Source organism: Poecilia mexicana, unplaced genomic scaffold (assembly GCF_051168715.1).
Source record: "Poecilia mexicana isolate PSO_F unplaced genomic scaffold, ASM5116871v1 scaffold_7, whole genome shotgun sequence".
NCBI lineage: Eukaryota > Metazoa > Chordata > Actinopteri > Cyprinodontiformes > Poeciliidae > Poecilia > Poecilia mexicana.
This window is the reverse complement of record NW_028263376.1, coordinates 17,396,629-17,458,728: the sequence shown is the minus strand read 5'-3', so window position 1 is coordinate 17,458,728 and position 62,100 is coordinate 17,396,629. Positions and strand designations below refer to the sequence as shown.

General features: G+C 37.7%; 4 protein-coding genes and 1 long non-coding RNA gene across 6 annotated transcripts; 3 read left to right on the top strand and 2 right to left on the bottom strand.

Annotated features, from left to right (window-relative positions):
* Nucleotides 1–17,916: 17,916 nt before the first annotated feature.
* Nucleotides 17,917–19,365, bottom strand: cebpb (CCAAT enhancer binding protein beta). Its single transcript, XM_014985310.2, has one exon. The coding sequence runs from the start codon at nucleotides 19,311–19,313 to the stop codon at nucleotides 18,324–18,326; it is 990 nt and encodes a 329-aa protein (XP_014840796.2). The 5' UTR covers nucleotides 19,314–19,365; the 3' UTR covers nucleotides 17,917–18,323.
* A 3,462-nt stretch (nucleotides 19,366–22,827) lies between these two features.
* On the bottom strand, nucleotides 22,828–28,372 carry LOC148158409 (uncharacterized). Of its 2 annotated transcripts, XR_015763794.1 has the most exons (3): nucleotides 28,180–28,372; nucleotides 26,659–26,734; nucleotides 22,828–24,783 (listed from the first exon to the last, which is right to left on the bottom strand). It is a non-coding gene; the product is annotated as an uncharacterized LOC148158409 (long non-coding RNA). The 2 variants fall into 2 exon arrangements; XR_015763793.1 differs by lacking the exons at nucleotides 26,659–26,734; nucleotides 28,180–28,372 and adding an exon at nucleotides 25,641–26,524.
* Nucleotides 28,373–28,641: 269 nt separating this feature from the next.
* On the top strand, nucleotides 28,642–37,042 carry peds1b (plasmanylethanolamine desaturase 1b). The gene is made up of 6 exons (XM_014985324.2): nucleotides 28,642–28,845; nucleotides 31,105–31,224; nucleotides 31,296–31,387; nucleotides 32,147–32,291; nucleotides 32,382–32,594; nucleotides 33,336–37,042. Exons 1-6 carry the CDS (start codon nucleotides 28,710–28,712, stop codon nucleotides 33,455–33,457), a joined length of 828 nt encoding a protein of 275 aa, XP_014840810.1. The 5' UTR covers nucleotides 28,642–28,709; the 3' UTR covers nucleotides 33,458–37,042.
* Nucleotides 37,043–38,302: 1,260 nt separating this feature from the next.
* Nucleotides 38,303–44,160, top strand: LOC106916803 (ubiquitin-conjugating enzyme E2 variant 1). The gene is made up of 4 exons (XM_014985344.2): nucleotides 38,303–38,406; nucleotides 39,721–39,869; nucleotides 41,921–42,046; nucleotides 43,231–44,160. The coding sequence occupies exons 1-4, from the start codon at nucleotides 38,385–38,387 to the stop codon at nucleotides 43,375–43,377; spliced, it is 444 nt and encodes a 147-aa protein (XP_014840830.1). The 5' UTR covers nucleotides 38,303–38,384; the 3' UTR covers nucleotides 43,378–44,160.
* A 7,016-nt stretch (nucleotides 44,161–51,176) lies between these two features.
* On the top strand, nucleotides 51,177–60,054 carry slc52a3-1 (solute carrier family 52 member 3-1). Its single transcript, XM_014985359.2, has 4 exons — nucleotides 51,177–51,379; nucleotides 52,019–53,050; nucleotides 56,875–56,998; nucleotides 57,155–60,054. The coding sequence occupies exons 2-4, from the start codon at nucleotides 52,053–52,055 to the stop codon at nucleotides 57,365–57,367; spliced, it is 1,335 nt and encodes a 444-aa protein (XP_014840845.2). The 5' UTR covers nucleotides 51,177–51,379; nucleotides 52,019–52,052; the 3' UTR covers nucleotides 57,368–60,054.
* Nucleotides 60,055–62,100: the final 2,046 nt, after the last annotated feature.

The following is a 62,100-nucleotide window of genomic DNA, read 5'->3' as shown; positions in this document are numbered from 1 at the left end:
CGGACAATGCTGAGTCTACAATCTGAAGCAGTCCAAAAAGTACATCTGCCCTGCCCTGCTGACTCTTCCAGCATGCGTCCTCAGTTTAGTTATTAACCTGGAACTTCCCAGGCCAGCTGAGGGTGGGAGTGGAGGGAGGGCCCATGGCTCGTAGCCTGCAGATGATTTTCTGCTAGGGCCCTGCGGGGATCAGGAAATTCCTGAAATTGAGGAGAGTCAGGTCTTTCCAAGTGACTGTGCAAAGTCTGAGTCAACACGCGTTGCCTTACAGCGGAGCGCTTACTGAAACAGCGGTTCAGGAATACCGTGTCTCTTCATGCCTTTTCCCCCTTTCCATACGTCATGTGTAAAACAGTGATTGTTTTCAGTTATTGACACAGGATGACAAATGCTGACTGGGCTTTCTCAGGTAAAATGCAAATGATTGTTTTAGCTTTGATCCAATCTACTTCCTTGAACAAGTTTGGATAGATCTACGGGCCTTATCGTTCTTAGATAGTAAAATTTTAGTCTGCTCGGTTCTGCCTATTTTGAGCTGTTTTAGGGCCTCTGTCACTTTAGATCCAAATAAGATACTGCAGGTCAAGCCCCTCAACTCAACGTTTACACTCGCATGTGAAAATATCTGCAAACTGATGTGCAATTCTACAACTGTACATCCTTGAAAAGCATTAATAAAGCCTCCTGCACAAAGAACTAGAATGCAGCAACTGGTTTCTGGATGGTAAGTCAACAACAAAACTCTTTTCCAGCAGCCATTGTACAGCACACAAAGTGGTAAAATCACTAAATGGGCTGGAGTTCTGGTTACCGAAGATATTTAAGATATTTGAATTAAACATGTCTTAGGAAGACTTGGATGTAAGGAGGGCAGCTATAGGAGGAAGCTGTAGTTAATAACACATCTCTGTACACCTTAAGATCACTGATTGAAATTCCCTGTTATGCTGGAAGACAACTAACCCATGTCTGATCATTTCCATTCCAAAATCCTTTTTGGCCTCCAATTACAAACTCCTTAAAAGTTTGTTATATTCGGTCTAACTTATAAGGAAAACAAAGTATCTGAAAAGTGTGGCATGCATTTGAGTCAATAACTTTTATAATGAATGATAGTTTAAGTCTTTTGTGTCTCTACCACCTTTGCACAACCAATAATCTATTATTTGTTACATTGCTTACGTTACATCCGATTGGACAGAGAACATCTGACATGCGTTTTTAATTCTTGTCACAAATTCTCAACTGGATTTATATCTGGACTTTGATTAGGCCATTCTGTCATTAATATGCTTGGAGCCACACCAGGTAGCTCTGGCTAAATGTTTAGAGTTGTTGTCTGGTTTTCCTTCAGGGTTCCTGTGTTTCGTTCCATCAACTCTGAGCAGCTTCTGCCACCACGTTTCACCCTGGGGTCTGTGTGTTTTTAATGGAGGTCAAAATGATTTTAGGGTTTAAATAAACTAAATTTAAGGGTTTAATTGTTAAAAGAACAAACTTTGGTCTAAAAATTTTGGTTTCAGTTTCATTGAAAATCACTCTGGTGCAGTTTGAATGCAGAAGTGAACGGCAAACAAACCCAAGACCGCTCCAAAAGCAGGAAGTGCACTACAGAGCAGGGCCTTCTGGGTAAAAACAACCAAAATAAACGCATAAGAAATGGCTAGTGGTCTTTTGTAAAGACAAAAGAGAAATCCTACAAGCGCTAAAATCTGACGCCACTCCATTTTTGTTTACATTTTATGAAGAAGAAAGTTGCACTCTGTATCTTCTTCAGAGGTTTTTGTGTCATTTTCTTCAGTGGTTCTTAGTGCAGCGCCTTCACAGGCTAGGAGGGGAACAGATGTTTTTTTGAAGGGTTTAGTTTGACAGTGCAGTGTGAAAGCAAAGCAGCTGAAAATGTAACAATGTTGCAGTTTTGATCTCCAGCTGAACAAAGTCTGGGAAAATATCCAGGTCATATGATGAGGGCAACGTCTCCACGTGTTTGTGGAAAACTGCAACCATGATCTTTTACGTCTTTCTTTCATTAAAAACTTTCTTTCAGCCACTTCTTTAGCAGGGTTGTGGAGTACAAAACTAATAATTTCCCTGTCGGCACATTCTCCTCCTGGCTTCTTCAGAGCTACCATTACTGCTCTTCTGATTTATACTCTATTTGTCTTAATTTAGCTTAATGACTATGTTTTGATAGACATTCAGTTGAGCCATACTGTTTCCATTCTCAGACGAGTTACCACAATTACCAAGGGCTTCTTGGCTGATTCTCTGATTAATGCCCTCCTTATTCAGCCTGTCAGCTTAAGTAGGAAGTCATGTCTTGGCAGGTTTGCTATTGTGCCATTGTTTTCTAACCTAACCCTTTTAAAACTCTTCCACACCTGTATTCCCGACCTGTCTGCCGTGTTTCTTGGTCTTTATCATGCTGTTTGCTTACTAATAAACTTCGTAGTCCTTCACAATACGACTGGATTTATACTTAAGGTGTTTTCACACCTGATAGTCCAGCAGACTCGGTTTGACTGGGGACAAGAGTTGCAACATTTGTTACATTTTCAGCTGCTGTGGTTTGCTTTCACGCTGCACTGTGTCAAACAAACCAAACTAATCAAAAAACCTGTTCACTCCTTCACCTGTGGAGGCTCTGCACCAAGAACTACCAAAGGAAATGACAAAAAAACTTCTGAAGAAGACATGAATCGAGCTTCCTTCTTCACAAAATGTAAACAAAAATGGAGTAGCCTCACATTTTCGAGGTTGTAGGATCTCTCTTTTGTTTTTGGCAAAAGACCACAAGCCAATTCTCAACCGTACGCTAGATTTGCAAGTTTGTCTTGGTTGTATTTACCCAGAATGCTTGCTGCTTCAGTCCACTTCCTGTTTTTGGAGCGGCCTCTGGTCCACTTTGTGTTGATATGGATTCAGACTGCACTAGAGTTCACTTCAGCCAAAGACCAAACTTTTTAGTCCACTGGCAAAACACAAAATCTTACAAAATACTTTTGGTTTAGTTTCTAAAGCAAATATCTTAGTAGATTTGAAATGGGACAAAACTAACATACAAGTAACTTCTCAGCAGGAAATTGCTTTAAGTCAATAATTCAATATTCACTTATAACATGAGAAAAATGTCAGGTTTTAAGTTAAATAATCAGCCAGTGGAACTAGTACTTTTACATCAATAATAAGGAATTATTGACTTAAAACAATTTCCTGCTGAGAAGTTACTTGAAATAGGATGAAACTAAGATATTTTTGGTCTAAAACTAGACCAAAAATACTTGGTAAGACTTTATGTTTTTTCAGTGTTGGTCCACATCAGAGTTTGGTTGCACATTCACACCTCCACAAACAAACTAGACTTTGATTAAAGCAGACTAAACAGGACTGCTGCAAAATAAAATGTGCCTTACTTTGAAGTACAAATCTGTAAATCTCTTATCTACATCCAATTGACTTCATATTGATTTTTGCTGATTTTTCCCTCCAGCTCTGGCAGGAAGTTTGGTGAATTATCCCAACTACACACCAGTCCGATGACGGTTTATGCTAGCTCAGCATAAGTGCATCATGATTAACGCTACAACATGATGAGCTCGTAGTCACGGGAAACATTTTTCTGCCAAACAAGCAAGCCGGGCCGTTTCTGAGCTGCGATGGAAAAGCACTGAGCTGTTCTCATTGGGCTGCAGTTTCAGATACCGATGTCTTTGGTTTACGTCTGTTGAGACATTCACTCGTGAGCAGTTCCTGTTCCTGTTCCTGCCCCCCTCTGGTTGCTGCTTTGAGGACCAACCGTCACACACGCACACACGCATACACGCAGACTGCCATAGCATATGCTATTGCCTGTGACAAACTAAGTTCATGCATGTAGGTCAAAGCATAAATACTGACAGACTTGAGCTGGTGGTTCCCCGTTTCGAGCGCACGGCACACCGATGACGTTTGTCGACATGCATGTAAACAAAGTTTGGTTGACCTCCCTGGCTAACCGCAGATGTCATCACTGTGTTCTTTTGGTTTGGTGTTGATGTTTTTGACTCCAAACAGCGGTAGAAAGTAAGGCAGGTAATAGATGCGTTTCTAGTGACGACTTTAGAGTTTGATTTCCTGACGCACTACACGCATGCCAGCTCCGAGTCTGAACCAGCTCACACCTTGGATGACAAGATATAGCGAACGTGAGGATGGCCACATAGTTTAAAGAGTGTGGGTGGTGACTTTTTTCATTGTTGCCACCCGCATCAACACACCCTGCTTCCTGTTGAGTAATCTGTACATGTCCAATTCTGAACATCTCTTATGAGTATTTGATCTTTTTGTTCTGTGATTTCATAAGTAAATAACTAAAATACAGCTTCCTACCGCAGAAGATCAGCTGCAAATGTTTGACGTTTTGGTAAATATTTTCCCTCAGGCTACAATCATGTAATCACAAGATCAAATCTGTCAGCAGTTCTTCCTAGAGAAGGTATTGCATTACAAAATCCATCTTTAATCTGCATGTTTATCAACACCTTCCTTTGGCTTTAAGAAGAAAAGCTATAATTTATTATAAAAATATCCAGGTATTATCCATTTTCCTCTCCAGGTTTTACAATTGGAGGAAGTGTTTCTTGAAATTAATTAGAATAGCAGAGGACAAAACTCTCACTTCCATAATATTCAGATATTGAGGACCTGGTTGTCAAAATAAAACGGGATGTTGGCCTGATCAGCGCAGCGAGTCAGATGTCTGGTAATCTAGGAAAGTTCTGTAGGCAGCGCTTTGAGGAACAGAGCAGTGGGTTGAACTTTCAGTATTGATGGCCAAGCGGCACCTTGAAGACGTTCCATTTCTCATGAAGAAAATGATGAAATTAAAGGAAAAATATTACCACTTTGATGTATGAGCATTTAAAAGAGTAATATTACCATTTATTTCAATGGAATTTTCCCATAATGGGACAATAACGGAATTACCATTTTATTTTATGTTGTACGAACGAACAACTCAGATCATCTGACCGTTTCACATTTAATGTTCCTGAGATTTTTAACAGCTAGAAATAGATATTTACATACACCGAATAAAAAGACATTTTAAAAATTTTCCCTCTTTCTAAAATGTTTTCACGTGACGTCACGCTCTCCAGAACTCCGCCATGACGGACGTCAAAACAACCAATGCTAAAGTTAGCCTAAAAACAGACATCTGTAACCTAGTATGGCTTCTGTTTAGCTGATTTCACTGTAAAAATGGTCACAGGGTGCTAAGCGGTCGACGGCACGAACGGACAAGGATACAAACCAAACTAGTCGTTTTATTTTATGACTTTTAATGAGAAAAGATAGGGCAGCGATGGATAGCTGTGAATCATAATGACTGTCAGCCCTCGGCGTAACCGCGGATTTGCAGGGAACACTTTTTACAAGGTAAGAAGAATAACGTTCATGTAATTTATAAGTAAGTATTATGATTAGAAAAATATCAAATATCGCATTATGGATAACTAGCCTTAGTAAACATGGAGACGATGCCACACCGTCATGTAGCCTAGCATATACGGAAACAACTGGTTAGCATCTCGTCTTTCGTGTGTTACGTTCACAGACGAATTAGCTGGACAAAAAACAAGTAAAATCCATAAGCGTCATTTCATGTGTGGGGACTTAAAGGATTTATCTGGTGTGGGGACTTCAATGTATATGTTCATATGTATCAGAGCGGCAGGAAATTATAAGATCTTTTATTTTCTACCTGCTTCTTTTAAAACTAATTGTATAAACTTGCATGTCAACTGCCATGACTATTTCTCTTTTTCTCCTGTTTTTTATTCTTATTGTCTGTTCTAAATAAATTTCAATAAAAATAAATTGGATCAAACTTTTCTTGTTTTAGGTTAGTTAGAATTACCGAAATTATTATAAACGTTCTTAGAATTCAGAAGTTTACATACATACATATTAGCCTGGTCGTTTCCATCATATGAGATTCTCATCTCCCTTTGCTGCTCCGTCTGGGATTTCTCCCAGTCACTTGGATTCCTGTGGTATAATTTCAGCCAGGCCAATCAGCGAACAGAAGGAAAAGTTGTGAGTGATGACGTTGATTTTCTGTAATTTTTATAATTGTAGTTTGCCTGTAGTTTTAGCAACGACAGCTGAGGTAAGTAAAAAAAGCCGTTCAATCCATGTCAGCAATGCTTCCAAATGTTGTATTAACATCAACAGTTGTTAGCAGCTAACATTTATTTTTAGTAAGTGAGCATTCAATCTGACAACTAATTGAGTAATTGGACAAAAAATATGTCAGGTTCTGCAGAAACTGCTTAAGCTTATTCTAAGAGTAATACAAATACATAAAGAGCACATTTAACTAAAACCATTAATTCCTTTTTAAATGGACATTTTATTTTATGCAACAGCAGCATTTCAAACTGGGTTACAAGTTCCACTGGCAGATTTTTTCACTTAAAACATGGGAGAAAAAAAGTAAAAAAATCCAGTTAAACTTGTATTTTTTTGTCAATACTCAAGAATTGTTGACTTAAAACAAATTATTGTCTTGCTAAAATATTACTTGTACATTAGTTTTGTCTTATTTCAAGTATTCTAAGATATTTGCACAAGAAATGATATAAAAAATGAGATATGAGTAAGATTTTGTGAATTTTCAGTGTAGTCCTGTCAGTGTGCAAAATGTTTCTTTAACACTGTTTTGAATTAAGCAAACAGATATAATCTTTAGGTCAGTGAGAAAAAACCACCAGTCATGTTTTTCTTTCTGCAGTGCGTGTAAATATCAAATTTCTTCTGTTTCTGCTTTTTTTGTCGCAGCTAAATGTTTCAGATCACTAAACCAGCTTAAAGTCAGACAAAAACACAACAAGCAGTTTTCAAAAGCCGATTCTAGTTATGAAGGGTTTCAAACAAAGAGCGGCACGTTTAAGGTCACATGATTGGGTCGGTGTGTGTTGAAGAGCAGAATATTGTGTTTTAATGCTTTTTAGGCTGCAGCCTGGTGTCAGCAGGTCAAACAGTTGAAAGTTTTTCTCCTCTGCAGAGCATTTCCTAAACTGTGAAAACATTCTCCACTGCATCGAGCATTTTCTGTCCCCCAAAGAGGTGAAGACATTCCTGCATCGTTTTGACAACTGAGCTGTTTTTGGTGCTCCAGGTTCGGCTGATGGGGAATAGTTAAAGGGTTTCAACCTCATCATTATCATTAATCACTAAGATGATTAATGATGGAGGTAAAAAAATAAAAAATTGTGTTGCGGTGGCCAAATTACAATGGAAGATTAGAGCCAAGCTAAGAAAAAAAGTTAATATTACAAGAATAAAGTCATAAAATTTTGCCTTGACGCTTGTATTATTTTCACTTTATTCTCTAAATATCATGACTTTATTCTCCAATGACTTTATTCTTTTATTACAACTTTATTCTTGTAATCCTATTACTTTATTCTCAAAATATTGTCATTATTTTGACTTTATTCTCTAAATATCATGACTTTATCCTCGTAATATGTGTTTCAGCATTTCTGCAGTTTTCTGGACGTTTGCTCCAGATTAGCGGAGAATAAAAACCGAATGCCGTTTCTCCATTTTGTCTTATTTTGTCTCTTTCCTCCACTGGTCGACAGACTCTCTGTTAACTTTGTTCTCACCTGCACTCAGCATGATTGCACATGATTTTAATCATGCTTCCTTTAATCAGCAGGTGAATTTGTTAAAAGTCACTCCATACATTTTTCAGACTGATTTTATACTTGATGGATGGATGATTGTGAAATTGTCTTCTTGAATTGTTAATGGTTTCCTCAAAAGAAAAGACGTGCAGCTGCCAGTATCAATGCCTTACATATTTGAAAACAAAACCGAATGGAGAAGCAGCATTCAGCTTCTATGCACCATAAATCTGAAACAAACTCCTAGAAAACTGCAAAACAGCTGAAACACTGACTTCCTTTAAAACTAGACCTAAAACCCACCGGTTTAGATAACTAATGAAACACTGATCAAGATTTTGATTAGAACAATAACGGCTCCTGACAATTATTCCAATGTTCTGCAACCTTATTTCTTTTTTTATGACGTAAAGCACTTTGAACAGCCTTGTTGCTGAAATGCGCTATACAAATACACTTGATTGATCCCAGATCTTTAAAATACCAGAGTAAGAAGTGACCAATGGCGTCCAACGACGGCCATCAACTCCTGAACACACTTCAGTACGAAAAGTGTCTTCAGGAAAAGCATCAAAGCAACAGGAATTCAGCAGGAAGTACAAGGATGAGCAGCAAAGGATTTCCTCTGATTAATGTATATATTTTTAAATTATTTAGGGCATAAGCAGTGAGAGCCACCATGAATCAGGCGTTGCACAAACAGTTCAAATGTGGGGCGGCTTCTTTCTCACAGCTCTACCACTGCTGCAAAAACCCCCTCCAATAACAGCACAATTTGGTGACTAACGTTTGATTTTCCATCATGATTTTCTGAGCCCAGAAGGAAGAAGGGATAACAAGGTGCCTCAAAGACCAGAACACTGAACATTTTAACCCATCAAAGAAACGTCCCAGGTTTTACCCACATCAAGAGGTGAGGACTCAAAAAGCAAGAAGAGAATAAAAGACAGAACATTGCGATCAGCTGTAAGGACTAAAGATGAGAAATGAGTCACCATCAGGCAGAATTTACCTAGAAGTCAACACCCAGACTGACGTTACACACTGTAAACATCGACTCGACCCAAATTTAATGTATTTGGCAACTAAAGAACCTTAAAGCTCATTAAATATTTAGATTATTTTTCGGTTTACAAGATAAACCTGCAAAGAAATTAGAAAACAAGAAAAGACCTAAAGTAATGCTCTTATATTGGGTTCAACAAATACTCAGTACATCCTCGGCCTCTCTTGCTTTTATTTGCATCATTTCTGGTCTTGTTTCTAGTGCAAATATCTTAACACGCTTGAAATAAGATGAAACTAACAAACAAGTAACCTTTTGGCAACATGTAGCATCTGTTTAAAAGTAAATTATTCCTTAATATTGATGAAAAAGTACCAGTTCCACTGCGAGATAATTTCACTTAAAACAAAATAGTTTTGTGTTGTTATAAATGAAATAATCTGCCGATGGAACTGGTACTTTCTCTTCGATATTGAGGATCTACTCATTTAAAACAAGCCGTTACATCTTGCTGAAAGGTTATTTGTAAGTTAGTTTTGTGTACTAAGAGATTTGCACTAGAAATAAAACCAAAAATACTTGGTTGGATTTTGTGTTTTTGCATCGTAAACAAGACGTGTTTGATCAGAAAAACATGAAAAAAACCTTTCTGCTGATCATGAAGTTGACCTTTTCTAAGCTACATAAAACTTTTTATTGTTTTGGCTCAAAATGGAGCTAAGAAACACCACCGCACTGACTCAAACTGAGATTAATAGGAACATTTTGTGAAGTTTTATCAGGTGTAAGCCACATATTCATTTGAAAGTTTTACTGCTCTGCATCAGCCTTTCGCTCGGGGACAAATATTCCTCCCATAATTAAGGCAGCGCTCGTTGTGCAAAGAGATGGCGTGGCGTTTCACAACATCTGGCCAGTGATACTTGCTGTGTAGTGACCACAAGTCGCTTCCGCACGTCAGCGTTGTTTTTTCACAGTCATCTACGGCGAAATAGCAGAAGTGAACCAAGATGTTGAAATTCTGGTTCACTTTAAGGCAGATCATGTTCTGGTCGTCTTACGGTATCTCAGCCGCCCGGCTTCCCGTCAGAGCCAATGGTCCGGATGTCCGGCGGGCTTTTCCTTTAATGGAGGAGCTGGGCGGAAATCTGGGGCAAAGTGGCACAAAATGGCCTCTGGATTTAGGGTCGAGTTTGGCAACTTTCAGTCACTGCAATGCAAAAAGCACAAAATCTCACCAAGTATTTCTGGTCTGGTTTCCACTGAAAATTATTTAGTAAATTAGAAATAAAATAAAACCAACTTGAAAGTGACTTTCAGCAACATATCAGTTGCTTGTTTTAAGTCAATAATTCCTTAATATTGATTTAAAAAAACATTCAAAAATGTGTATTTTTCCCATTGTTTTAAGTAAAAGTAGTATTTTTTTCCTGTCAATAATAAGCAGTTATTGACTTAAAACAAGCTTATATATGTTGCTGAAAAGTTAATTTTAAATCAGTTTTATTCTGTTATTTGCACTCGAAACTGGAGCAAAAAGATATTTTGTGTTTTTTCAGTGTTTCTGGAGCAGCTTTAAAAAAACCTGTTTATCTTTCTAATTATTTCCTAAATTTACATCGATCTGTACGGTTTTTGTTGTCTGTAAGTGTAGATAGTCTGTATATTAGAGCTCAATTCACATTTTGTCTATTTCTTATTTAACCAACTCAGCTGCACATTTATTTGGACCGGAGTGATTTTTTTTAAACTAAATGGTATTTATGATTCATTTTTGCAGGTATAGTACAATATTTTTATTCTGTATTCTGTCTTTTTTACATATATTTTGTATTTTACCTCTGTGTGAGTCTATTTTCTGTGATTCTCTGTCACTTTGCTGCTGCTGCACTGAAATGTCCAAATTCAGAGGCAAAAATTCAATTCAGTTTATTTATAAAGAGCCAGTTTACGACACGTCGTCAGTAAAGGATATTCCTAATTTATTCTAAATAATAATTAAAAACATGCATGACAACATATGTGAAATTTGAAAAAAAAAATATGAGTGTATTCTGTAAAATACACGGAGATCAGAAAAAAAATATCTTATTGTCCAACATTATGGCGTATGGAAGCTTGTAGGATTAAAAAAGAATTTAAAAAATATATAAAAACAAGACAAAAAATTAGAATATTGTATTGTACATTAAGGACATAAAAATATATAAAGAGATGACATAAAAATAGTGTAGTCTGAGTGGAGGAAATGTCCAACTGAGTAGGAATACATAAAAAATGTGCTTTTGTTTTTCTGCATTTTCTATTTCATCCATTTGTTCCAAATAAAAAAGCATAACAGTATTCTGCTCTTTGTCCTTTCATTTTTAAGATGCATGCATATGCAACCATCAGACATGAAAACATTATTTAAAAGAGAGAGAGAACGCGGAGTCACCAGTATTATAGGATCTCTGTTTTAATCTTGAATATTGAGGAACTACCTGAAAGTTACTTATGTTGAGATGAAAAACAGCAGAAAAAGGATTTTTATTATGATCAGGCTCTAAGTTTGTAATGATTTTCCCTCTTTTTGTCAGACGGGTTTCCAACAGGCAGAAGGAGTCAGACGTTCGGATGCTGTTTTGGTTAAATTCGAGGCTGAGCCTGTGGAAAACCTCCAGCCTCTGCAGGGAAGTGAGCTGGAAGCCGGGGTTAGCGTCCAGACGGTTTCAACACCGCCTAAATGGCGAAGATCATCCCCTGGATAACAGGACGGATTATTTGCAGCGCCGAGTGCGCACGTCGCATTTACACCCACGGGCACCAGGCTGCCTTGTTTTTTTATTTTGGGCCGTTGCCGTAGAAACAGCTGGTGGCTGACATCTCTCCATGTCAGCAACAAAAACACCGGGGTCCGCTGCGTGACATCCTGGGTGCTGTGGCTCCAATTTGGGTCACAAGCCCAAAGAACCGGTAGAGAAAGCAGAGACTTGTGCCGCTGGTTACCATGGATACGGAAAGCAGGCCGGCATAGAGACGTTACACTGACTTGTCATCCTGCTGGCATCGATACAAATACAATGAAACTTATAGTTTCTGGAAGGGCTGCAGGTAAATTGATTTGATTGATTTATCAAAGTTTTGGTTTTTGAAGATTAAATTTTTGGAAAATCAGGATTTTTTCCCAACTTCTTCGGAGTCAGTAAGTCCAGGGTGGCCATCTTGTTTGACAAGCGTTTTTTACATCTATTTATTTACACTTTGAATTCAAGTCAACTATGATTAAATATCATAATCATAGTTGTCAGACTAAGTATTTTTGTTTGTAATTATGTTACAGGAATATAGTCACTGGGTTTTGACCCAGCATGAGAAACTTTTTTTTTGTCAAGGTGTGTATTACGTCTGTTATGTGATTCTTTTATTTTGATGTCTGCTCAGCACTTTGGTCAGTTTTGGTATTTTGTAAGTAATTTGGTAAGTAATTATGAATAAAGTTGGTTTTGGTCAAAGTAACATGAGAATAAAGTCGTAATTTCAGGAGAAAAGCAGTAATTTTATGAAAACTCAGAAAAATAAACATCATCCAAGATCTTTTCCTGTAAGATTTAAGTCTTTGTTCTGCTAAAGTCATGCCTATATCCTTGTAACTAAACAATAATTCTTGTAGCCTGGCCCGAATACTCACAGATTGAAATAAAGGCAAATTTTTAAAAATACTTTGTCATTTCTAATTTCTTTATTAGTAAATAAAAAAATATTAATTGCAATTGAAAATGTTGTAATTTCATATTTTTATCTTTCCTATTGGCATAACCAGGGACAGAAGGCCTACAGGACAACCGTTACTTTATTCAGTTTTTATGTTCAGTTCCTGTAAGTGAAATAATCTGCCAGTGGAACCAGAACTTTTTCATCAAAATTAAGGGATTATTGACTTAAAATAACCTCCTTTGTTGTGCTGAAACATTAAGACAGTTTTGTCTTATTTCAAATGTTCTAAGATATTTGCACTAGAAGTTAGACCAACTATACCTGGTGAGGTTTTGTTTTTTTGCAGAGTAAAGACAAAAGTGTCTGTTTAGCTGGAGATAAGGAGGCATCTCAGCAGTAATCTTCTTCCAACTGATGCTCACAGGTTTTGAAACAACCGAGCGAAAAATAAATTTACATCCAAAAAAATCCTTCTAAGATGTTAGATGTGCTTAAACCGACTGACTGCCACCCAGCAAATCAAATCTGAAACCGACTCAAAATATGTGGAGTTTTATAATTATAATAATGCTGAATTACAATAAATAATAATAATAAATTTATTTAAAAGGGGCAATTTAGAGCGCAAACATAAATGTCACCATCTGATGTGCAGTACCAGATTATATCATAAGCTAATTCATATCTGCAGGGGCTATAAAAATAGATATGAATCGAAAATATGGCACTACAGGTTACTTTCTAATCAGGCTACACACACACACACACACACACACACACACACACACACACACACACACACGTTTGTTTTGCTATCTTTGCTTTCCATTGACTTCCATTCATTTCTACTCATTTCTACAGCCTAAACCTTACCTTTACCCTTTTCCTAACCCTAACCATCACATACCTAACCCCATCCCTAACCAAAACTCAATTCATACCTTAGCCCTAACTCTGACCCCTGACCCAAAAACAGGGTTTCCCCTCGTGGGGACCTGAGCCTGGTCCCCACGAGGAGCGATTGGTCCCCACAACGTAGCATATGTCAGGAAAATCGTCCCCACAAGGTATTACAAACAAACACACACACACACACACACACAGAGTTAATGATTGCATATCCGAGTCGATTTTAACTGATTTTTCAAGTTAGATTTTCAAAAAGGTAGGAATTCAGAAACAGACTGACTTCAGAAAAGAGAAATATTTGGCTTTTGTGACGCACCAGATCTCAAATATAATTATAAAGATTTGTTTTTAAGGCCACACAAGACAGTAAGAAAGATTTAAACTTTTTCCTGGCATTAAGCGTTAAAATTTGCCCGTTTCTAAGAAGTTGCATGCGTCAGTATCAACAATGCTAACTTTTTAAAGTATGCAAAATATATATTAGTTTTAACATCTGCAGACATTTACCAATATATTAACAAATATGCGTTGGTCCAGTAAGTACAATTGGGTTGATATTAGTTTCTAATATGTAATGTGGTATTTGTTGTTATATATATTATGCATACAATACAATAAGTTGCTAATGTATTGATGGTTTTGACAACGGCACTCATCCACATGATGTTTCTTATTAGGTTTTTTCAATTGATGACTGTATGGCGTCTTTTATGACTTTATGTTTTTGTGATGTAAAACACTTTGAACTGCCTTGTTGATTAAAAGTGCTACACAAATAAACTTGATTGATTGATTGAAATGTCTAAAACTCAATATTTGAGACTGAAAACAGGAATCTAAGACGATGAAGTCAGCAAAGCAGGCGCTATGATGCTGCACTTTTTGGTGATTTTATTTGAAGAGTTTTGAAGGAGACATCTGGCTCTAGACTAATAATTACAAGATTATGAAACAGTTCAGAAAGAGGAGTTTGGCTTAAACGTTTTCCTTCGACATGAGGCAATAAATCACGAAATGCAGAAACACTGCAGGCATCTCAATTGGAGGCCCGTATTACTACACAGAGCAGGGTGTTATTCTATTTCTCCGTATGTCAACAAATCCAATGTGGCAACCGACCAGTTGGTGTAACAAGTTATATCTGTGCAGCAACGCTCCAAACAGTCGTGTGTGCAACGCTTCCTAAAAAATAGAACATGGGTTACTTCATAAAAGTTTTTAACACTTCAGACCCAGATATTTTAATTTCTCTGTGATTTTATGATGTCAATTTTTATGCCCAAGTTAAAACACTTAGTATACAGGTTTAGACAATGATTCATCATTGTTTGTATGCTACAGAGAAAGAGAAAACTATTTCTAAAAAGAATTTGGACTCAAAAATACCAAATGGAAATGAGAGGTGAGCAAAAACCAAAACAAAACGGGAATTCAGGATCCAACTAGCAACTTAGATTAGCTTCTGTTTTACATGCACAAGTGTGGTTAAAAGTAAGACATTTTAATTTAGCCTACAATTACCTTCAATAAATTCAGCATTCAATTTGCATATTTTTTGTTTTACTTCATCTGAAACAAATTTGTAAAAATAAAGTAAAAAAAGTAAAAGTGCATGAAAGTCCATTGTTAAAAACCACAAAATCTATGACTAAAATGACAAACTTGGTTCTCAAAGGACAGAAACGTAACTTATCTAAAATTTTCTTTTCAGATAAAAATCTCTTTGGCAGGAGAAAAGTGGGTCTCTTTCTTTTTGTCTTCATACGTATGCAGATTTTGATGTTATGAAATGCATATGTTAGGAGTGATGTAGTTAGATAGTGAAGGATAAGTAGGTGTTGATGATTTGCCAAAACAAGATCCTGACATCATCTGCAAGACTAATTCTGTGCAGAAGCGTTGGTGCTCATGAATCTGTTTGATTTTGCTGCATTTCCTTCAGCTTCACATTTTAAATTAAAATAAATACAGCTGATGAGGACAAACAGATGATATGTCATTTGTACAATATGGATAAAATGATCTCTTCATCGTAGAAGCACTTGTGTAGTTTCTTTTAAGGGTTTTTATATATTTATAATCTTGGAGCTAATCTTGTTAAACCAAAGCATGAGTCATTTGTTTCTTGTCTTATTTTTACTTGATTTTTTTGAATCTGTTTTAAAACAGTCAAAGGATGTTTTCGCACCTGATAGTCTGGAAGGAAGACTCGGTTCGATCAGGAACCAAAATTTAATTTGTTATACTTTTGCAATTCACTTTCACTGCGTTGTGTCAAACGATCCAAACCTTCCGAAAAACCTGTTCCCCTCCTCGCCTGTGGTGGCGCTGCACCACAAAAACGACACAAAAACCTCAGAAGAAAACATGAGCGCAACTTCCTTCTTCACAAAATGTAAACAGAAATGAAGCAAATGTCTTTGGTGAAAAACAACAAGCCGTTTCTCCCACTAGCGTTAAACTAGCGTGTTTGTTTTGGTTGTATTTACCCAGAATGCCGTGCACCACAGTCCACTTTCTGCTTTTGGAGGGATCTCAGGTCGGCTTGGTGTTCACATGAGCATTCGATCCACACCAGAGTTGAATGAAACCAAGCTGAGGGCTAGGCTTGTAAGTGGTGGGCCAGAATTCGCAATTTTGGTTTGTATGCGGGCCAGAGTTTGTATTTTTGGTTTGTATGCGGGCCAGAGTTTGTATTTTGCAGTTTGCGCTTTTGTCTTGCAGAGCTTGATTACTCTAGGAAAACAACCAGTTTGATTAAAGCGGACCAGTCAGTGTGAATTATCTCGTTTGATCAGCTATCTAAAGCCATCCGAGTGTTCATCTTTGTGTAGATGGAAGGCGTTAATAGTGGATGTTTTCTTGCTTAATGATAACAATAAATCTAGTTGGGGTTTTATATCTGCTTGAACAATGTGTTCCTAAATCAACACAGCAATGAACGCCAAGGGATTTTGAGGAACAACTTATTACATGATGCTGTGACTCATAGGAGGAAAAAATCTCCTCCATTTCACAACTGGCACAGAGACGACTAGACAATTGGATGACAGGTGTGTGTTTGTGTGTTTTTGTACTGGTTTAACAGAGGCGCTTTTAGCAGCAGACCAGTTTGGAGGGGATGTGATGCAACAAGGAGTTTTTTTTTTTCTTTTCTTTTTTTACGGACAGGCACTGCCCATTGACGGTAAAACGAGGAAAGAGGGACGGACTGAACTGTGAAGAAGAGAGGTCATCCTGTGTGGGAATTTCCCCCTTCGGCTTGTGAGCCTGGAGAGGTTTGGGGGGGAAATGGGATGGCTTGTGGTTGCGTTGGGGGGGGTCATCGAAGAAAGAATGTGCAGAATGTTTCCAAGAACCTCCAGACTGTGTTGAGGAGAACTTGGAGAGGCAGAAATCTGACTCTAAAGAGGGGTTTTAATGCTACATGTCATTCGTCTTGTTTCGTTTCATGGCGGGCCTGGAGCCAAACCACAGCTTCTTGCAGCTATTGTTGAGCAGGATAACAATGTGTTTTTTAAATGTGGGTGTAGCATTCTTCTAGTGGTGATGTGTTGGAAAAGGGAGGACGTTGCACAACTCATAAAAGCTAACCAGATCATCATTGACTGTGTTGAAACATCCAAAGTGTAATCTCCCACTGCACAAACAGCAGAACGCTGCTTTTCTGACACGACTTTTCACTGCAACTGTAGTAAATTTTCACTCCCCACAGTGGCTTGTTCAAATCACGTCACACTCCTCGCCTTTATCTGGAGTTTTGCTTGCTTTTAGATACGATTCAGAGTAAAACTCAGGCTGAGGAGCTTGGTAAATTCCACCATGAAGCTACTTTGTCAGCTTATCTGCTGCCTCCTCTCCTGCTTTAAAACTCTCAGCGTCTCGCCTGTCGGCTGTTCAGGTGTGACCTCAGCAGGTAGTGCGATCGGGTTAGTTGCTGATTAATTTCCATGCGACCTTGAACCCCTCTCTAGGCCAGTGGACCCAGCAGACTATTGACAGAGCCGTGTGCTAAAGATAAAACGACCATTTCTGTGCTGCGTGCAGTGACCGAGTCTTTTTTTTGTTTGCTTTTTGCTGCTCTCAGCAGTATCATTTCAGTATAAATTGGCTGAATTTATTTTGGGATCAGTGCACTTTATGTCAAATCATTAAGTCAAACAGAAACTTGGCAGTTAAGGAGTCTTTTTTTTCTCTTACTCTACTATGCACTGTATTATGCACATAAAACACATGTTAATAATGCAGAATGAAGCGTATTTATTTATTATTAATGTGTGAATTTTTTGTTTTTATGTTGCACACTTTCTCGATGTGAGAGATTGCTGCAAAAACGGTTCCCTACGTTGCAACCTGAATTAAACTCTCTTATTCTGTGAAATGTGCCGCTAAATCTACATTTATTATCCCTTTATATCCAGCTGGAAATTTAATTTCTTTTGTGAATCGTCTCTATGTAAATAAACTGAATTTTAAAACTGCACATTTTTCTTGCGGTTGAGCTGCTTGTGTCACTGCAATATGTTGTAACCTGGAACGTGCTATTACACAGCCCATGATGAAAATTAGGCAAGCATATAAAGCGTTGTGCAAAGAAAAAATGATAATAAAGAAAAATGAGTGAAAATCTTTAAACAAAGTATAAATCTGTTTAATTCAATAAAATATCAAGTACAATTAAAGCATTTCACCTTTTAATATTAAATAATTATACTTATTTCATTCATTGCCAATACTATTACAAAGAGTTGCATCATTTCACTGCAGCACAACTCTTCCCCTGACAGCCATTGCTGCAGACAGTGTACACAAAATGTAGAAATTCACCAGGAATGGATGTAAAACCTGCACAGAAATACTGCATACACCAAAAAAAAAAAATTACATCTGAGAATAAAGCTAAGGTGACATGTTTAGGAAGAGTCGTGGATGGCCACCCCATGCGCCCACTCTGTTCAGTCTCATTCAAAGCGTCCTTGTAAACCAGTGGGTGTAGTAGTACCCTGTATTTCTGTAAAGTCCACCAGGTGAGCGGCTCAGCACTGTCCGGTGGCGGACAGCAGGTTGCGCAGGGTGGCCAGCTCTCTGGACAGCTGCTCCACTCGCTTCTGTAGACGGTCGTTCTCCACCGCCAGCTCCAGCACTTTCTGCTGCGTCTCCAAGTTGCGCATCTTGGCTTTGTCCCTGCTCTTCCTCACAGCGAGGTTGTTCCTCTCCCGCCTCTGCCGGTACTCCTCGCTGTCCTTGTCCAGGCGCTTCTTCGACTTCCCGCTGGACGACTTGCCGCCGTGCGACGGCGACCTGCCGTTACCTGACGGCGCAGGTGTGCCGGGCGGGCTGGAGCAGTTCGACGACGCGGTGGAAATGTTCCCCAGACTCCCACTCGTGGACTGGTAGTGCAGGTAGGACCTCATGTCGAAGCCAGACGAGCCGTTTTCCATTTTCGCGTCTTCCTGGCTGTCTTCTCGGTCCGCGGGAGCAGCGGCGGCGGCTCGGTAGCGGCTCAACTCCGGGCTCAACACGCTGTCCACCCGGGTCTCCTGCAGCTCCGCGTAGCTCAGTCCGTACGACTCCCGCAGGTTCTCGCACTGACTCGCCTCCAGCTCGTTCAGCAGAGAGTAGTTCTTGTAGTTTTGCAGAGCCGTGACTCTTTTGATCTTGCTCTCCCCGAGGAAGTCTGAGAAAGCGTCGCCCGGCTGCGGCTGCTGCGGCTGCGGCGGGCAGTGCAGGGCTGAGTCCAGGTACGCGCTGAAGTCGATAGCTCTCTCCCGCTCCTCCACGCCCAGCTCCGTCATCGAGTCGCCGAGCCTCCAGTACGCGCCGCCGCCGATGGGAGCGATGATGCCGTCTCTGCCGTGGATCGCGAAGCCGCCCTCCTCGTACAAGCCGGCCACTTCCATGGATGTCAACACCCGCCGGACTGCAGGAGCGCGCAGGGCTGAGGTGAGGCGCCCTGACCAGAGTTGGGAAATGTGTCGGGAATGCGCCGCGTTTAAATCCCACTCTGCCCCTGCCAGTGGTAACATGCGAGTAGTAAGTTTTTTGCGGAGCCTCTCACATTGACAGGTCTTCCTGTCTCAGGGGTTTTTTGTATTTAGAGCAACCGGGGTGGGCGTGGCCTCGGGCAGGTGACGCAAAGCCCCGAACCAACCGAACAACCTGTACCACTTCTTCAGGTTATTTCCCGTACATAATAAATTAGCCTGACTTGCACCGGAACACAGTAAAAACACACGTTTTGTGCATCGAAATGATTTAGAATATGACCACAGTGGTAATTCAGAAAGTGAAACTCCCATTTTACACACATTGTGGTATATTTCTGTTAATTCTTAAGTTTATCAGAAAAAAATTTATATTATATGACGTCAGCCCTAAATGCCTTGTTATCAGAGGCTGGTAGATTATCCACAAATTGTACTCAAGTAAGAGCAGCACTACTTTAACATATTTTTACTCAAGTAAAACTAAAAAGCAGCCAGAAAAAACTCAAAAGTAAAAAAGTATTGGGTGAAAAGGCAGCTAGAGTAACTGTTCAAAACAAGCATGTAATATTTGAAAAAAGAATAAGCAGACGGACCAAAATATAAAGTAATGTGTAAATTTGGGTATATTAAACGACCAAAATTAAAATAATTCACATAAATAACAAAACCAGACACAACTAAAGTTTTTTTTGAGTCAATTTCTTTCAATATAATGAAGCTTTAACAGAAAGTACTGCTGGTGAACAAACTTGTTATTCATTCACTGAAGTTAATCACGAGAGGAAGAGTATCCAGAAATCTAACTCAACTGTAACGATACTTCATAAGTTACTCAAATACAAAGTACATTGTAGTAAAAATACTCTTAAAAATGAATGTTTTCACAAAAGTTACTTGAGTAAATGTCACTATTAAATACCAAACTGTTGCTTGTTGTTCTCAAAGTACAAGCAATGGCCTATCTGCGCTTATACGTGCGCAGGTATATGTGTTATATGCTGTACACGGTTTTAACATACTAAAAAATAACATTCAGGAGATGTGGTGGTTTTTATTTTGCGGTGTAGGAAACCCTGTGCTGCTATTGATCCACTGTGTTTCCTCAAAGTCATTTAATACAGAAATGTAAGACGACTGAAACATACTGTATGTCCATGCACTGCAAAAGTATGTGCATAATACTGGGTTAAGGCTAATTTGATATGAATTAATGCGATAACAATAAAGCAGGCAGCTGCCTTCTCTGCTTCAGCAGACGCCTCCAACTCGTCTGTGTTTTTGGATCTGGTGTTTAGAGTTTCTTCACAGCTACCGCTGTTGCATGCAGTTTTTTCTTCCACTAAACCTTTTGTTTCAGATGCAGCACTCTGAACAGTCAGTTTCTGGTTTACGCTGCAAAAACACAAAATCTTACCAAGTATTTTTGTTCTTGTTTATAGTGAAAATATCGTAGCACACTTGAAATAAAACAAAACTGACTTACAGGTAACTTTTCAACGTCTTTTAAGTAGACAACTCCTTATTGATAAAAAGTATTAGTTCCACTAGCCCAGGGGTGGGTAACTCCAGGCCTCGAGGGCCGGTCTCCTGCAACAACACACCTGAATCAAATAATGAAGTCGTTAGCAGGACTCTGGAGAACCTGACTGCAGTTAGGAGGTGATTCAGCTGTTGGATTCAAGTGTGTTGGATCAGGGAGACGTCTAAGAGTTGCAGGACACCGGCCCTCCAGGACCAGGATTGCCCACCCCTGGACTGGCTTATTATTCCACTTGTAACAAGGGAAAAATGTCTTGTTGTAAGTCAAATAATCTGCCAGTGCAACTAGAACTTTTTCATCAAAATTAAGGAATTATTGACTTAAAATAAGCTCCTATATTGTGTTGAAAAGTTATCTCTAAGTCAGTTTTAACTTATTTCCAGAGTGCTGAGATATTTACACTAGAAACTGGACCAGAAATACTTTGCATGACTTTGTTTTTTGCAGTGTAAGGCGCCTCGCAGATTATGTAAATAGCTGCTAAACTGTTAATTCATCGGTCTTCCCCATGATGGTGCAGGTTCTATACAATTTTACACCAAAAACAAGTTTATTGGTTGTTTGTAACATTTAGGTAATTTTTTTGAGAACGTCATTGTTTAACCCCTAAAAAAAATAAGTGAATCCATGATTTTAAGCATAAATATGTGAAAAAAGGGGATAAAAAAAAAGCATGAACTGTACTTTTCTCTATTGATGCATGCATGCAGTGACAGAACAATGCATCGGTGTGAATATTGCCATACTTTCTTAGACTTTTTAATTTGCTCATTTAGTATTAAAATTGAATTGCGGAGGTAAAAATGTGAGTTCTGAGTCCAAAACCACAGCTGGGTTTCCTGCATGCTCTGTGGTTTCCAGCCTCATTTGGGTCAAGCGGCAAAGTCACAGCACAATAAAAATAAAAACAAGAAATGGGAGGAAGATGTTAAAATATTTAACTGATTTATTCTAAAATGAAACTGAAATGCATAACTGAAGTCATAAGAGCAACACCAACTACCTCATTTTGTCTGGCAATGAGCGTCTGATTCGTCAACAAGGCGTCCACTCACGCCCCCTGCAGGCCAATCAAGACCCAAACAAAACAAAACGTCGACAGTGATGGAAAAAAAAATCCCTTTCTAGTGACAAGGTGTTTACCATTTCTGTTCAGACGTAATGAGGTCGGGACTGTGACACCATCTACACACGGCTCGCTCCCCACAACTTCCACTCGCTGTTTTTGATCTGCAGCGAGTGGAAGAATTTGATCTTGGTTGGGGGTTAGAGGTCATGCACAACATGATAAATCTCTAAATCTGTATAAAGGTCAGAGTGGGTGTGATGGGAGATTCAGATTCAGACAGTCTGGTTTAGGTCTAACACAACTGAGAGCGCACCCAAAGGTCTCTGTGGCTGTGAATTTGTGGTGTGTATTTATATTCAGCTTCCTTAAATCAATACGTTGTTGAGCTTCGTTTTTACTCCAGTTTCAGATGCCAGTCGGTTACAGAACGTCTCAGACAGACAGATGTTTTCATTTTAAGAGAAGTTCTGCTCCCATTTTAAGTGTTTTTTCAACCTCAAATTAATTATAACTGTTTCCACCGACACCATAATAGAATTACGACATATAATTTTACTCATTGAAATGCATGCACATATATCATCAATAAATTATGTATAGTATGTAATTGAAATATTGATTGTTAGTGATGCTATGAGTGATGTCAGTGGTGTTAACAAGAACATGCATCATGAAAAACACATATGTGCACATATATCACAATATAAATCAATTAATCACATGATAAATTAAAATCAGCTCAATATTTTACATTTGAATGATTTGTTGTTTTTCTGTTTCTACCAAAAACTGGATGAATAAAATCTTCAGTCTGGTGATTTAGTCTCAACTCGCTGTTTTTCTGAAGGACAATTTTGTTTCCAGAAACTTCATAATTCATTTTATTTGTTCCTTTTGCTTTGTTTGTTTCTTCTGGATAATTAAAATGTCTGTCAATTCCAGTGTTAAGTGATCATTAGAGTTTAAAATTTATTGATCTTTGATTATGTGTTCTTTCCATTACCATTAGATTAGTCAAAAATGGCCTCAAAACAACAATATTATAGTTTATCGCAATAACTTCTGGGACAATTTATCGTCCAATAACATCGTTACAGGCCTAAATATGTAACAAAAATTAATAAATATTAAATTACAGTGGCAATCATATAAAGTATAACATAAATATGTACAATAAAAGATTAAATGCATTCTTGTTTACATAATTATATAAAACATGACCTGGATGACTGAAACAATGTCTTGTCCTGACTCCATGTTACTGTATATATTGATATATAAATGAATATTGTCTGTTTGTTTCTTTTTTTACTTATTACAGTGGTATAATATGCATTTTTTCTTTTACATAGCTCTAAATAAAGCAATAAGTACTAATCACTACTCTTCTGTAGTCCTGTAGTCCCAGTAGGGATGTTTGTAGGGCCGTAACTTACAATTATTTTAGTAATCGGTTTTACTATTGCCTATTGTGATTATTATGATGAAAAAAATGCCACACTCTGAGGATTTTTTTATTTAACCACTTAAAATTTTTTCTTGCACAATATTAAAAACGCATTAAACGCAAAGAAACAAATTCCTTTTATTTGAGCTAAATAGAGACATGCTGCCCCCTTGTGGTCTGATGTAAAACTGTCTTTTCCTAAACTACAGGATATGTTTTTGTAGAAATCCGTTTTTATGAACAAAAACGGACTTTAATTTACACAAACCAGTGTTACTTTCCCTTGATGTCTTTAATGAGAAAATGAATATGTGTTTATCTTGTTTACTTCTGAATCTGTTGTCATAACAGTCATGTCAACTCCCCGTTTATGAAACCCAACCTGGTTTTACAAAGAATTATTCTGCTTAGTTTTTTTCTGTAATCAGGTCCAAACATGATAATAAAAAACAAACAAACAAATTCATCAGTTTTTCCAATATCAAGAAAAAGAATCAAGAGTCACTGATCTTGTCTGTTTTAAAGGTTTCTACTTCTATAATTCTCATTAAATTGAGAATCTGATAAACTACCTCAGAAATGCGTAATTAATCCCGTTATCTCATCTGGTGAAGGTGCAGAACTGCAGCTCCACCCTAATCTGTCACTATAAACCTGTTGTTGATGCCTAAAGATGTAATTAAACACTTTCTAAATTGTTTGGTTTAATCTAATGTCAGGGATAATTACACATTTAATGACATTTAATGATGGTACATTTAGATGTTTGCTGGATCTGCATGCGTGAACAGATCCAGGCAAGGTGCAACAGAGCTTTACATGCATGCAACCTTTAAGAACATTTTACAGAATAATGCTATTTAACAAAAATAATAAGTTTGTTTTTTTTCTGTCCATTTCTCCATTCACAAGTCAAAAGAAGACAATAAATACAGAATATTGGGGAAAAAAACAAGATGAAAGTAGTACAGGAATAGATAAACAATATTGAAATTCCTATCACAGGTTAAATATTCACTCAACTTGCAATTTTTCCACATTTATTGAGTTAGAAGCACAAACTTTAGTGTATTTTATTGAGATTTTACGTGATAGACAAAGTGAAATATAACTGTGAAATTAAATTTAAAAAGTTTTCATAGCTCATACAAATTGAAAAATGCACTGAGCATTTTGTATTTGTCCTCTATAATCTGATGCCCCTAAATAAAATGATAAAGAAGCCACCTAATTAGTTAAACTTTACAATTATGCATGCCTTTGTGTTGGTCTAGTCTATGACTCCCAAGAAAAAACACGGACATTTGTGACTGAAATGTGGAAAAGATTCAAATGTGTGAATTAGGGATGCTCTGATCAGGTTTTTTGCTGCCGATTCCGATACCGATCACCCATGAGGCCGATCTCTGCCGATCACCGATCTTTGCCAATCGTCTGAATACTGTTATGTGATCTGGAAAAATTAAAAAAATTATCTGGTAATAAATCCACCTAATTAACATAAACATGCATCATACTTGCAGGCACAATAGATCAGCTTCTCAGTCAAAAGTACAACTGAAAAACCTGCAACCAGTTAAACAATATTTAACAGAAAGCCTCTCAGTACCCTAAATTATACATGAGTCAAATAAATCTCATAACACTTATTATACCAAATAATGTCTAGTAAAAGAGGGAAACATTCATTCAAAGTCAAATACAGGGTGCATCAAAATAAACAATCCCGAGTTACTAAATCCAAACTTCCTGCTAGCATGGCTAGCTGATTAATGCTGGTTCTGATTGGCTGGTTCTGACAAAGCTGAGTAACTGTGCAGGAAACAGGAGGCGGGAGAGGAGTTCGATTATTTTTTATTTTCATAAATTATGTATCATGTTTGGCCCCGCCTCTCGCCCGGAACGTGAGCTGGAGATAGGCACCAGCACCCCTCCCGACCCCACTGAGGGACAAGGGTGAAGGAAAATGGATGGATGGATGGATGTATCATGTTTGGACATAGCGAAAGTTTTAATATGTGAATGTTTTTGTTGTTATTGTTTACGTTACGTGCTGCAGCTTTAAGAAGAGGCTCGGTGTGAGAGTTCACTGCTGGGTGGAGGTTGAGCGCCGCTCCGCCTGTGAAATAAATACTACTTGTATTTATTAAATACTACTTGTATTTATTTCACAGGCGGTCCAAGAGCGAGAGCAGAACCAGCGTCTTACACCGCCAGCTCGAAGACCTAAATTATTTTCCGGTTTATTTGTTTAGCTTTCTGACCGTGATGCTAGTCCGGGTGAGTGTTGGTAGCTGTGCGCTGCTGTACCTGCTAGCTGCCGCTTCGGATGTCCTTTTTTTCTGCGTTGAGCCTCGATGTAGCCGAACTCCGTCAAGTGCTGTTTTTTAAATGCCATATTAGATATTAGATTGTGTGGATGCATTTTGAAGTGCTTCACTCCCGAGGTAATTTCCCCGTCCCCGTTCACTCAGAGCGTTCAAGTTCCACAGGACAGGATTTACTGCTGCGCGCCTGCGCAGTGTGAAGGAAAGCTGCGCACGCAGGCTGCGAAGTGAGATAAACGAGATCGGCAACAAGAGACCGTGATCGGCGATTACCGATCATACACTTTTTCACGGAAATCGGCCGATTATGATCGGTGGCCGATCGATCGGCACACCTCTAGTGTGAATACTTCTGTACTCCACTGTGTCAAAACCATAGCATCTGTGTGCTGCCCTTTTTTCTTATTCCAAGCTTTATCAAAAAATTAAAATTTATGTTTGTTACTAAACATTCAGTCATCATTTCAGATAACAAAAGTTTCCGTCAATAGAATCTAATTGCTGAAAAGGTAAACTCTATATTTTAACTAATGTTTCTGCCTAACAGATGGACATTTTAACCACTACCGTCCTCATGATAGATCAGTTTCATTTTTAGGTTTTTCTGTTTCTAATTAAACCCATCTAGAGCTGCAGGAAGTATTGCAGCATTTACAGTAAACTGGTAAAAAGAGAAGAACAGAAATAGCATCTCAGTGACTCAGTCGCGTCCTCAGAAACGTTTATGTAAACATTGTTATTTATTAGTCATGACCCACAAACATGGCTGCAACAGGAAAAAGAAGAGTTTACTAAACAGACAGTTTGTTTTGGCTCTTGAAGAAGTTAACTTTTTCTTTTTAAAAGCTTAAAAACCTTTGGGTTCTCATTAAACAGTTGCATCATTTTAAAGTTATTCTAACGTGTGATTACATTTTACTGCATTAAACCTTTTGTAAAATCAGACTTCTCAGTCTGCAGATGTGGTTTCTGTGCGTATTTAATTTGTGGAAATTACTCACCATTTGTGACGTCATTATGGGCATCTGATATTCTCTTCATCCTTCTTTCTGAACCTCTTCTCTTTTTTCTCCAGTTCTACTTAGAAAAAACAACCACAGAAAGATAATTACTGTAATTTGAAAAAAGATACTCAAATTAAATGAAAAGTAGGGCTGAATAATATTAGTAGAACATGTAGCTGAAATAATATTGCACCACATTAAGATGCAGATAGATTTTGATTTTCTCTTCAGCTTTTTTCTATTTACTCACTAGTCTTAGTGAACTTTAGTAACTTGGCGGCTTAAAATACACATAAAGGACGGCAGTGAAAGTCTGACAAACAAAACAAATGTATTATTGACATGCAGAAGTTGCAGTTATAGCGCCGAAAACACAACAGACGACCAAATATTGAGATATGACCCTTCTTCCCACTGTGTATTACGGGACAATGATGTGATCTGATATTTTGCACAGCTCTATTATTGCAGTGCTGTTTTGGTGGCGTAATAAAAATATAAATAAAAATAAAAATCACTGGGGCAGCTGCAGAGTTCTGACCAAAAAGAGAAAAATGTGTCATATCCCAGAGGTCCTTAAATCACTCCTGCTTGTAAAAGGATAGGTTTCAAACTCTTTTTTGTCTATAAAGCAATAAATGGCCTTGGGCATGAATGCTTCTCAGAGTATTCAGATCCTTCAGGTCATCAGAAATCTGGTCATTAAATATTTCCAAATTCAGGCCTCAAGGTCCGATGTTCTGCAACTTTTAGATATGTTTCTGCTTCAAGACACCTGAGTCAAATAATCAGATCATTAGCAGGAGTCTGGAGAACTTTACTGCATACCGAGAGCGAGGGCAATTTAGCCATTTGATTCATGTTGAACTAGGGACACATCTAAAAGTTGCAGAACATCGGCCGTCGAGGCCTAGAGTTGAAGAAACCCGGTTTAAATGCACCTCAGCAAGAGCCACTTCCTGAAAACCTGCCATATGTTTAAAAATCAGAACTGGAAACATAATGTTTTACTACACCTCCACTCTAAAAGCAAATGTTTATTTTAGTAAATCAATAGTTTTAATTTATAATTTATTTTATTTTTTCCAATTTGTTTGTGTAAATTGTGCTTTTCAAACAATAAATTCTACAACAGCATTTATACACTGCAAAAAACTAAATCTTAAGCATATTTGTATATTTTCAAATGCAAATATCTTAATACACTTAAATTAAGACAAAACTAACTTTTAACTTCAGCAAGATATAGGAGCTCGTTTTAAGTAACTAATTTCTGAATATTGTTAAAAGTACTACTTAAACTGGCATGTTATTTCACTTATAACAAGACATTTCCCCATATTATAAGTGGAATAATCTGCCAGTGGAGCTAGTACTTTTTAAAATCAATATTAAGGAATTATTGACTTGTAAAACCCTTCAATATGTTGCTGAAAAGTTACCTGTAAGTTAGTTTTGTCTTATTTGCAGAGACAATATATAAATGACGCATAATTACTGCATTTTTTTCTCACCAACCTGAGCTGTAAAGATGGAAAAATTGTGACTGCTGCTTCTTTGAGAAAATAAAACTTAACTTCTTCTTCTTCTTAAATTTTAAACGGCGGCTTGCATCCAACAATATACTTTACTCCACCTAATTTTGTGTTATTTTGCTTTTACAACTCCAACACAGCTGGCATTTTTTTAAAAAACGCTCATGGACCGACAAATACGAGGGGTAACGAATGTCGCTACAACACCAGTTCCGCCCGTTTGAAACGTGGCATACGCTCACAGCGCCATCTTCTGGTGAGTTTCACATCTACAGCTGAGGAAACAGCACGGGTGGGGCCAGGAAATGAAATACTCGCAATCTGTCTCTCTATTGGTTGCTCTCCAATTATGGAAACATTTTCTCGCGCTGCCATTGGCTCTTGCGCTCATCGATTAATGTCTGATTGGTTGAAAACATTGCTATATCCGTCGGATGAGACATTCACGATTCCGTTGGTTCCCGGTGCTGTGAGTGGAAGGACCGAAAGGGACCGGGCCCACAGAGGAAAGAAATGGCGAGTATGGTCACCGAGAACGGGTGTGGAGTAGCAGCGGAGACCGCACAGCCGCAGGGTCCGGGTCGGGGCGCGGTCAGATGGGGCTCACAGCACGCCGGTGCCCGTGAACTGGCTAGCCTGTACTCGCCAGGTGAGTGGATCCTCTATACAGCGGCGTCGCTTGTGGGTTTGGTCCTGCCAGCTTGAGTGTTGAAGAAGAAGAGGGTGTGATATATAACGACTGGTTACCTAGTTAGTCACCAACCAACAAACAAACTCCGATGAAAATCTAACCAATTACTGTGCGAGCGACAACAGAAATGCCTTTGATGACCGGAACCAGTCGGCGGCTGCTCTGCCTCTGTTTTGTCCAAGCCACAATGCTTTTGTTACACAATAGGAATCATGTGAGACTGGTTAAATTTGTGTGGAGTTTGTGTGCAGCGTTGACATTTCCAGCACTGAGCAGAGGTTATGGGAATTCCTTCTCCAACAGGGTTGACGTGTACACCGTGACCTAAAAACATCAAGCTCTTAAACTATGTCAGGATTCCTCTTATTACAGTACAGGTTGGACTTGATTAACAAAGTAAATCCTCCACACCCTTTATACAAATGTAATGTGGTTCGTGCTCTGCTCGGAGCCAGCATATGACTAATTTGGTTGTGTGCGGTTACAGACCTTTTCCTTCCTGTGTCCTTTTTAAGATAATTTTATTTATATTGTAAACAGGTGAGGGTTTTCTCATCCCTTGATCTTCTTGATTTGTCTTGTCATGAACAGAAACTCGTATTTTATCTAGTTATAATACCATAGAACTACAAAATCATTTGTATTCAGCCTTCAGGCTGAAATGAAATCAATGACAGCCAGTTACCTTCAAAAGCAAAGCTTAAAGCAGAGGTAGGTTAGGAAACAGTTTGTTGACAGAGCATATATTAGCTGTACACTATATAAATGTTGATTTTTACGGGAGAGTGGCAAGAGAAAAAAGACCATAGTGGGAACTTTAGAGAGGGGAGGGAGAAAGTGGTTCTGTCTTGATCCTTGTAGAAACTCTTGCGAAAGGGGCAGCATTATGTATTTTCCAGGTAACTATGTTGCCTTCATTTATAAATATCCTGTATATCAAACATAACTTAAAAGAAATAGCAATTTAATGCCTTGAAATTGGGCCTCTGTCTCTTTAAAAAGCTCCTGCTCTTTCTGACACAACCTTTAGTTACTCCATTGAGCCGTTTACAAACTTTCTTAGGAGCGTTGGGTTGAGAAATAGTTTGAGCTCAGCAGACTCTCAGCTCCCCCAGATGTTTGCTAAGTGCTGCTGCTAGTCTGGAGGAGCTGAGTGGGGAAGGGCTGCTCTGTGAGGCAATAGCTCAGCTTGGAAACTCCAGCTTTGTGTAAAATGGCGGCGCTTGGTGAAAGCAAACGTTTTGCACAGTTCAATGGTTGCCACGGGTGATTAAAAAGATTTCTCAAACATGCATGAAAAATCAAAGCAAAACTCCAAGTATGTTTTTGATAAAGATTAAACATTATAAAATGAGGAAAAGCTAAAAATTAATAAATTTTTTTGCATATCTATGTTTAGTCTCTAGTCCCGAGACTAAACATACAACCGGATCCGCAGTGGACTGGTTTAGATCAGTGTTGCCGTCCTTCATGGTTTCGATGCGTTTCGTCTCCAGAACACCAAATGATTGGATTTCTGTTCATCAGCCTTTCATTTCAGGTGTGCAGTAAGACGGTAGACACATACAGGACAAGGGTGGAGAAACCTTTAAGCATATTCAATTTAAATCAAATTACGTTTTTTTAAGTGAATGCAGACATGTCTCAATAAATCACATGATAAATTAAATCAAGCTCAATAATTTCCATTTGCATGATTTATTGTTTTTCTCTTTCCAGGAAAAACAGTTTTATTTACTTTGGATATTTAAAACACTCTCAAAACAACAAAATTATTATTTATCACAATAACTTCTGGGACAATTTATTGTCCAACAAAATGTGTGGCAGGTCTAAGTGCAAAACAGAAAGATCTGAAGTATGTTGAAACGGCCTAGTTGAAGTCCAGACCTAATTCTGATTGAGAATTTGTGGCAGGTCTTGAAAACTGCTCAATATTCAATCCAGATGGTCTTAAGTTGCTTTGCAAATGTGAATAGTTTAAAAAAGAAACCAGTTCTTATCACATAAATTCCAGTGAAATGAAGTTTGTTGTTGCCACTTTAAGCAGGAATCTGATAAGTTTAACCTTTGAAAGTTTTATTTTTGGAGGACACGTTATCACAAGTAGGTCAGTGGATCAGAGATGAACTGGAAACTCGCTTGGACTGTTCATGTAATCAGGAACATTTTGCTCTTTCTTCATTTTATCCGTTTTGTTTCTGTATTTTCTGGCAGGCAAACGATGTCAAGAATGGATCAGCGTCATCCTCTGCTTCTCTCTCATGGCCTTCAACTTAATTCACCTTCTTGCCAATTTCCATCTGGGACATGTGTGGTACATACAGCTGGGCATCGGTAAGCTCTGAGCCCAGAATTGCACACGGTGTGGATGTTTAGTTTTTTTCTGATCATAACTTCTTCCTCAGTGGCAGGAATACTCACCGCTGACTTCGCGTCGGGACTCGTACACTGGGGGGCCGACACATGGGGATCAGTGGATCTACCCATCTTTGGAAAGGTAAGATCTCAGGGTTTCCACCAGAGCTAAAACAATCGATTATTGAAATAATTGTCAACTAATTTAATAATGGATTAATCGTTAACTGGTGTATATAGACCCAAAAAAGGACAATTTTCTTTAAAGAACAGCATTCTTAGATGAGTAAATGAGCCAAAAATATGCAAAAATGTTTGGATATAATATAAAAATAAGAAACGAAATGCTTTTATCTGTATGTATGTATGTAGCTTCACCCTGTGATAAAACTAACTTTTAATTAACTTTTCAGCAAGATATAGGAGCTTTTCAATAATTCCTTAATATCTATTATAAATAGTTCTAGTTCCATTGTCAGATTATTTCACTTATAACATGGGAAATGTTTTTGTAGGACAATTCAAAAACACAAAATCTTTTCAAGTATTTTTGGTGTAAGTTCTGGTGCAAATGTCTTGCACCAAAACGTACAAGTAACTCTTCAGCAAGACATTATATTTTTTATGTCAATAAATCCATAATATTGGTTTTTAAACTGTACTAGTTATAACAAGATGTTTTTCCCATGTTATAAGTGAAATAATATGCCAGAGGAACTAGTACTTAAAAAACAAAAAACAATATTAAGGAATTATTGACTTAAACAAGCTTTGGAAAGTTACCTGTAAGTTAGTTTTCTTATTTCAAGTGTACTAAGATTTTTGCACTAGAAACACCTTGGAAAGATTTTGTTTCCTGTTGAGGTTTTGACTAACGACCCGGGTATTTTCCCTCCTGAAGGCGTTTATTCGGCCGTTCAGAGAGCACCACATCGACCCCACAGCCATCACCCGTCACGACTTCATCGAGACAAACGGTGACAACTGCATGCTGACCATTGTCCCTCTCGCAAACATGGCCTTCAACTTTCTCACGCTGTCCCCTGGTGAGCGTTTCTACCAACAAAAATGACATTTTGTCTGGAAACATTAGTGTGGACGGTAAACACGAATCGTCTCGGTTTTTCTGACTGCAGCGGAGATTTACCACATCTACCCGTGGTACTGCTACTTGTACGCGCTGTCCATCTTTGTGACGCTCACCAACCAGATCCACAAGTGGTCGCACACGTACTTCGGCCTTCCTCGCTGGGTGGTGCTCCTGCAGGACTGCCACATCATCCTTCCTCGCAAGCACCACCGCATCCACCACGTCTCCCCTCATGAGACGTATTTCTGCATCACCACAGGTTCGTCTCTGCCGCCCGAGTCCCAGAGCCCGTAGGGAACAAATCAGTTACTCGCATAATAAATTAAAATGGAGCGGATCAATTCAATTCTGACTTAATATTTCTTAAAGGGGAGAAGACTTCATGATTCATTTCATTTATGTTTTTAGCCATGTGTGTGGTTTTTATTTACATTTTATTTATTGTTTTTGGTTGTTTTATTTTGGTTATTTAAAATACCTTCCGGTTTCAGTGTTTAGTGTTCTTTACAAACCTAAAGCAAATTTAATCTTGCATAATTATGCCATTTATAATTATTAATTGAAAATACTGTCAAAAACGCATCATTTGTAGCAAACATTTCTGGGACAACTTATCATCCCAGAAACTTATCATGACAGGCCTATTTAAAACATTTTTATTACTATAATTGTGACTGTTTTGATGGGGGGGGGGAGAAATACACAATTTAGGATTAATTTCTCCCTTTATTTCTTTAAGTTTTCCATGTATTCTTTTTAAACTTAATGCCTGATTCTGTGCCACTGGCCTCCATTCAGAATGTTTTTATGAATTCACCTTTGAAATCGTATTTCCTTTTTTCATTCCCTGGTTTTCAAGACCCTATGAAGAATTCATGGATGTAGTGAAAATAATATTTGCATGATAATCATTAGGTTTTATTCTGAGGCAGTCTGGTGGAGCATTAAGGTCTTTTTTTTAGGGTGAAGTTGATTTTCTCTCCGTCTCTCCTCTGTCCAGGGTGGTTAAACTATCCTCTGGAGTGGCTCGGTTTCTGGAGAACCTTGGAGGATCTCATCCAGGGCGTGACGGGAGAGAAACCCAGAGCGGACGACTTAAAATGGGCTAAGAAAGTGAAATAACTCTGAAGGCTAACTGCATCCTACCTCAGCAACCTCTGGCTCTGCCCAGGCTTCTCGTCGTGTTTTCTCGCCTCACTGAAAAACTGCAGCTCACAGGATGAACGGCTAACCGTTTCTGATGCCATAGCTTTAAGTCTTGCACATTTTTTTTTTCTTTTTCCTCTTTCACCAAGCGAGGGCTGTTTCTGGGATTTTATTTCATAGCTTTTCTACACGGATACATTATCTAAACTGCAATATGCTATAAGCTTTTTATTCACAGGTCATCATTTTTTTTTTTTTTTTTTTTTTTTAAGTTTTTGCAAATAATGTGTCACTTTCCAAAGGAGGTGAGACTATTACTCTGATCTGAACCAGCGCTGTGGAGGATGATCACACGCCGATCAGGAGAGCCTGTATCCACATTTTTACTCGTCACCGCTTTATTTTCTGTTGAACGAAGAAGCTCTAAAGAATCGAATTTGATCTGAACGTTCTAGAATCAGTCAGTTATGTAGGATCTCTCTGGAGGCGTTACCATTGTTGATAGCTTGTGATCAAATTTCAAGTAACTGTTACATTTGCTCTCTACTTGCACATTTGGGTTTGGCTCTGCACACTTTTTGATAGTTTTATAGGATAAGTGGAAACAGTGAGGCAGAAATGTGTTTTTTGTTTTTTTATTTTTATGTCAATTATGAAATTTCTTTCTTTCTAAAGCACAGCGATATTTATTAGTAGTTTAATAAATGGATGAATCTGTTATAGCAGGAGAACCAGCGAGCTACTAAGTAATCTAAATGAGTCTGAAACTGACAGCTGCTCTCTCACTTCCTTATTGGTAGCTTTGCCTGTTAAAGTTACTTTATACACGCAGCTTTAATAGTTGCACTTACATTATCGACGTCTTTACTGATCTAAGGACTGTGGGATTTTTTTTTTTTTTGCTTCATTTTTTCCACTTTCAAAGTGAACCAGAGCAAAATGCCTCTGGCTGTTGAAGGGGACATCAGAAATATTACACACAGACTTCAATCTGTAGAATAAAGATTCATGCTCTGGAGAGGAATACCAAGAACGACCCTGGTTCAGCTCAATGAATAACTCAAAACAATGACCAGCTCAGTGTTGCACAAAGACTCCAGTCAGTAGAAATGAAGATTCAGCAGCTGGAATGGAAATGAAGCAACTCTTCCTCAAAACAAACGGAGAGTTCGCATAAACCTCACCCAGGAACTGGGAAAATAAATTCTCACACTTCGAATCCGAGAAGACTAATAATCAGCGTGATCAGCTTTGAGCTGAAATATTCCCCATCATCGACACTTTAACACCGACTGCACCAAAGAAAACTAAACCTCACCTTCAAACGCCAACAAGAGGCAAGACAAACACATCCAGCCCCCAAAGTGAACACCAAGAAAACTAAATGAATGACAAAACTGCTTATTGTCGGAGATGATCAATAAATGGATTTGGTCATTTTTCCAATAATTGGAGAACAAAAATACTCTCGTTCCTCAAAGATATTGTCTGATATAACGTAGAAAAAACTCTAACCACTAATGATCTGGACAAACAAAAGTCTTTACCGTTCTTCTGAACGCTATTGGGAAACTAAAACTGAAGTCGTTTCTCATTGGTCCTGTCCCATCAGCTCCAGATTGCTCCTGATAAACAAATGGCTGCTGAAACCACGCCCTGCCGGCTCGGCGACCTTCATTCACAACCTCAGGATATTGAGACCGTTGTCATCTCTTCGGATGAGGCGGACGATGTCTTAATAACTATGGGACAGAGCTACTCACTGCAACAACGTGATCACCGCTTCAGAAGAACCGACTCAAGGACGTTTGATTAGGATCCAACTGGAGACGGAACGACGCCTCCATTAACGTCCCAACACACCTGTGAAGAAATGTCTTCTCCTGGACCTGAGATTATTAAATTCACGGATAAATGAACGACCAAGTTCTCAAAAATAAGACTTTTCTTAGGTCTGACAAAGCAAACTTCACTTCATCAAAAGTAAACCTCTGATTCTCCAGAGACAGGCCTGTTACAATAACAACTTTTACTGGACGATAAATTGTCCCAGAAGTTATTGCGATAAACGATAATATTGTTGTTTTGAGACCATTTTGAAGTAATATAATGGTAATGCAAGAATACAACCTCAAAGATCAATACACTTTAAATTCTATTGAACATTTAACACTGGAGCTGGAGGACATTTTGAATATCCAAAATAAGAAACGTCAAATAAAATAAATCACAAAGTCTCCGTAAACAAAACTGTCCTTCAAAAATGAGGCTAGTTGAGACAAAAACACCAGACTGGAGTCTTTCATCATCCAGTTTTCAGTACAGAGAAAAGAGAAATTAGCTTGTTTTAATTTATCATTAATTGATTTACTGCTTTCTGTGACAGGCCTACCCAGAGCAGCTGTCATCATTTTGTGAGATCGGCTTCCAGACGGTCGCTTTACACCCGTCCTCCTTCAGAACCGGCAGTACGAAACAGGACAGTACTGTCCGGATCACCAGAAGAAAACTAAAAAAAAAAAACTGAAATACTAACATCAAACCTCATGAGCTTTCTGCCACCAAGTCACTTAAACAGGCTCTGCTAAATATAAGATAATTAAAATAACTATTAGTTACTTACTTCATCACTGAGCATAATGTTGATTTCTACTAAGATAGTTGCAGCAGAAACTAGACCAAAAATACTTGGTAAGATTTTGTCTTTTTGCAGTGAAGTTTTAAGGATGTTTTGTGCTTCTTGTAAATCCGTAAAATGTAGGTTAACGACTATTGGTTATTGATAGAAAAGGCTTAAAGAGACTCATTCATTGGTAATAAAGACTCGGATGACGGAGAACTTTGAACTGAGGATTTGTGGTGAGCTGAACGGGAACCCAAACCACTTTCTCTCTTGGCTTTAGGTGCTTTTGTTATCAATTTATTGCGCATAAATGTTCTCTTCAAGTGCTCTCAGGATTGTAGTTGGAGCCATTTAAATACTTTAGTGGGATTTTCTTGTGTGGGGAGAAATAACCACTCAATTAGAAGAGTTAAGGATATAATTTGAAATATTAAAACTAATTGATCTTTGAGTTGAGAAGGATTTTGTTGAGTAAAGCAGGCAGTTGACTGACGCATTCCTGGTTGTTTTGTGGCTGTGAATCAATACAAATATCTTCTGTTTGTTTTTGTTTTGCTTTCCGTTTTGTAAAACTGAATGATCAGAAATGTATTTACACACCATATAAAGATGATAAAATCTTGATTTCTGGAAGTTAATGAGCTTCTCATAATGACTCCCAGGTTTTTAAAATTAGTTGCCTTATGCTTCCCTTAAGGATTTACAGTAAATGTTGCCGCCATTGTTGGAGAAAACGATCTGAGTGACTTTATTTTGCCTGTCATGACTCACTTCCTCTCTGAGTTGGGACCCACATGGATGTCGGTGTTGGTCGGATGCCCTTGGAGATGAAGCCTAGATATCAGAATAATGCCTTGATGCCTTTTTGTTGTCTTCCTTATGGGAGGCTTATGATGTACATATTAACCTGTATTTATAAATAAACTAACAAACACCAACTTTTTGTGTCTGTTCTTTGCCCTGAAGTTGTTGGATTCTTTAACCATACATCTAAAAGTATTAGAATATCAATAAAAGTTTAATTCACCGTCTAATTCAGTGGCACAAATGTCACAAAGTTGAAAAGCCATCCTGTTTTTCCAAATTAAAATGCAAATTATTGTAATTATTTTTTCTCTATTCAGCAATAAAATAAACATGCAACATTTTTTTTAATGAAGCAAAGTGGCAATTTTTTTTGTCAGTGGAGAGTTTTCTAACTTCTTACCAATTTTCTTCAGGTTTTTTTCTAGGCTTTTAAGCTACTCAGCAATAAAAACAAGAACTTTCTTTAAAGAAACCATTTGATAAGTCCAGTTTAATAAATGCACAAGCTCTAGTTTTTATTTTTTTAAAGTCTACTTACTATGAAATGAACCTGCTCCAATTTTCTGAGAAACTGAAATTTTAGACTTCATTTGGCGCTACACAGTGTAAATCAGGGGTGTGAAACTCAATTAAATTTTAGGTCACATCATGAAGCATGAATCTCCTCAAAGGGCTGATTGTAGCAGAAATTATTAGCTAAAACTACTGTTAGAATATTGTAGCTTTCTCTGCTTTCATTGAGAATCTCTAGAAATTTAATATTTAGCATCTGAGTAATTTATACAAACAAAAACTAATTTAATTTGATTAAAATTACACAACTATTATTTTGAAGTTCTATTTCTGTGGCTCTGCAGTTTGGAGGGCCACAGAAACAGGTACTGTGGGCCTTAATTTTGATGCATTTGATCTAAATTAACTGAAAATGGCTTAAAATATATAACTGTGTAGTGAATGTATGAGTCTTACTTTTTAAATTAAAGTCAAAAATCAACCATGAAGAGGTGGAAACTATATTTAAGAGTATGTTGAATTTTTAAAACGGGGACTTGTAAACAACATTAGTTGTAACACCGTCTCTGCACATCCTAGAAGTCGAATAATAGACCTATTAATAATTAAAAAGCAGCTGGTGCAACACTGGAGAGCAGCAGCTGTTCCTTTCTCTTATTTTTTAAGTTTACCATTAACTAATCTGTCACAGCTCTTATTCACCTCATATTGATTAAATTATATAATCAATTAACTTGATGCATTTCAAAATAAAGCATGGACTTTATCTCCATAATATTATTTCCTTGAAAAGATCAAGAGTAATAAATATTATTATTATGGCCTCTGGGCTTTTATTTAATTTCCTCCAACGCAGCAAACAGCGGTATCTGTTTCTAAGAGGAAGCAAAGAAAAAGCAATAACTGCAACGTGCGCGCGCACCACTGGGCACGTGCGCGCTCCCGCTGCGTAGCGACAAGATGGCGGTCGCCACCGGATCAGGTAAATGATGAAAAAACATCTTTAATCACCCAAAAATTGCCTTTTCCAATTCGCTGATCTATACATCTTCAAAGCCAATGATTTCTGAATCGATACTAGCTATGTAGCATAAGGTGGAGATGTGTTTTACAAAAGATAGACGCGAAATAAAAGCTCCAAAGAATGAATAGGAAGCGATGGCAGCAGCTAAGCTAACCTAAATGTAAAGTTTAAATAACCGATGTTGCAGGATTGGCGAAAGAATTTCTGTACCGTCAATTAGTGACTTCATTTTTCATATAATTTAGCTTAACAATGTGAGCCTCTAAAACCAAATGTCGCCTACTGTGACCGCGTCCCCTCCGCGTACTTATTTGCAACATTGAAAAATTAACCGACGCTGAAAACGGATGTCACCGACCGGGGTTTGTCCCCTAGCTGATTGTTGGTGCATCCGCATTCAGGCGTGTTTACGGTCAACAGCGACGGGACCTGCTGCGGCGGTCCGGGCTGTGCAGATGCCGGTGGGCTGCAGCAGCTGGAAGCGTGGCTGTTTGTTTGGAGGGCGCAGCTCTGCCTCCGTCTCACTGCAGAGGCCAAGTGATGCAGCAGCAGCAGCACGGCGGCGGGACCACAGTAAATCAAAACAACAGCGGTGGTTGTAGGCCAAATTCACCAGGAAGCCACGGAACAAAGGAATGGAGCAAAAACAAGGCGATATTTCATCATTTTAGATGATCAAAGAGCCACCTGGAGACTCCAAATGCAGCAGATGAAGCTTAAAGTGCTCACCTTAATTCTTATTCATTGATAAGATAAAACCACATTTAATTCACAGAAGTGCTTTGATACCCATTTAATAGTCGAATCACTAGATTAGTATCAAAGCACTTCTAATAAAATCTTCCAGTCAGTTTCAGCTTCACTTGGTAAGAGAAATCTCCTATAATCACTTTTTGCTATTCAATTATTAATCAGTTAATCTTAAAACAGTCAACAGATGACTGCACTGATGTTCAGGCAAGCAGAACGAGCCGAACGTTTCATATGTAAATGAGCTACAAATGATTCACTGAAGGAATGTTATGCTACTGCATTTTAGGCCACACAATGTTTATTTTCCCATTTAAAAAAGGAATAGTTTTGCATCTTTTAGTGTATTTGTATTGTATAAAAGGTTTAAATGAAAATATGGAGAATGTGCAAGCCTGATTGAATACTTGATTGATTACCCAATTGGATTAACCTCAAGTTTTATTGCAGTAACTCAGCCTCTCATCAACAAACAGCTTAACGAGACATCTTTACACCTGTTTTTCTTTTTTCCCCCAATAGGCGTTAAAGTTCCCCGCAACTTCCGACTTTTGGAGGAGCTGGAAGAGGGTCAGAAGGGCGTGGGAGACGGAACGGTGAGCTGGGGCCTGGAGGACGACGAGGACATGACCCTGACACGGTGGAGAGGCGTGATCCTCGGCCCTCCAAGGGTTAGTGGCGCCGTATCGACACCTAACGGCCTCGTAAGCCGTTAAGCAGCAGAGGTTAAAGGTTAATGCAGTGCTGTATGACAGGAAAGGTGGAAGGTTTGAGCTGAACATGGAGCTTCAGAGAGCAGATCAGGGCCTACGACGGGATGACGAGTAGCTGTGATTAACACCAGCTTTCCTCTAAAGGCCGGCAGAGTTTTTATCCTGAGACTTCTGAGTTTAAACCATATCAGATGTAATAACAAGCCAAACAAATATTGTTTCTAATAAGTGAAATCACCAAAAAAAAATTTTTTAAATGAAGCATGAACTATTAAATTATCAGATTTTATTGTAGGAACAGGATTGTAGATCCAAAACCTCAAATGGTTTTTGCACTTTTTTTGTTTTATTTTGGCCTCAGTTAATTAAAACTAATCAAATATTTCATCTATTCTCAGCAATAAAAACAGGATCTGGTTCAGTCTTCATTTAAGAATTACCATTGTAAATAGAAAAAAAAGGAGTAACTTTCCACCAAAAAACTCAAATATTGAGATTAATCTCAGAAAGTTTCTAAAAAAATTGGAAAAAAAGGTTAAATAAGGTGCACAAAAAACAGATATTTTTTTTCTCATATGAAAAAATGAATTTATTTGTATTGTAGGGGTTGAACGACTACATATATTTTAAGGTTGACTACATCATGATAATAGTCGAGTCGATGTCGACTAGTCGCGGTGACGTCATAGTGACGTAAGCGCAAAAACCCTTCACAACTACTTTATCAGCTATTTTCACGGCAAATATGACCCCCCCCCCACACACACACACACACACACTCCCCTTCTCCTGCTTTTACTAAGTCTATTATAGAGAATTAAAAGAGCAATAAACAGATCATTCTTCGTGAGCAGGGAGAAAAGTTCGTTGTACAAAGTCGGGTCTGACTTTTTTATTTTTTTTTTTCCAAACACCGGCTGATGCTGATGATCTCTGGATAGTTACTCGTATAGGAGTCAAATGATCACACTGACCACAATGGTGCTTTTGGAACATCACGAACCAAACTTATTATGAACGGATCTCGTTTGGTTACAGTTGAATTTAACGAAACCTCCTGCTGCTCCTCCGCCCGATGCACAGCAGGAGGCTCTGCTGACTCAGCAGCGGCTCTCTGAACCGACATGCAGACGGCGGCCGAGATCGCCTCTATCAGATCCTCAGGATGGAGCTTGGACTTAGTTTCCAGATGTAGTTAAACCATATCTTTATAAGAGCATAAAGCTGCCAGGTTAAAAGCTTCAATACGCAGGGTGACGCTGATCAGTTGGATGGATAAAAAAGCCTGACATCATGACGCGTTGTAACACATTACTGCGGTAGTCTTTTTTATTTATTTATTTTTTTTTTAAGGATTTTTTTCGGCACTAGTTTATTTGACAACAACCTGACTGTAAGGGGGCAGAGAGAGCGGAGAGAGGCATGGGCCCAGCGAATGGAGGACGGGAGTCGGACTCCTGATTACCGCGGGCTAAGGTATCTGTATGCGGGGCGCCGCGCTAACCACTGCGCCGCGCATGGTAGCCTAAGCTGTAATTTACAGTTTGTAATTATTAAATTATTTAAAATTTTATACAATTTGAGCTTTCTGACGAACTCACCTAGTCCACCTTCTTTCATTTTTTGGGAAAAATCTGTTTAGTCATGTAATTGCGACTAGTCGACTGGCCCAGAAAAAAGTCAGTGCAGAGAAAAGAATCGATGAGTCGACTAGTCGACTAATTGGTGCAACCCCTATTGTATTGTAACATTTTCTCTAATGTGCAAAAATAAAGTGCAATTTTTTTTTTAATCATCAGAATAATGGATCACTGCAGTAATCGTTGCAGAGCTACTGGACAGAGATTCCTCTGAAGAAGTTACTGTGTTTACATGCTGCTCACTGTTTTTAATTGTACCGTAAATATGCTTAGTAAAAGTTTGTATTTACACATTAAATATGGGTAGAAGCTGCATCTTTTCCCGTTTCCAGACTCGGTCTGCTAACCTCCCTGTCCGTCTGTCCGCAGACGAGTTATGAAAACAGGATGTACAACCTGAAGGTTGAATGTGGGCCAGGCTACCCAGACTCTCCGCCGTTTGTCAGATTTGTGACCAAGATAAACTTGAATGGCGTGCACACGTCCAACGGTGTGGTATGTAAATCCCCAAAGCTACTAACTATGATGACTATGAATGTTATCTTCTGTGATTATCTTTGATTATTTGTTTAGCATTTGCTTCAGGAGTGGCTATTTAAAACCAGAAGGGACTTTTTCCCATGTCTGTTGTGCAGTGATGAGGTTCCTGTTTCAGTTTTATGCTAGTAGGAAAAGAACAGGTTTGCCTAAATAAATGTTTATGATTTAAAATTGGATGGTTTATTATGATTGATGAGCTGATTTTGGTTCATTTTAAAGTTAATTTCTTTACATTTTGTCATGTTATAGTGACAAACTGTAATGTGATAGACCAGCATAAAGTAACATGTAAAAGGGAATTTTAAGAGTAATTATAAATTATAACACTAATCTGAGCAGGTCCATTGCATAAAACTTCAACATAACTTCTTTATGTAGTAATGTAATAAAATGTGGCTGTAAAATGTAATAAAACATCACTAAAATTACATCATGTAATAAGTGTTATAAAATCCTCAAACACATTTTGAATTGTTAACATGTTGGTTAACAACGAGGTTATGAGTCTGAAATGGCGACTAAGTGACTGAAAGTTTGGACTTTATTGACCAAAGTTCAATTTAAACGAGTGTAAAATCCACAACATGATCATTATTAGAAGAATGATTAGTTTGTTCATTTATCACATAATGCGCCACATTATTACATAATTTCTAAAAAAGGAGGAACCTCTGCATTTTGTAATTATTAGCGTAAAATATAATAATGTCATTGCACTGCAAAAACAGAAAACCTTACCAAGTATTTTGGTCTAGTTTTTAGTGTAAATATTTTAGTACACTTAAAATAATTAAAAAGCAGATTTTCAGCAACACACAGGAGTTTGTTTTAATGAATAAATATTAGTTCCACTGGCAGAACTTATTTTACTTGTTCTGTGAGAAAAAATCTTGTTATAGGTGAATTAATCTGCCAGTGACTTGCAAGTTTTGTCTTATTTGAAGTGCACTAAGATATTTGCACAAGACCAAGACGTTGAGATTTAGTGTTTTTGCGGTGTACTTATGTGGCAGAAAGAATTAAAAATGGGTTCTGGAGTTGTACTTGCTGGCGTTTTATTGCATTTTGAACCCTGTTGCCATTGCGTGTCGCGGTGTTGGGTCTGGAACTTCACCTTGTTGACGTCTGGCTCTCCGCAGGTCGACATGCACGCCGTGACCCCGCTGGCCAAGTGGCAGAACTCCTACAGCATCCGCATGGTGCTGCTGGAACTGCGGCGCCTCATGATGTGCAAGGAGAACATGAAGCTTCCTCAGCCGCCAGAGGGCCAGATGTACTCCAACTGAGCTTCTGCTGCTTCTCCTGTCATGTTCCTCTCCTTCTTCCTCCCTCCGACTTTCTCTCTCTGTTTAGTTTTAATCCCTTAATCCAAATGCCATGCCATGAGACACTCCACCTTCCACCTACAAACACACACATAAGCAGCAGGAGATGTAAACGCGCCAGAGCAGAGACGTTCAGAGCTACTCAGAAAGCACCTAGATCCTCTTCATTAGTCGTTCCAGGCTCTGGACTTTCACTAGAAGTCATCCAAATACTGTACATCGTACTAATTATTATTATTTTCCAGTTATAAATGTTAAAATGCTGATTGTATAATAACAAACTTCTTGAGTGTTTCTCTTTGTGTGCTGCCTTTTGTATCATAGGAAACAGCCACTTTAACATGCATCACCATACTTGGCTAAACGTGGCTTGGAGATGATGTACATAAGAATCCCATTTTCTCTCCTTTTCTTTATTTCCTTTTCTTTTTCTTTTTTTTACTGCATTCCACGTGGCAATAAGAATGTCTTTGTGTGTTAAGATAAATCTAGATGTGTTGCTGTGGGCTTTGCAAAAATGTTTTTGTACAGGTGCTCTTGTAAATGCATAATGTTTAGAGTTGTAAACATTGTGTATTTATATAAAATTATATCCTAAGAGGCATTGTATGCAATTAGACCTGCATTTATATCATGCTTGAAAAGAAAAGTGAAATCAGCTACCTCTTTTGGCCCAACTCGATGTGATGTACTGCATTATTGTGTTTCTCTCTCCATTTTCTTTCATAAATCTCTATTCATGCATCTCTGCTGAAGGTCGTTGTGTATTCTGCCACCACATGACACGTTTAGTAGGTTATTATAGCGATAACCTGGAAATAACTTGATTTTTAAAGATGAATGAAAATGTCCAACTATTTTTCCTTTTTCAGTCTTAGCTGAAAATAAGCAAACAAATATTCAAAATTAAAGAAAACCAATTTAAAAAAGCACATCAGATGACGTATAGATGCATCTAAATTTTAAAGTTAAAGCAACTGGGTGAACCAGTGCAGCAGGCGTCAGATTAAAGGGTTTAGGTTGGCACTTATGGGGAAACTTTCATGCTAATTTGACCAAAACTGTCCAGGAAAACAAGTTTTGAGCAAGAGGTGGGGAACCTTTATCCACTGTTGCTCTCACTCATCTTTTTATTTTGTCAATTTCTCATTTTCTGCAAATAAATACTAAATGTTTGCTTGGATTTTCAGACATGTCAGTAGTTCGCAGAATAAAAGCTCATTTTACTCAAACATAAACCTATAAAAAGGAAAATCAGAAAAACTGATCATTTTAAGTGGTGTCTTGTTTCCAGAGCTGTATATATAAAAAGAGAAGAATAACTTGCTGATAAAAATTACAAGAACTAAGACATATTACGAGAATAAACTTGTATGAGAATAAAGTCTCGTCATGATTTTATTCTCAATATTTATTGTCATTATGACTTAATTCTCACTGTTTTCTTGTATTTTGATTTTATTATAATTTTACTCCTAATATGGCATCAAAACTCTGTTGTAGATCTTAAATATTAAAACTTAAGACCTGGGAATGACATATTAAAGGCCAACTGACATTTTAAAAATATATTTAAAGCTTTTTAGGGTCTTAATTTTAGATGAATTTTAAGGATGCGCTCACATCCAGAACTGATTCTGATTTTATTCACATAAATTATATAAAATGCATTAAATATAATCTAAAACGAAGCTGAATAATCTACGTCTAGAGCCTGCTGACATTTATTCTGGCGAGTTTCTACTGTATCAGCTGATGATATTTTATCCATGACGTCTTATTTATAAATGTTGACCAAACACTAAAGGTACAATGCTGCAGTTTGCAAATATTAGTTGTGATGGTATATCAGACAAATTACACGGCTTATGGAAAAGATTACTGATTTTAGCTCTTTTTCTCTCCAGAAAACTAATATTTAGGAAGCATAGCTGCTAACTTGTGTTAGAATTTCATGTACATAAAAATTAAGAGGAAAATTTGACTGAAAAGCAACAAAACGGACAAGATTTAAGCTGAATTCAGCAGAGAACATGTGGAGGAAGTGTGACACATGACTTTTTTCTGAGCACGTAGTGCTGACTGTTAACTTTGATCACGTTTTAACCCAAAAAGTTTTCTTCTTAGAAAGTGGAAGCTTTATGTCAGAGGTCTGTCCAGTTAAAATAAAGTCACAACAGCAGCTTCGACAAACATAAACAGTTTTAAAACCACATTTTAAAAATGTGTTAATTTAAAACTGGTTACTATCTAAATGTAATATATTCACACATTTTTATCAGTAATTTAGTTCAAAAGGTGAAAGAGATTCATTGAAAAGTGAACAGGGTATTGTTAAAATTAGAATTTGTTCTACATAAAAATAAATCATGAGTTTGTTACTTATTAGTAAAATCATTTATAAAAGTTAAGCAACACTGGTTTGAATCCCAGATACACAGACTTTCTTACTGCTGTTTTTTAGTTTCTCTTCAGTGATAAAAAGCATTTATGTGGCTGCAGCATGAGTTCGTACCTAAACGTCTCCAGAAATACCTCAAACTGTCACTAGATGCTCATTTTTTTATTTTCAAACTTTTTCTTAACCAGATAAAAATTCATAAGAATCACCTGGCCAAGAATGGAAGCAGGACGTGTCACAATAAAGACAGAAATAATAAAAATAGATACTAAGAATATATGAAATATTAACAATTTGACAGTAAAGTGTAAAAAACCAAACAGTGGAAAGATAAGATTTGGAACTCTGCTGACATCTATAATTTTATTATTTATTTAGTAGGTTTCTTTAGATAAAAGCTTCTGGAAAATATAAAAATAAACTGTTTTCAGATGTTGGTTAAGTACTTGACTGTTTATTCAGAGTGAAGCAGCCTCTCTCTTCTCACGCTGGATCGACTCCAGCTCCTTTCTCAGGGGAACTGATCTCAAGACGTTATTGATTTCTCACAATCAATCTGATTTCTCTGACCTCCGAGCTTAAAACTGAGCTTAGTTTTTCTTCTTATTGATCTCAACTCACAGATCAATAAAACATCTTGGTTGAGGCATTCACATCAGACTTTAAATTAATTAGATTTTACTAATGACTTAATGACATACATGACATTTATTAATGTTTTTAAATACAGTTTTGTGCTATTGGTTGGATGCAACATGTTTAATTTAAATGTCAATAGGAAATGTTTTGAAAACTTACATTTTCAGATTTCTAAACAATGCAGTAAGAATGTTTTTAAGTGCGTTTAAGGAAGAATGTTTTTAAGTGTGTTTAAGAAAATGTTTTTAAGTATTTAAGAAAATGTTTTTAAGTATTTAAGAAAGAATGTTTTTAAGTGCGTTTAAGGAAGAATGTTTTTAAGTATTTAAGAAAGAATGTTTTTAAGTGCGTTTAAGGAAGAATGTTTTTAAGTATTTAAGGAAGAATGTTTTTAAGTGCGTTTAAGGAAGAATGTTTTTAAGTGCGTTTAAGGAAGAATGTTAAGTATTTAAGAAAGAATGTTTTTAAGTGCATTTAAGAAAGAATGTTTTTAAGTGCGTTTAAGGAAGAATGTTTTTAAGTATTTAAGGAAGAATGTTTTTAAGTGCGTTTAAGGAAGAATGTTTTTAAGTGCGTTTAAGGAAGAATGTTAAGTATTTAAGAAAGAATGTTTTTAAGTGCATTTAAGAAAGAATGTTTTTAAGTGCGTTTAAGGAAGAATGTTTTTAAGTGCGTTTAAGGAAGAATGTTTTTAAGTATTTAAGAAAGAATGTTTTTAAGTGCGTTTAAACATTCACCTGGAGCTGCATCATTTAGATAACTTGTACTTTTCCAGTCCTACAACCTGGCAAAGTTTGACAGGCATTATGGCTCCAGATGCAGGTTCTACTAAACCGATTTATGGTTTTCTTCAAGGTCTGGAATGCTGGTTCTGGTTTAATGGGTAAGAACTAGAACAAAAGCAAACATGTTTGTCTAAACTTTAAACGATTCAAAGCGACCAGGAAAGAAAAATGTGCTGTAAGTGAAACTGCATCATGAATAATACGGTATAGTGATGCATTTACTGGCTGAATAAAATGGACAGATTTATTTTGTGATGCATTTAGTGAACCTACAAAGAAAAAAAAAATCTGACTTTCTTAGTATCGTTCTCTAAATCACTCCAAAAACTATTTTATCCAATTTTTAATTCTGTCCTTGAGACTTTTTGTCTTTGAAAGAAAAACCCATCAATTAAAATGCCATCTAGAGTTAGAAGACCAGCCGCAGTGATGTTTTTATAACGTCAGGGTTGTTTAATTATTGACCCGCAATGACCTTTGCTAACAATGAGATGCAACTAACATGCTGTAGTTTCACATTGTGGCCAGTAGGTGGTGGTGAAGGTTAAAGGCTTATTGTGTGAAATATTCAATAATCTGCAGTTTAATAGAAGCTAAAATATTATAGAAGCAAATACACATAAATTCAGTGTGTAAATGACCATAAAAAGTAAATAAATTAGTTTTTTTGCGTAATAATTAACTTTAATGTCTCTGTGTTGAAACTGAGATGAACAAAAATTATCATCATGTAAGAAATGTAGTAAATTTAGAAGAAATACGGTTGATTGAGTCTCTGAGACATTATGAAGAAAATTTAAAAAAATGTTGCTTAGCGCTGAGGTTTCTTTTGTTTTATTATCTGTGCTGTTTATTTACTTTCTTTTCTTTTGTAATTTATGTTTAGTCTGTTTTAATTATCTGAATAGACTTAGGTGATTTTTTTCCTTTTTTTCCCTTGAAATAAGAAATTTTTACTTCTAGTCTTAAAGTTTACTTTCTAACAGTGTTGTGGTACTCGAAGTTGGTCTTGGTCTTAAGACCGGTCTTAAGACCATTTTTTGATGGTCTCGGTCTCGTCTCGGACTCGACCGCATTTGGTCTCGGTCTTGTCTCGGTCTCGGGCGCTGAGGACTCGGCATTTTATTTCAAGACCAGTCAAGACCGCAACTGTGAAAATATAACTAAACGTACAGCATACTGTCCACTTTATTTGTTAACATCTTTGTTTTCAGTGGATGCAAAACGCACCGATTAAAATCCAAGCAACTACGTGTTTCTGTTACTCCCCCCTCCCCTCCCCACCTTTCACTCGCGCGCGGCGCTCCAGGACATGCGCAGTGGTTTCCTCTCAGCGGCAGAAAATGTTTGTCTAATCGTCAGTAATATAATAGCGCTGCATAAATAGTAAGAAATCCGATGGCCACAGCTAACTCAGCAGCGCTTCGCTTTCACAGACGGTGGGGACAACGTCTAACTTTTTTCGTCACTTAGAAAAGTAGCTCAAAGAAGGTAAGCTCCGTTAACGTGATGTTATCAAAGCTAGCTGTACAGAGACACATAAGCATTGTGATGAAAAATGTTATCACTCACTGCCTGAATTATTGTGCGGAGGTGTTGACTGACTTGTCGCATATATGGGACAACGCTATGTCCAAAAGTCTGCAATATAGTGAGGTGACATTCAGAAACAGTCGATTCTTCTCCACGGCTCTTTACTTATTAGATAGGACTGGAGTGTCACTGAGAGCCGTTGTTCTATCAGATAGCCATACGCTGTCAGGATAGCATACATGCATTAAACATTAAGAAATCCGACCGTCAGAGGAGTTGTCAGTTCACCATACGCAGCAAGTTATGATGAACTTAAGTCATTAAATTGTTTTCAATGATAACTATATAGATATACATGTGTTGTCATGGTTTCAAAGTGTATTTAAAGCAGGTCTGGCTGCAGCTGGAGTCAACTACAACACAGGCCCGTGTAAAACTCACTTAACCGCTAAGTCAGGATGCCATACACAGTTAATAACAAAGTGTATGACGATCTACGTCATGATTCTATGTTGTTGATTAAATGAAATCTTATGGTAATGACGTGTCTGACAGATGTAGCCGGTGTTCTATCAGATAGCCATACGCTGCCAGAATAGCATACATGCAGTGAGTACCATGCCAGCGCATGCGCATTAAGTCCGACCGTCAGTGTAGTTGTCAGTATACGCAACAAGTCATGACGAAAATAAGTAATTAAATTGTTTATAATATGACATAATGTGATAACTAGATGGATATACATTCGTTGTCGTGGTTTCAAAGTGTTTAAAGCAGGTCTGGCTGCAGCTGGATGCCATACAACTGTGAATAACTGTTAATAATGATCTACGTCATGATTCTATGTTGCTGATTAAATAAAATCATATGGTAATGACAGCATATGCATATCTGAGCTAAGCGTACGACTATCTGACAACGTATGCTGATCTGACAGAACACCCGTTCTTTGTTCTAGTAATGCTCTGTGTACACTGCATCATTTAATTATGTACGTTAATATTTAAATTAACAAATAACTAAAACACAAGAACGAAAGAGCACGCAGAGCATGCACATTGCTCTTTGGTTGTTTTTGTTCAAAGTGGCAGCTGTAATGTCTGCCATGGTGTCAGACTACCTGGCTTCATGTACTGGGATAGAGAGTGAAAACAGTCACGATGAGCGCCTTCTGTTTGGTTACTTCTTGCTTGTTGCTCCTTGGTCAGTGTTCATGGTTGAGCGTTATTTACCGTCAGGGCATTGCCTCAATTGCTATGTTTAATGGTGCAGACAGTGGTGGCTTCTTATATGAGCAATATGGGCAAATGCCCAGGGCGTTATGTTTTTAGGGATGGCACGAGACCATCACACTTTTTAGCACATAAATGGAATATTTAATATTGGTAAAATGTATTAAGTATTTAATATCTAGGTGTTTTATGGGAATATGGATCTTTCAGATTATTTTGAGAAGCAATTTCGATCATATTTTACATTTTATTGTGTCATGTAGCGCGGGCCGCTGGTCTTGGTCTTGACTCGGTCTCGACTCCCTTCGGTCTTGGTCTTGACTTGGTCTCGGACCCCAAAAGTCTTGGTCTTGTCTCGGTCTCGATACACTCTGGTCTTGGTCTTGTCTTGGTCTCGGGTTAGGTGGTCTTGAACACAACACTGCTTTCTAACTATTGATATTCTAGTTTCTAGAATATATTTATAATCAGTAATATTTTCTTAATATCAAGCTTTAATATCCTGCTGAGACAATTAAGTACAAAACACTTCAGTAAAATATTCTAAAAATAAACTGACCTTGTCAGAAAGCAAACAGGCATAAATCTCTTTAATCTGAGATATTTAATCTTACTTAGATTTCTGTTTTAGTACTATATATATATATATATAATTATATTTATAGTAGTATATATATATATATATATATACTACTATATATAAATTATAGTATTTATAATTGTACTTTTGTTTTGTTTTTCTTTTGCTTCTTTTTGTTTTGTTTGTATTTCTTCTAATTCATGTAAAGCACGTTGAAATGCCTCGCTACTGAAAATGTGCTATATAAATAAAATTGCCTTATTACCTAATGTAAACATTTCAGTAAATATAATGTACAAAAACAAATGTCACATTTAAGTGAAAATATTGCAAAAATGTTTTGCAAATATTTCTAAATTATCTCCTCAAAATCAGTGATTTTGATTGCAAAGAAAATTACAAAAACAATCACAAAACCCTGAAGGAATAGATGTTCAATATTGTGTAATTTAAAAAGTACTTACTGAAACCAAACATAGCTTCCTAATTAATATTCTAACAGCTTGTTGGTGGGTTTTATTGGTACGTTTTGGCACACTGCCCCTTTAAGAACATTCAGGATGTTGACCTGACCCAAAATGGTTCTGATTTTGACCCAGAGAGGTTTGACTTCCTTATCAGCAGTGAAGAAAGTGCAGGCTTAGGCCCGGCCCACGTTGATTACAGGAGCTGCTGCAGCGGACTCTGACCCACTCAGCAGCAGCATGTTTGTGCAGAGACGTGGCCGACCTCTTTGTCTCCTCGTACAATGACAGACGGTCTGGTGCGGCGCTTTGAGGAACTGCAGAAACTTGTAAGTACGTTTAAACACCCAGCAGTCGCCTGAGTGATTGATTTCCTGAACTGACAGAAAATCAGAGCACATAAAGTTTTGCTCTGAAGTTTTTGTTGTAGTTTTGAACATTTTAGAGAAAAGTGAGACCTAGAGAGACGTGCAGAATGTACTCTACTTAAATCAATAAATTACTGACACAATTTCCTCCAAAACTTCAAAATAAGAGCCGTGAGGCATCTATTCTATGCTTTTGACTTAAATAACTAATTGTAAAGTTAATTAAAATAAGCTGCCAGACTAAAATTAGCCTGGATAACATTAATAAAGGGTAGATGTCAGAATTCTGAGATTAAAGTCAGAATTAGAAAAAAAAAACAAATCAAAATTCTGAGATTAAAAACATAATTTGGAGGAGAAAAAGTCAGAATTCTGAAATTAAATGCATAATTCTGATTAAAGGCATAATTCTGAGGGAAAAAGACAATTGTGAAAAAAATCTGAATTTTGAGATTAAAGTCAGAATCATTTTTTTTCTTCAGTGGCACTACTCCTCTTCCTGTCAGTTCAGTGAGCTGTGTTAAAGTAAAGCCTGAACTCCAATAAGCAAATGAAGCTTTCAGCTCTATCGTCTTCATGTCTCTGCGTTTCCCCCTGTAGGTATGACAGACCTCTAGGCGGATCCGGCTGAAGCATGGCGCTGCAGGTGCACCTCCTGGCCTGTGCCTTTGGCCTGGGCTCCTGGGTGGCGGTGAACGGCCTGTGGGTGGAGCTTCCCCTCATCGTCAACGCTCTGCCTGAAGGCTGGGAGCTCCCCTCGTACCTCACGGTCATCATCCAGCTGGCCAACCTGGGCCCCCTGCTGGTCACCCTCATGCACAAACTGCGCCCCGGTCGTCTCAACGAGCGCGCCGTCATTTACTCCGTCCTCGCCATCGGCATCGTCTCCTGCATCCTGCTCGTCTTCTTCTGGGACAAAACGACGGTTGTGGCGGGGGCGTCGCGCAGCACCGCCTTCTTCATCATCACCTTCTTCCTCTCTCTGGTGGACTGCACATCTTCAGTGACATTCCTGCCTTTTATGATGCAGCTTCCAGCTAAATACATCACCACCTACTTCATTGGAGAAGGGCTGAGTGGTTTCATCCCCGGGATCATTGCTTTGGCGCAAGGCGTCGGCATGGCCAAGTGCGTCAACAGCTCTCACGCGTCAGGAAACCACTCAGACGAGGAAGTGTGGTCATTGCAAACACAGTACCTTCCTCCAAACTTCTCCACACAGGTGTTCTTCTCCTTCCTGGCAGCCATGATGTGCATTAGCTTGGCTGCGTTCGTTGGGCTGAACAGGCTGCCTAGGACATACGAGCTGTCTACGGAAAACCTTGTGCCGGACACAGTGGGCACGGTCAGCTCTGGGCTGGACAACCCAGCAGCAGAAACTGATGGCAAGAAAAGTGAGCAGGGAGAAGAGAAGAGCAAAGCTCTGCTGGCTGAACCACAACACTCCATTTCCCAGCTGGTCTTCATGTACCTCCTAGTGGTTTGGGTCAACGCTCTGACTAATGGACTGCTGCCATCGGTCCAGACGTACTCCTGCATGTCGTATGGGAATCTTGCCTATCATCTGTCTGCAGCTTTGGCCTCAGTGGCCAACCCAGTGGCCTGCACTATTGCAATGTTCTTCCAGAACAGGTAAAAAAATACTCTTCACAGAATTTAAGTCATGAAACATGAAGCACCGCAAAGCGCTGACGCTACAGTAAGTGCGTACAAACTTTTTGTCATGAACGAGCTGCCCAAAAATATATTATTTTTAAAAACCAAAACCACCAAAAATACTGTTTTTTTCATCTACTCAGCCACAAATTATACATGAATTATTTTAATTAAACATAAAGTAATCTGATTTTTTGGGGGGAGAAACAGGTCCAAACAGGTTTGATTGAGAAAAAACTGAAAAGTAAAAACAGGATCATTTGAAAAGACTTGCTGTATTTATCCAAGTTTTAATACAGCAATGAAAAGCAGTAATTTAGAGTATAAATCAATGAGCAGATGTGGTTCTACTTACCATGAAAATAGGAAAAGCTTTGTTTGTTTGTCACTTTGTTTTGCATCTAACATTTCTGTGAATAGATTTTGATTTAAAAGTCGTAGTTTGGCCCTAATTTATAGAATTGTGTTTGGGAGGCCAGATAAAATAAGTCGAGGGGCCGCAAATGGCCCCCACACCTCACTTTAAACACCCTTGCTCTACAGGTAGAGTAATTAGTAATGCGGAATAACAAGAGGACCCTTGCTGCTTATATTGGATTTCATAAGGAAAACAGAAGTCAGGTGCTATAAATCAACTTCTGTTGATTAACAAGCAAAACAAGCCAGCAATGAAAAAACTGAACTCAGACAGGCTATGGAGAGAAAGATTGAAAAAAAACATTTAAGACATTGCATCCCAGCAAATTCTGGGATGTTCAGAAGAAAATGAGAAAAAGACTGAAAGCACATTTTGGCTTATTATTTGGAAAAGTTGCCAAAAGAAGTTTCTCCATAAAGGAATTTGCCAACTTCCAACTGCAGGAACTTCAAGATTTCTGGTTCACTGACATTTGGACAAATTAGACCAACATAGAAAAGTTTGGCCATGATACACAAATTGAGGTGAAGATTTTGGCTTTTTTAAAAATCCATATCCAAGTTGATCTGGTAGGGTCACAGGCTGCGTGCTTTCAGAGCCACCAAAGAGAAGTGGCTCATAACTTTCAGCATTCACTTGAGCAATACGCTGACGAATCATTTTGAGGGGATTTCCACTGTATCTGGGTGATCCAAGTATCATGCCTGTCCTGCAGGCTGCCTGAATACATTTAGTACCTCAAATCCTACTGAAGTTGAACCAATTTCCTCGTGGTATGATCTACATCAGAGTCATCTGATCAGATAATCTAATCAGGCACAAATAGACTGTGCTGTGTCATTATGTCACAGTAGTTCTGAAATCCAGATTTAGCCTTGGAGCTCATGGTAGTCACAGATCTATGATTACCTCCAGAGTTGGACCAGAGGAGTCATTTTGGTGGGTCGACTTCAACCCCCCATCCTGTGTCAATGTCCCAAAGAACATCAGCGAAGAAGTAAAAGAAAAGCAAACGAAAAATGAATAATGGTGTGCATTTCCATCAACCAGATGGAAATGCTGTGGTGTTACTGTAAAAGCATAACACTACAACGGCGTATTAGGGCCATTGTAGATGGGAAAAAAATCTAAATTTCTGCCAAAATAATCTCAGAAATGTTCTAAAATAAATAAATAATGTTGAAAATTTTTTTCTAGAAATTTTTTGAGATTAATCTCAAAATTTCTAATTTTCTTTCTTGCAAACTTTTGACTTTTGGAGCTTAGAAATGTCCCTGTTCTTTCTTGAAAGCTTATTCACAAATTTTCTGATTTATTTTGGCAGAAATTTAGTCATTTCTCTTTCAATCTACTACGGAAGCAATACATCAATCTATAATCCTACTAACAGACAAATTAGAAAAATTCCACCAAAGTGGGCGGAGCCAATATACACTGAGGGGCGTGGCCAAGTTTAACAGTGAGAAGTGATTTGTGGGTTGTGATTGGTTCTTTTTCATCTAAGAATACTCTGATTGGATGACATAGTGAACACAGTTGGTTTTGTGTGTCAATGTGCTTTGAAAGACACATATTTCTGGCCTTCTTGGTGTTCCATAGATGAGAAGCAGGAATGTCAGACGTGAATTTAGCTACCGACTGTGAGATATAAATGCAAAACACCACAAATTATTGTTTGTTTGCATGAATATATGTGCTCACATTAGTTTCACTTCATGATCAGCTTGGTGGCATGAAGACAGCGATGCAGAAATGCAGTTTTTGAGCAAAACTGCATAAAAAGTCACGGTGTTAAAACATCCACATTCCCCCTTGTGTGTGATGCTTATGGTTCAACCCAAGTAGGGCAGCACTAAGCAAGAATTAAACAAGTCTACACAAAAGTAATTTGCACAAAAACACACCGTTAAGGTCCAATTTCGACACTTTATCTGCAAAAAAGGTTTATTTTTCTGGTTTTGTTACGTTTTAACACAGTTTTGTATAAAAAAATGTCTGAAGATTTTACCTGAAACAAGGAGGACCAAATTTTCCACTTATTGCAGCTAATGGTGGTGCCACAAGCCAGTGAATCACGGAGTGCGTTTAATTTTTTCCCATGACTGTGTTGACAGCGCAGTGCATCATCAGGACATTAGTCATAAATTCCCCAGGCTCTGCGGGTTGTGGGGTTGCGTCTCTGTGGAGTCGCTTTGCTTCAGACAGCTGTCTCTACATCACATCGCTATCTGGGGAGACTATTTGGTTTCTTTCTCAGGTTTATAAAAAACTCTACAAAATTCTTTTTTTATCACAAGTCATTTCCTTTGAAAGGTCACCAGAAAAAAGATAAATTTGTCACCAGGTTTGATTACAGCAACAAAAATTTGTTTTAGTGTACTGACTAAAAATATTCATACCCCTGGCAGATTTAAAATTATTTTCATTCAAAACATTATCATAAGCTTTCTGCATGCCTCTTCTGGTATACTGACTATTTATCTTTAGTGATCAGCTACACTTTGCCATCAACCTAATTTTTAGCTCCCAAAACATTTATTTTCCCCTCAGAATCAATCCGGGACTTTGGCAAGGCGTCTCCAAAATGTTAGTCTGTGTGTTACATAATAATAATAATACTTAAAATGATTACTTTAACACAAACTTCATGCAGAAAGACTCCATGCAGGGATTCAAACCCAGGACTTTCTTTCTGTAAAGCAACAATGCTACGAACTGTGCTAACAATATACTGAAGGCAACGTAACTTCAGATTAGGGCTACAGCTAACAATTATTTTTGTTATCAAGTTATCTATCAATTATTCTTATAATTTATCAATTAATCAGATGAGAAGATTTGCATATTTTAAAATTTTTCATTTAAGCATTTAAGCCCTTTTCATCCAATATTAGAAATACATTAAAAGATGCAAACAAGCAATCAAATTCCTTCTACAAATAAGAAAATAAACATTTACATAACATAATATAGCATTGCTTTAGTGCTTGATTGTTTGCAGCAAAGGATGTATCTTCAGAGAAAAAATACTTTTAACATCAAAATGTGAAAAGTTGAGTCATTTCTGCTTGGCCTAACATCAGGAATAACCTGATAACTCTTTTTTAAATTAATTTATTAATAATTAGATGGCCAAAGGTAATTTTTGTTGCTGAATTTGAACCGGTTGAAAGACAGGAAAGATCTCTGGTAGCAGTCTGTATTACAGTAAATCTGAAGAAGCCTCTGACTGAAGATACTCTATTTTAGTTAATGATTAATCACTTACTAAATTAATTGATGATTGTTCCTGTAAAATCAAAGTGGATCTTCAAAAGATAACCTGCCTTAGTCTTTCATTTGTATCAGGAGACTGCAGCTGACTGCCTTTGTTTGTCTTCAGGTCTCTGATGTTTCTTAGATTCCTGACCTTGCTGGGTACAGGCTTCGGGGGCTACAACATGGCCATGGCGGCTCTGAGTCCCTGTCCTTTGCTGCGTGGGTCTGCTCTGGGAGAGGCCATCATTGTGAGTGAAATCACTGAGTCATTATTTATCAGTGTTTTTATCAGAAAGGTGATAACGTTCAGCTCCTTCATCACGGCTGATGACGAAACGACGTTTAATTGTGTCACTATGTTCCCGTTTAACCACTGAGATAAGCAGGTGTTTTATCCCCACCAGGTGCTCTCTTGGCTCTTGTTCACTGGGACGATGTCTTACGTTAAGGTGATGGTGGGAGTCATCCTGAGAGACCGCAGCCACAGCGCCCTCGTGTGGTGTGGAGCTGCAGCACAGATGGGCTCGCTGGTCGGCTCCGTCACCATGTTCCCGCTGGTTAACGTTTACCGGCTCTTCAAGTCGGGAGACTTCTGCAACACCGAGTGTCCGTTATGACAGTCGGCCTGAACATCTCAAGACTCTCAAGTACAAAAACAGATCTGCACTTCAGGACGTTTGTGTATTTAATTACTTTATAGCAGCAAAACGCCAAAATGTACGACAGAGTGTTAGGGCTAGGCTAAGAAAAAATAAAAATAAGAGGTAACACTTTATTATGAAGGGGTGTGCATAAGACTGACATGACAGTGTCATAAACATAACACCTGTTATGAACATGAGGCAGTCTTCATTCATTCTGTAAATAATGACACTGTTAATGCAAAGTTTCATTGGAACCTGCTTTAAAAGTCCATTAAAAGTCTGAACTTTGCATTAAAAGTGCCATTATTCACCTAATTACGCTTCATGACAACAGTCATAAATATTCATGAAGACTCCTTCATGTTCATAACAGGTGTTATATTTGTGACAGTGTCATGTCAGTTTTATGCACACCAATTCAAAAATAAATACATTTACAAAAAATGGCATGAAATTACAAGAAAGTTAGAATGAAGTTGTGTGAAAATAAAGTCAAAATAATAAGTAAATAAAGTCTTAATGTTAGGAGAATAAAGTCAATATTAGCAGAATAAAGTTGTAGCAGTAATATGAGAATAAAGTCAGAATCACATGAATAAAGTCATAATATTACAAAAAATAAAGTCAACATAATACGTAGATAAAGTTGTAATGTTATGTCATAATATTTTGAGAATAAAATCATAAAATTACCAAAAATAAGGTTGTATTAAACATGTCAGCATCTGGTTATTATAATAATGTTATTCTGATGTCTTAAGAGATTAACCATTTCCTTATTTGTAAAACCAAATATCAAAGTATAATTTCACACCACAGTGGTAAGGCAGCGTTTCTGTCAAATTTACGACTTTATTCTTGTATTATTTTTACTTCATTCTCATAATTTTATTTTATTATTATTTGTTCTTAAACTTGGCTCTATTACTCTGTCTCTAAAAGCTCCATGACTTCTTGTGCAATAATTTCAGATTATTATTATTATTATTAATGTTATTACTTTTAAAAACACAGCCTTCCGTAGGTGATAATCTAAAACCCAAAAACCGTCTGCCATCAGTTCACAGGACTAAAATCATGACTGATGCTGATAATTTTCACTCTGCTAAGTTTGTATAAATGTTTACTTTTATGCAGAGAAAATCTATAACCTTTCAAGTGAGTATCTACTGAATGGACGGATCCTGCATTGTACTTTCTGACCAGCAGATGTCACAAACACACTTTTAAAAGACAAATACACTCGTCAGTGAAACGCATCCATTCCACCTGTAACCTCAACATTTTAAAGCACTTTGCAACTTAATAACTTAAACTATTCTTCTTTACATCTAAATCAACATTTCAGGTGAAATCGTGATTTTTACTCCTAATTTTGCTTTTAATCTCAATCACCACCTTCATCCAGTGTGTTGTAGCCAGATTATAAAAGTTTCTTCAAGGTTGAATGTGTTTAATTTAGGGCCTTTTAATCCTGATTAAAAGTTATGAGCTGCAATAAAGATAAAAAATATGTTTAATTTTATTTAATATCTCATATAAAATGCAGCTTTGTTAATTTAAAATGTTTTTCAGCTCTGGGAATGATCTTACTGAAGAATAATTTCAGTACCTTAATACAGTGTAAAAAAGCTAAAGGAGAACAATGGATGAATAAACACACATTTCAGATATATTTAAATATAATTTAGGAACAATTACAGATCATCTGACCATATTTAAGATTTCTAAGGCACAGCATTGAGATTATTAAATGAAATAATTTTTAAAGATTTTGTTTAGACTGTGCAGAAACCCAGTTAATCATAAACATTAAATATTCAATTACATTCAAATTCAAAGATACTTTATTGACTCTAAAATGAAAATTAATATTGCATTTTTTTGTCAAATATTTTAGAAATGCTCTGAAAAATCTGCAAATAAACATGTGTCCACTGTACAGTGATGCTAACTGCACTGAAATAAAATATATGACTTTATAATTAAAACATCTCTGTAGTAATTTTGTGGTTGCTATAAAATAAAAATAAAACTTGATTTTCAGCAATGCCTCTCTTTCACAGACCTCTGCTTCTAATATTAAATAATCAGGCTGAAAAGTTACAATGTTATATGGGATTGAAAACTGGCACCAAATTATATTCAATGCGTCTCTAGATTTAGTTAGCTGTGACTGTTTTAATCTAATCCAGGGTGACAAAAGTTTAGTCACAAAATCATAAAGTCAAAACTACCAATGGGTCAAAAACTGTCACTTTCTTCTTTAATTTGCAATATTTTAATAAAACTAAGCAGCTCAATTTTTCATGTAGGAAAGCAAAACTAGAAAATCACTTCTGCATGTTTGCCTCATTAAGACAGTCTGCAGATGATTTGTTACTAAACTGGAACAAAATTTACAGAAGCTGATCTTTTCTCAGCACAAGAAAAGGATTATAGTCACTCTGTCTGAAAACATCTTCTGTATTTGGTCAAATCTAATGAACCAATTCAATAAATTAAAGTTTGCTTTAGAGTAAAAGTCACTGAATAAATAGGGTGAAATATAGATTTGCGATGAAATTAAAGAAAATGGAAAAAGCCTGCTTTTTAAAAGATGAATATTTTATGTTTGAACGTAACTTTTTTGTCTATAATAATAAAAAATAAAATAATCACCATCTCTATCAACCGCTTTTGTTGTGGAGGGAGAAATTTGTCCCATTCTTGAATTGCAGTCGAGGGCCATTAAGTGGCCCCAGCGCCACACTTTGGACATCCCTGATCTAATCTATGAAGAACAACAACAAATAGGCTCCAACAGATTTCTGCAACATGTTGCTGACACACTGTTGCAGCAATATTTAAAAAAATTCAACTTCTGTGATAAATCCACTATTATATATTTCATAAATGATTTTGCATATTGCAAGTTGGGCTAAATTTTTTTTCCTTCCACTTTACTACTTAAAACCAACAACTTATTTTAACGTTAAACGACATGCAGGGGAGATAACAAACCGTCCCAGAAGAGTAAAATACCCAATAATCAGCAATTGGACGACCCATTCCATGAAATATCTGAAAGACGGAGCCGCCAGCGTTTCGAGGAGAACCACGAGGACCAGAGGGTGGTTTCCCCTCAGCAGCTGTTCTCCGTCCTGACCCTTCAGTCGGAGAGCGAGAGGATCCCCGGCCGAGGCCTGTGGGCCGGGGGGAGGAGTCTAATTACTGACGCTCAGCGGGGGCCGATGGCTGTTGCTCCTGCCGCTGGTCACTTGGGAGCTTTTTTGACCCCGACACGGAGTAAAAACAAAAAGATAAGGAAGGCCACAATTAGCCCTACGCAGCCTGCGGGGCTCGGGATCAGTGGAGGAGAAGCACAGATGGGACTTTCTCACTTGGATTTGCTGAATCCACATTGCAGCGTGTACAAACCGAGCAGAAATCACTGCACACGGCTGCAGATGCGAGTTTGCAGAATGGGGTTGTACAAAATCTTAAAGGCGACCCGGTATGTCTACATGGTCAACACAAAACATGTTCATTACTTTTTATTGCACAAAATCATTCTTGGATAATAATATTTCAGAATGAGTTATTTTAGGGTCTCTTGTCAGGCCACCCAACTCAACGTTTACACACACACGTGAAAATGGCTGCAAACAGATGCACAAATATACAACTGTTGAAAAGCAGAAGTAGAGCCTCCTGCACGGCCAGGTAGATTGCAGCAAGTGGTTTCTGGATGATAAATCAACAACAAAACATTAGTCTTTTCCAGCAGCGCATACAGTGGCAAAACCAGTTGACCAAACATGCTGGAACTCCATTTGGGTTGCTAGGTAACAGGCCTGGGCTCAGCTGGGGTTGCCAGTTAATGGCACAATGCCTATCAAATGTTAACAATCGGGATGTTTTTGAAACTGCTCATTTTCCAGACATCAAAAATCATTCACTTATTGCCTGTGTGTTTTTTTTAAAGAATTTGGGCAGTTTGTAGAAGAAAATGGACAAATGAAAATGTGCGTGAATTTTGCAAAACAGATCCCCTTAAAAAAAAAATTGTGTGTGTTAGCAGAAGGTTGAAGCAGAGGCGACAAAGGAAAGATAACCAGCTACTGTGTCTATGTAACATTTTGTCGCAATGCAACCACAAACTTTAGTTTATTTCATTTTCTAGAGTTGCGCTGCTGATGGTGGCAGCAGGTCAGAGCAGCTCCGTCACGTTAGTCCTGATTTTTCTCTCTCTGTAGATTTCTGTCCATAATTTTTTGGGTTGAATTTCATGCTTGTTTGGACAATTATTCCCTCTGGTTTGTAATGATGTGCAGCTGGAACGATTGTTGCTTGAACTTCTTTACTTTCCAACAGTTGTTTCAACATGTAACCACGGCAACAAAGCAGGGCATTAGAAAAGAAACTGACATTTGAGTTTCTTCTAAACAAGAATTTTCTACTGATGAGTTGAACAGCACCATTAACCTGCCGTCTTGCTGATAATTAACCTGACCTGTCACATTTAGCTTTTTTTTTTGCATCAGAGAATTATTCTTATTGTTACAGCTACACAGTACTACGAAATCTAGAGATGACAACAATGTTAGTTTGCCCTAATTCAACTCAACCATATTTCTAATTTGGGTCTAAAAATGAGAGCAGAGAAAGATCAGGCTGTGTTTGTCAGACCTGCTCCTCTTCAGTGAACATGACCTTGGATGCTT

What these genes read in the sequence shown, in the direction of transcription:
- cebpb (XM_014985310.2), bottom strand. Translation starts at nt 19,313, where the DNA reads ATGTTACCACTGGCAGGGGCAGAGTGGGATTTAAACGCGGCGCATTCC.
- peds1b (XM_014985324.2), top strand. Translation starts at nt 28,710, where the DNA reads ATGGCGAGTATGGTCACCGAGAACGGGTGTGGAGTAGCAGCGGAGACC. An exon ending in GGCTAGCCTGTACTCGCCAG is followed by an intron (nt 28,846 to 31,104) that starts GTGAGTGGATCC and finishes ATTTTCTGGCAG; the next exon opens with GCAAACGATGTCAAGAATGG. An exon ending in ATCTACCCATCTTTGGAAAG is followed by an intron (nt 31,388 to 32,146) that starts GTAAGATCTCAG and finishes TCCCTCCTGAAG; the next exon opens with GCGTTTATTCGGCCGTTCAG.
- LOC106916803 (XM_014985344.2), top strand. Translation starts at nt 38,385, where the DNA reads ATGGCGGTCGCCACCGGATCAG. An exon ending in GGCGGTCGCCACCGGATCAG is followed by an intron (nt 38,407 to 39,720) that starts GTAAATGATGAA and finishes TTCCCCCAATAG; the next exon opens with GCGTTAAAGTTCCCCGCAAC. An exon ending in TGCACACGTCCAACGGTGTG is followed by an intron (nt 42,047 to 43,230) that starts GTATGTAAATCC and finishes GGCTCTCCGCAG; the next exon opens with GTCGACATGCACGCCGTGAC.
- slc52a3-1 (XM_014985359.2), top strand. Translation starts at nt 52,053, where the DNA reads ATGGCGCTGCAGGTGCACCTCCTGGCCTGTGCCTTTGGCCTGGGCTCC. An exon ending in GCAATGTTCTTCCAGAACAG is followed by an intron (nt 53,051 to 56,874) that starts GTAAAAAAATAC and finishes GTTTGTCTTCAG; the next exon opens with GTCTCTGATGTTTCTTAGAT. An exon ending in CTCTGGGAGAGGCCATCATT is followed by an intron (nt 56,999 to 57,154) that starts GTGAGTGAAATC and finishes TATCCCCACCAG; the next exon opens with GTGCTCTCTTGGCTCTTGTT.